The sequence below is a fragment of the Nicotiana tomentosiformis genome, chromosome 11 (genome assembly GCF_000390325.3).
Source record: "Nicotiana tomentosiformis chromosome 11, ASM39032v3, whole genome shotgun sequence".
In the NCBI taxonomy this organism is placed as follows: Eukaryota; Viridiplantae; Streptophyta; class Magnoliopsida; order Solanales; family Solanaceae; genus Nicotiana; species Nicotiana tomentosiformis.
In genome coordinates, this window is record NC_090822.1 from 91,830,102 (window position 1) to 91,902,190 (window position 72,089).

Below are 72,089 nucleotides of genomic sequence, written 5' to 3' on the forward strand. Positions count from 1 at the left end.
GTATGATAAGAATGATACGTTACATTGGTACTCAGTTGAGTTAGGCGTCGGGTGCCCATCGCGGCCCTACGGTTTGGGTCGTGACATGTTCCCAGTAAGTATCCAGTGTAACCTCGAAGAAGTAGTGACGAGGGGTCAACATTGACACTTACTATGTGCCAAAAATGAAAATAAAGAAATTCTAGATAGGCATGGAATACGTGAATAATAATAATAACACAATAGCAAGTAGTGAATAAATGATTCTTTAGCTGATAATCAATTTAAAAATCTCCAACTGACACGTACTAACTCCAACAAATTTCGGGCCAATAAATAAAATATAACATCTCAAGTCATAAATATAATATCAACTGTAATCGGGCTCCTAGCATTATCACGCACGATTTATGTCGAGGTCGTACGTCTCGATCCAGAATAATGTGTACACTGCCTATGGTCAAACAACACGAAACATAGATGCATCTATTATACTGTCGAGACGTTTGGACCGCTCTACAAGAAGAGAGATTACTCTACGAACATTCGATTTAAAAGCTATCCCAAGACTAATACACAAGGAAGCCTAATTTCTATTGACGGTCAAGTAACCCGCCAAAACAATCGGTCGGGTCTTTACATTCTCCACCTCTTAAACAAACGTTTGTCCTCAAACGGGTCTAGGATCATACTTGGAGTGCTGAATAGGTGTGGGTATCTGATCCGCATGTCCTCCTCGGTCTCCCAAGTCACCTCCTTGACTGGTTGACCCCTCCACTGAACCTTTACCGCCGAAATTTTCTTGGACCTCAACTAGCGAACATGCCTGTCAACAATGGCGACTGGCTCCTCCTCATAACTCAGACTCTCATCTAGTTAAACCGTGTTGTAGTCTAACACATGCGACCTGTCAGCATGCTACTTCTAGAGCATAAACACGTGGAAAACCAGATGAACTCCCGATAGACTGGGAGGCAAAGAAAAATCATAAGCAACCTCTCTAACTCGCTTAAACACCTCAAATGGGCCTATAAACCTTGGGCTTAACTTGACCTTCTTCCCGAACCTCATGATTCCCTTTATCGGCGTGACTTTCAAGAGAACCTTCTCGCCCACCATAAATGATAAATCACGCGCCTTCTGATCCGCGTAACTCTTTTGTGTGGACTGTGTTATGTGAAGTCTCTCTTGAATCAACTTTACTTTCTCCAAGGCATCCTTCACTAAATCAGTACCATATAACCTAGCCTCGCCGGGCTCAAACTATCCGATGGGCGAACGACATCGCCAACCATACAAAGCCTTAAATGGAGCCATCTCAATGTTAGACTGATAACTGTTGTTATAAGAAAACTTGGCCAAAGGCAAGAATCGATCCCACTGCCCTGCAAAGTTAATCACACATGCTTTGATCATATCCTCCAAGATCTGAACCATCCCCTTCGACTACCCAACGGTCTGCGGATGAAAGGTTGTGATGAGATCTACTTGAATCCCCAACTCACTCTGTACTGCCCTCATGAAATGCGAAGTAAACTGAGGGCCTCTATCTGATATGATGGAAATAAGCACACCATGCAACCGAATCATCTCCTGAATGTAAATCTTGACCAATCTCTTTGATGAATACGTAGTCATAACCGGAATGAAGTGTGTCAATTCGGTCAACCTGTCGACAATGACCCAAACTACATCAAACTTCCTCAAGGTCTGCGGCAACCCAACTACGAAGTCCATAGTGATGAGCTCTCATTTACACTCAGGTATAACCATCTGGTGGAGTAGGCCACCTGTCCTCTGGTGCTCATACTTAACCTACTGGAAATTTAGGCACCTCACTACATACTCAACTATGTCCTTCTTCATCCACCGCCACCAATAATGCTGCCTCATGTCGCGATACATCTTCATAGCACCTGGATAAATAGAATACCGAGAACTGTGTGCCTCCTCTAGAATCTTCTCCCTCAATCCATCAAAATTAGGAACACATAGATGGCCTCGATGTCACAGAACATGATCCTCACCGATAATAACCTCCTTGGAACTACCCTGTAGTACTATCTCCCTAAGAACCAGAAAGTGTGGATCATCGAATTGACGAGCCTTGATCTGCTCGAATAATGAATACTGAGCGGCGACACATGCACGAACTCGACTGTGCTCTAAAATATCCAACCTCACAAGTCTGTTAGCAAAGGACTGAATGTCCAAAACTAGTGGCCTCTCATCTGCTGAAATAAATGCCAAACTACCCATACTCTCAGCCTTTCTGCTCAAGGCATCCGCAACCACATACGCTTTGCTCGAATGATAAAGGATGGTAATATCATAGTCCTTTAGTATCTCAAGCCACCTGCGTTGCCTCAAATTGAGATCCATCTGCTTGAACAAATGCTTCAAGTTGTGATGATCGATGTAAACCTCATAGGACACCCCATAAAGATAATGCCTCCAGATATTGAGAGCATGAACTATCACGACTAACTCCAAATCGTGTATGGGGTAATCTCGTGGGTCTTCAGCTGACGTGAATCATATGCAATAACTCGCCCCTCCTATATCAATACACAATCATCGCTGGAGTCTCTGCAACCGTATCTTGAGCATAAGGTAGATAAGCCAAACAGACCTTCTCGACTATGTGTCGAGCCTTCAGAAAAGAGATAACCTGACTAGATGCACTGACAGATGAACCCTTCCACTCCAATCTAGGCAACTCTGGCATCACCAAGGTAATAGTCTTGTCATGGCAATCAAGGACGACATGATATGGAGACAACTAGTCCATGACCAAGATGACCTCAAAGTCGGTCATATTGAGCAACAAAAGATCTGCTCTAGTCTCATAACAATAGAATGTCACGATACAAGACCGATATATCCGATCCACAATAACAGAATCACTCACATGAGTGGACACGTATACATGAGTACCCAAGGACTCGCGGGGAACACCCAGAATATGAGCAAACTGAGATGAAACATATAAATATGTATACCCTGGATCAAATAGTACCGAAGCATCCTTACCATAGATAGAAATAATACCTGTGATCACGACGTCTAAGGCTACTGCATCTGGTCTGGATAGAAAAGCATAGAACCTAGCTGGAGCACCATCTAACTGGTCTCCACCTCTAGGATGACCCCTACCCACCCGCCCTCTGCCTCTAGGCGGTCAGACAACTGGTGCAACAGTTGGTGCTGTAATCATAGGCTGATGACCCTACTGTACTGCCTTGCCCCAAAGCCTGGGACAGAATCTCCTCACATGACCAAGATCCCTGCACTCAAAACAATCTCTCGGTGCAGAGAATGACTGACCCTGAGTCTCACTCTAGGGACCTGAACTCCCACTGGAGGAACCCTAAATGGTTGATGGACAGTATGAGCTCTCTGGGATGGATATAAAATAGGGCCACATTGGAGCACCCCGAGGAGGCAGCGGTTGAATATGTGGGCCGGCTAGACTGGCCCCTCACAAAATTACCTCTGCCCCCATATGAAACACCACTGAACCCTCCAAAATATCAAAACTGCTTGTTCCTCGGCATCTGCTCTTGGCTCCACTGACGAACACCCTCGATTCTCCAAGCTATCTCCACAACCTGCCCATAAAGAGTCCCCATCTCAACCTCTTGGGCCATAGTGGACTGGATACTAGAGTGAAAACCCGTAACAAACCTCCACACTCTCTCTGCATCGGTGGGGAGTATCATAAGTGCATGGCGAGACAACTCAAAGAATCTCATCTCATAGTCGGTCACTGACATCTGACCCTGCTAGAGCTTCTCGAACTGACCCCGCAACTCTTACCTCTGATAGGGTGGAATATATTTCTCTCCAGAAAGATACGTGTGAACTGGTCCCAAGTCAAGGGAGGAGAACTCGTTGGTCTACTGAGAAGATAGGATTGCCACCATCTACGAGCCCTGCCCTCCAGCTGAAAGGTGGTAAAGTCCACCCCGTGGGACTCCAATATCATCATGTTATGTCGTCTATCCCTTCAACAATCAATAAAGTCTCGGGGATCCTTATGTCGCTCACCTCTAAAGGCAAGAGGATGTAGCTTGGTCCATCTATCCAATATCTTATGTGGCTCGCCAACTGCAGCTGGTCTGGGCTCTAGTATAACTGCTGCAATTGTCTAAGCTCCGCCTACGAGTAGTGCAACCAGGGTCTGATATATGGCAATTGTATGTCCTAAAGCCTCAACGGTAGGGGTCTATGCTCTCTCTCCCACATGTGATGTGGCCGGGTCTGCTAGAAATAAACCAGCCCGCGCCATAGAATCCATGAACCACACATACGGCCCATGACCTCCTGGAATTCTGGTGCGGACATGAAATCCACTAGGGCCGGCTCCACTGCTCCTCAATAACATGATCCTCTACTGGATCCACTGGTGGCACAACTGGAGCAACTCTAGGCGCCATCGTCCTCTAGCACGAGCTGGAGCCCTCCCTCGGCCTCTAGCAACAAGGGGAGCAACTCCTCCATGGTCAGGTACATCTGCCGCACGGGTTCTCACTATTTATGAGAAAATAAGAGAAATATACTTAGCACAACATCAACTGCATGATATGAGATGAAGAAAAAGTAGTTTCCTAATACCCTATAGCCTCTCGAAGATAAGTACGGATGTCTCCGTACCGATACGCAAGACTCTTTTAGGCATGCTCATGACTTGTGAGACCTACGTGAACCTAGTGCTCAGATACCATGTTGTCACGACCTAATTTCCCCTATAGGTCGTGATTGCGCCCAACATCACCGCTAGACAAGCCAACGGTGAACTAGTCATGCGTTTATTCTTTTAAAAGTTTCAAAGTAGTTGATTTTTATTTATTAAGTAGATGAGAAGTAGAAAAATTATAGTAAAGTAAGGCGTAAACTAATGAAAGAGCAAATACGGTGAAATAAATACTAAAAACCATAAAGTGTCTAATAGCATGTTTCCAAGACCCGGTGTCACAAGTGTATGAGCAACTAGTAGAATATACAAAACACCTATGCTACTATCTGATATAAGATAGACAGAAAGTAAATACAAAATAGAGACTGCGGGTGCTGCAATACAGACTCAGAGAGCACATCAGCACTATGCCTCAGGGTAACGGGGGTGCGCGCCTGAAGGAATGCCAGATGCACCTGCACAGTTAGTGCAAAAGTGTAACGTGAGTACATAAATAACATGCACCCAATAAGTTTCCAATCTAACCTCGAAGAAGTAGTGACGAGGGGTCGACATCGACACTTACTATGGGCCAACAATTAAAATACAAAAATTCTAGATAGGCATGGAATATGTGAATAATAATAATAACACAAAAGCAAGCAGTAAATAAATGATTCTTTAACTAATAATCAATTTAAAAATCTCCAACTAACACGTACTAATTCCAACAAATTTCGGGCCAATAAATAAATTATAACCTCTCAAGTCATAAATATAATATCAACTGTAATCGGGCTCCGAGTATTATCACGCACGATTTATGTCGAGGTCGTACGGCTCAATCCAGAATAATGTGTACACTGTTGAGGTTTGAACAGCACAAACCATAGATGTATCTATTAAACTGCCGAGGTGTTCGTCCCTATCCACAAGAAGAGAGATTACTCTACGAATATGTAATTTAAAAGCTATCCCAAGTCTAATACACAAGGAGGCACAATTTCTATTGATGGTCAAGTAACCCGCCAAAACTCAAAATGAGTGAAATTCGGTCCTTACGAATATTTTATCAAGTTTCAATATAATCTAGTCACTTAATTTAACAAGTAGAGTGAAAACAATACAAGCATGTTATGATTGGGTCCTAAAACTACCCGGACTTGAGCATGATTTGTAGCTACGCATAGATTCTCATCACCTCGTACGTACGTAGCCCCCACAATTAGAAAATAATAGTAATTTAAAACACTTATGGGGTAAGTTTCCTCTTACATGGTTAGGAAAGAGACTTACCTCATCCCAAAGCTGACTTTCTGTCCCACAAATTCGCTCAAAGGTCTCAACTTGGTGCCAAACAATCCGAAGCTAGCCAAATATTATATAAATTAGTCAATATACACTCACAAGTTCATAATTTAGCTATTAGAGTGATTACCTAACCCAAATTGGAAGATTCTTAAAATTCACCCCCGGGCCAACTCATAAGTAGGGATTTTGACTACTTATTAGCGCCTTCTAGCTTTTGTTTTAGTCTAAAAGCGTTTAACTGCGTTCCCAAAACTGATGAAATGTGCAAACATTGCAGGAATGTTGGAAGTTCGACTCCCGAGATGATTTCTGACTCAACAAGGAGTAATCAAAATGTAAGGCAACAATAGGCACAAGAGCTTGCAAAGTGCGGACCATAGAATTCCATCTGCGGCCACAAACAATGAAAAAATCCCAACAGTTTTCCTAGTAAACTACGGATCACACAGGAATTGTGCGGCCGCAAATGAAGAACTTGAATTGAACTTCAGAGGATGTGCAAAATTTTCAAAGTCCAAGTCCCTCAAGATTGTGGACTGCACAAGAATTGTGCGGCCGCAGAAGAAGTGCCTTGCGGCCGTACAAGTGAATATGCGGACCGCAAATGACCAGGTTGCGGCCGCAGTGATAAATCTGCGGACCGCAGAAACAATGCCTCACGGCCGGAGTGGAGAATTATGGGGCTGCAGAATCGCAGCTCCTACAAGATGAAGACTTCTGCGGACCACACATGGAATTGTGCGACGGCAGAACCTCCCGAAGGGCATTTTTGTCCAAAATTTCCAGCCTTGTATAAATATACGAGTTTCACAAAATTAGGTTAATGTTTGACATCAGCAAGTCTTGTAGCCGTTTTTCTTTACTTCTTTTAGTAGTTTTCTATATTTTGGAATATTTTAACATAGATTTTATCATTTTGACTTTACAATATGAGTTTAATTAGTATTTCTTCTTCTATTTCTTCAATTTCAAGAATGAGTAGCTAGATTTTTACTAGGGTTGTGACCCAACCCTAGTGTGTAAACCTTATGGGTATCTAATTTAGTTCTTGTGTATGATTGGGTGCTTATTATTTAGTATTGTTCATGCTTTAATTTGTGGAATTAATTGTTGCAAGCATTAGTTCATGCCTATTTGACTTGGTGTCTACTTGAGAAAGAGATACTTAGTCTAGAAAAATTTGGTTAACAAGAAATTGGGCCAATCGAGAGATTGATTAACCCAATTAAAGGTTTCAACCTAGAGATAGTAATAACCCGACTTGCGATATTATCAACCATTTTGTGAAATATCCATTTGGTCTTGAGAAAGCCAAATTGGGCAAAATCACTCTCTCGATAGAGGTATTGAGTGGGTAATTGAGAGTTGATAGCGATAATACACCCCGATCAACAAAACAAGCATTAAGGTTTATATCCCATTATGTAAACACCTAGGTGATGGTCATAGCCCTAGGCTTTTTACAAACTTGAAAAACAACAATAACAATTATCTTAGTTTTAATTCTTAACTTTGCAATCTTAGTTTTATAAATAGAAATAGAAACAAACCCAATTTGTGGAAGTGTAAATTAAGATAGTTTGAACTCACGTACTAGAATATATACTCCTAACTCCCATATCATGTGGATTCAATCTCGACTTTTTGTTGGGTTACTATTATTGCAATAGACCGTTTCATATCCTTGTTTTGAGGTGTGATTTGGACGAGATCACCCATGTGCCCGGATTCCAGAAATATTTGAAGAAAAATGTTACCCATAATCTCACGAACTCAAATAGATAATTTCTACCCAATTCCATAATCATTTTCGTGGTTAAATTCTATTTTCATCAAAACCTAGGTTTTTCAACTAAACCCATAATTTATACAATTTATATATTAAGTGTCACGACCCGAAATTCCCACCTTCGGGACCGTGATGGCGCCTAACATTTCACTTGTTAGGCAAGCCAACGCTAGAATAATATTAACTATTTAAAAATAATTTTAAATTAATTAATAACAAAGAAACCAATGTGGAAGTAAAGTCTGAAATGTAGTAATTAATCAATAAAAATAGCGATGTCTAAATACCATTCCAGAATTGGTGTCATAAGTGCACGAACTTCTAGAATAATACAAATAAAGGGTCTGAATAAAATAAAGTTGTTTGAAAACAAACACACAGCTAAAGTAAAGTAAATGGGGACTTCAGAACTGCAAACGCAGTGCAATTATACCTCAAGTCTCCTCTAGGTAGCTGAAATCCGAACAAGTCTATGGTACGCCGCTAGGACCAACTCCGAAATCTGCACAAGAAGTGTAAAGTGTAGTATCAGTATTACCGACCCCATTTACTGGTAAGTGCTGAGCCTAACCTCGACGAAGTAGTGACGAGGCTAAGGCATGTCACTTATATTAACCTGTACGCAATAATAATAATAACCACAATAATAAAATTAAATCAGATAACTCATTTTAATAGTTGAAGCCAACTCAGTAGTCATAACCAATTATTATTTCAACCAATTTCCATTGCAACGTGCAATCCGCTCCCACAATATATTCATTTACAACCCTCCAATATATTTATTTTAATCAAGTATATATATAAATTTTTAAATAAGTCTGTTGCGGTGTGCAACCAAATCCCCCAATATGGACTTTTTAATAAGTCTGTTGCGGCGTGCAACCTGATCCCCCAATATGGACTTTTTAATAAGTCTGTTGCGGCGTAGAACCCGATCCCCCAATATGGACTTTTTAATAAGTTTGTTGCGGTATGCAACCCGATCCCCCAATATAGATTTTTTGATAAGCCTGTTGCAGCGTGCAACCCGATCCCCCAATATGGACTTTTTAATAAGTATGTTGCAGCGTGCAACCCGATCCCCCAATATGTTTATTCACTTACCAATTCTTATAAAAGAATTTGCTCCAATAAATGCAACAATTAATGTGAAATTATAAGACAACAAACATACAATAATTAAGATTTATTCATGAAATAGACAATGACAAGTAGCAATTTATTTTGGAAATCAGAGAGAAAATAAGTAGTTTAATATTTAACATGCTAAATATCAAGTAACAATTAAGACACATAAATCAAATAGCATGTAACAATTATTGCAGGAATTTAAGAATTAATATTTGACAAAGAATAAGAGAGAAACAATTATTATAACAATTAATTCGTGTTTTAGAACAATTTATGATTTTCAAATGATTATGCAAACAATTAATTTGACGACGTACAGACACTTGTCAACTCGCCTATACGTCGTTCACATGCATTTCAAATAACAATTACTTTAAGGGATCTATTCCCTCAAATCAAGGTTAACTACGACACTTACCTCGCTTTGAAATTTCAATCAATTACTCGACCACAACTTTTCCTTTTAAATTTGTCTCCAAAAGCATCAAATCTATTCACACACAATTCGATATACTCAATATGAATCATAAGAATTAATTCCATATGAATTTACTAATTTTTCGGATAAAATCCGAAATTTACTTTAAAAATTGACAGTGGGGCCCATGTCTCAAATCTTAGAAAAACTTACGAAATCCGAACACCCATTCCGAGACGAGTCCATCCATACAAAAATTATCAAATTCCGATGTCAAATGTACCTTCAAATCTTAAATTTTCGGTTTTGGAAGATTTTATAAAAATCTGATTTTTCTCCCAAAATTTCATGAATTCATGATATGAATGAGTATGGAATCATGAAATAAAATCAATATAGGATAAGGAATACTTATCCCAATGTTTTCCCGTGAAAATCGCCCAAGAATCGCCTTACCCGAGCTAAAAAATGGACAATGGTTGAAAATGGGACGAAATCCTATTTCTAGAACTTAAGTTCTGTTTGCCGAGATTTTTACTCATCGCAATCGCGAAAATTTGTTCGCGATCGCGTAGAACAACTTTTGCCCAGGTTCATTTTACTCTTTGCGATCACGAAGCACATTTTGGCTGCCCGGATTATTAACTCTACGCGATCGCATAAATGGGCATGCGATCGCAGAGAACATTTTCTCAGCCTTACGCGATCATGTACTAACTTGTGCGATCGCATAACACAAATTTGGTGCTTCCGTTTCTGCCTCATTCCTTCTTCGCGAACGCGGCTTTGCCCAAGCGTTCGCGGTGCCTTAGCTTTCCAACTGTGTGATCCCGTACAATACTATGCGATCGTATTGTACAAATTTTCATCAGTGCTCAACAAGCCTTTGCAATCGCGATTAAGGAAACCAGAACTGGGAAATACCAGATTTTTCCAAAGTTCAAATGGTCCACAGGCTATCCGAAACTCACCCGAGCCCTCGGGGATCCAAACTGAACATGCACACAAGTCCAAAAACCTCATACGAACTCGCTCGCGCGATCAAAATACCAATTTAACACCTAGAATTATGAATCAGACACCAAATCAAATGACATTTTAAAGAAAATTTTAAAACTTATGTTTTCACAACCGAACGTCCGAATCATGTCAAATCAACTCCGTTTCTCACCAAATTCGACAGACAAGTTATAAATGACATAACATACCTATTTAAATTTTTGGAATCGGATTTCAACCCCGATATCAAAAGGTCAAATCCGTGATCAAATTTTGGAAATCTTTAGCCTTTAAATTTCTAATTTCTGTTAAATTGCCATAATTTGAGCTAGGGACCTCCAAATTAAATTTCGGACATACACTCAAGTCTCAAATTACGATATGGACCTACCGAAACTATCAAAACACTGATCGGGGTCCGTTTGTTCAAAATGTTGACCAAAGTCAACTCGGTTGAGTTTTAAGGCTCTATTTCACATTTTAATCCATTTTCACATAAAAACTTTCCGAACAATTATACGGACTGTGCACCCAAGTCGAGGAATGATGAATAGTGCTTTTTGAGGTCTTAAATCACATAAATAATTATTAAATTTAAAGATGACCTTTTGGGTCATCACATTCTCTACCTTTAAAACAAACGATCGTCCTCGAACGGGGTTAGAAAAAGTACTTGAGCTAGTGAAAAGGTGTGGATATTTATTCTGCATGTTCGACTCGGACTTCCAGGTAGATGCTTCTACCGACTGACCTCTCCATTGCACCCAAACTGAAGGGTAACTCTTAGACCTCAACTGTCGGACCTGCAGGGCTAGGATAACTACCGGCTCCTCCTTATAAGTCAAATCCTTGTCCAATTGGACTGAGCTGAAATTTAACACATGGGACAGATCACCATGATATTTCTGAAGCATAGACACATGGAACACCGGATGAACCGTTGATAAACTAAGTAGTAATGCAAGCATGTAGGCTACTTCACCCACCCTTTCAAGAATTTCAAAGGGTCTAATATACGTAGGGCTCAACTGGCCATTCCTTAGAATGAAATTCTAGCATTCAAGCAAGACCCTAATGAACTACTACACGAGATATGGGAAAGATATAAGACAATGGTGAAAGAGTTCCCCAACAATGATATGACGGAGAACATGATTCAACAAACTTTTTATCGGGGGATCAATACCACCAACCAATGTGTAGTGAATCAATTTGCCGATGGGAAATTCATGACTACGCCTTATGCGTAGGCGTGTGATATTTTGGATTAGATGGCGGATACTTCATTGGCATGGAAATCTAGAGACAATGTTCCACAAGGTGATCCAAATGTGATTCTTCTTCATAAAGAGTTACATGACCATGGGAAAGCAATAGCCAAGTTGACAACCACCATAAACCAATTGGCAAAGGCTCAACTTCAACAAGTGCAAAACCCGAGGTAAGTCAATGCTATGGAGGGAGTCAATATAATTGTAAACAAGAGAAGAATAAGAAGTCCACAGGTGCAACAAAGAGTGGACAATTTTGTGCAATATGATAGTGGGTTTGGTCAAGGAGATTCTTACAATGATCAAAATGAAGAGGTCCAATATGTGAACAACTTTCAAGGGAAAATAAATAACTATCAAGGCCATATTCAACAGCAATGGAGACCTTAGAATAATCAAGGCGATTGGAATTCTAACAACCAAGGTAATTGGAATAATGAAAACAATCAAGGCAATTGGAACAACAACAATCAAGGTAATTCGAGTGGAAGCAATAACCAAGTGAATTGGAAAAACAATAATAACTAAGGCGGATGGAACAACAACCAAGGAAATCGGGGGTCGGGTTTTCAAAGGCCCCCGATGTAGCAACAACCGAGAAACCCACCTCATTATCCTTCTCATGTTCCTAGTTCCTCCAACAATAAAATGGATCGTATTGAGAACATGTTCAAGCAAATGATGGAGAAGAATGCCGATTCCGATGCCCAACTTTCTTCACACAACACTTCAATCCGAAACTTAGAAGTGCAAATGGGTCAAATCTCTCAAACTTTAAATTCTAGTCCTAAGGGGGCACTACCAAGTGATACAGTGGTGAAATCTAAGGGTGGGATCAATAAGGGGCATGCCATAGCTGTTATTACAAGAAGTGAAACAAGTGGGAATGCACCTACCTCAAGTCAAAAGCAACTTGTGGATGATGAGCAAGTGGTAGAAGAAGAGGAGATCACGAACAATGTTGTGCAAGCAAATGATGAAGTGCTGATTGATATCGATGACACGATGGAAGAGAGTCAAGAGGATGTGAACCCGTCTAGGGATCATGCGATTGACATACCGGAACCGGTAGTGCAAAAATCTAAGGCACCATTACCTAAGCCACCTCCTCCCTATCCTCAAAGGCTAGCCAAGAAAAATAGCGAGAATCAATTCAAGAAGTTCATTGATATGATGACGAGTCTCTCTATAAATGTGCCATTAGTTGAAGCCTTGGAGCAAATGCCCGGATATGCAAAGTTTATGAAGGACTTGGTGACAAAGAAGAGATCGATGAATTTTGAAACTATCAAAGTCAATCACCAAGTGAGTGCAATTGTGCATTCGATGGTTCCTAAGTTGGAATATCCCGATGCTTTTACAATTCCTTGTACCATTGGAAGTGCCGAGTTTGCAAAATCTCTTTGTGATCTTGGGGCGAGTATCAACTTGATGCCCTATTCGGTTCTCAAGACATTGGGAGTTGGGAAACCAAGACCCTCATCTATGAGATTACAAATGGCCGATCTTACAATGAAGAGACCATTGGGGGGGGGTGATTGAGGATGTATTGGTTCGAGTTGACAAGTTCATTTTCTCGGTGGATTTTGTTATTCCTGATTGTGAAGTAGACTATGAGGTGTCGATTATTCTTGGTAGACATTTCCTTGCTATGGGGATGGCTCTTGTGGAAGGCTCTTGTTGATGTGGAAGCTGGTGAACTCACTTTTCGGGTGGGTGATGAAAAGGCGATGTTCCACATGTGCAAATCTATGAGGCAACCGAATAGCAATGAAGTATGTTCGTTCGTGGACTTGGTGACCGATGTGATTATTGATTATACAAGTGCCACGATTAATGTGGGTGACATGTTGGAGGACGGTTTACTCAATTTTGATGATGATGAAATGGATTGCTTCATGGAAGGTGTTAATTCTTTGCAAGGGATGGGGTCATACAACTATATACCTCAAAAACTTTCCTTGGATCTTGAGAATAGGAAAACTCCTCCTACAAAGCCTTCGATTGAAGAGCCTACTATCTTGGAGTTGAAGCCATTACCTCCACATCTCAGGTATGAATTCATTGGCCCTTGATCTACTTTACCGGTTATTCTTTCCTCTTGTTTGATTAACGTGCAGGTTCACTCTACATTGGCGGTGCTCCACAAGAGGAAGAAAGCCATTGGGTGAACTTTGGCGGATATTTAGGGAATAAGCCCTGCATTTTGCATACACAAGATTAATTTGTAGAAAGATGCCAAACCCTCCATTGAACATCAAATGCGACTCAGTGAAGCCATGCAAGAGGTGGTCAAAAAGGAGATCATAAAGTGGTTAGATGTCGGGGTTGTCTACCCTATTTCTGACAGTTCGTGTACTTCTCCGGTGTAATGTGTTCCGAAGAAGTGGGGCATAATTGTGGTCACCAATGATAAGAACGAGTTGATTCCAACAAGAACGGTGACCGGATGGAGAGTGTGTATGAACTATCGGAAGCTAAACAAAGTCACAAGGAAATACCATTTTCCACAACCATTCCTTGACCAAATGCTTGATAGGTTGTCCGGACGGGCGTTCTATTACTTTCTGGATGGATATTCGGGCTACAATCAAATCCTTATTGCCACGGAAGATCAAGAGAAAACAACTTTCACTTGTACCTATGGCACTTTCGCTTTCAAGCGGATGCTATTTGGCTTATGCAATGCACTGACCACTTTTCAATGGTGTATGATGGCGATCTTTATGGATATAGTAGAGGACTACCTTGAAGTCTTCATGGATGAATTTTCGGTAGTCAGGGATTCTTTTGATGATTGCTTGGCAAATTTGGATAAGGTATTGGCAAGGTGTGAAGAAACGAACTTGGTATTGAGCTGGGAGAAATGCCATTTCATGGTTGAGGAGGGTATTGTCCTTGGCTATAATATTTCAAAGAAGGGAATGGAGGTCGACAAAGCAAAAATAGAGGTGATTTCTAAACTTCCACCTCCAACATCCGTGAAGGGCGTGAGAAGTTTCTTTGGTCATGCGGGGTTCTACAAGAATTTCATAAAGGATTTTTCCAAAGTGGTGAACCCCTTATGCAAGCTTTTGGATAAAGATGCTAAATTTCACTTCAATGATGATTGCATGATAGCATTTGAATTGCTCAAGTTTAAGTTGACAACTACTCCCATTATCACCGCTCTGAATTGGATCATTCCTTTTGAGCTCATGTGTGATGTAGTGGTTGGAGCAGGTTTGGGGAAACGTACCAACAAAATTTTTCATCTGGTCTACTATGCTAGTAAGACCATGAATAATGCCCAAGTCAATTACACTTTGACCAAAAAAGAGCTCCTAGCCATTGTGTTTGCTATTGATAAGTTCTGCCCGTACTTAATGGGTGCAAAAGTGATTATCCACACGGATCATGCAACACTTCATTACCTTATGAGCAAGAAAGATTCCAAAGCCCGGTTGATGAGATAGGTGCTTTTGTTTCAAGAGTTTGATATAGACATCCAAGACCGAAAAGGAAGTGAAAACCAAGTGGCGGACCACTTGTCTCGTTTGGAGGAGGAGGGGAGGCCGCATGATGGCCTTGAAATCAATGAGTCCTTCCCCGATGAGCAACTCTTACCCATTTCAATGAAAGAGGTGCCATGGTTCGTGGATCTAGAAAAGTTTCTTGTAAGTGGTATCACCCCGGATGAGTTCTCTTCAAACCAAAGGAAGAAGCTCAAATAGGATTCTCAAGACTATTATTGGGATGAACCGTACCTTTTCCAGATATATACAGATGGAGTGATTAGAAGATGTATACCAGAGGAGGAACAAGTTGAAATTCTAGGAGCTTGTTATTCCTCGCCGTATGGTGGTCACCATGGTGGAGCAAGAACGACGGCCAAAGTGATATGTTGTAGTTTCTATTGTCCCACTCTTTACAAGGTTGCAAGTGATCTAGTCAAGCGTTGTGATGAATGTCAAAGGGCCGATGGAATATCAAAGAAAAATGAAATACCCCTCACCACCATTTTGGATATTGATATTTTCGATGTGTGGGGTATTGACTTCATGATACCTTTTGTGAGTTCTTGTGGAAACACCTACATTTTGGTAGCGGTTGATTATATGTCTAAATGGGTTGAGGCCGTTGCTCTACCCAACAATGAAGTTAGAAGTGTGGTGGCATTTTTGAAGAAGAACATCTTCATAGGATTTGGTACTCCGCGGGATATCATAAGCGATGGGGGGTCGTATTTTTGCAACAAAGCTTTTGACACCTTACTTAGCAAGTATTGTGTCACTCATAAAGTTACGACTCCCTATCACCCTGAAGCTAGCGATCAAGTGAAAGTCTTCAACCGGGAGATAAAGAGTATTTTATCCAAAACAGTGAATGCTAACCGGACGGATAGGTCAAAGAAGCTTGATGATGCACTGTAGGCTTATCGAACTGCTTTTAAAACTCCTACCGGGATGTCTCCATACTGGTTGGCATTTGGAAAATCCTATCATCTTCCGGTGGAACTCGAGCACAAGGCCATGTGGGCTTTAAAGAAGTTAAATCTTGATTGGGATGCAACTGCTAACTTGTAGGTTGCACATTTGAATGAATTAGATGAATTCTGGCACCATGCATATGCAAGTTTGTTCTTGTACAAAGAAATAATGAAGTACCTTCATGAAAAATACATCTGAAACAGGGAGTTCAAGGTGGGCGATCTTGTTTTGTTGTTCAACTCACGATTGAAGATGTTTCCCGAAAAGCTGAAATCCAAATGGAATGGTCCATTTGAAATTATGGGTGTGACACCTTTTGGTGCATTGGACTTGAAGAACAAAAATGATGAGGTATTCCGAGTCAATGGTCACCAGGTGAAGCATTATTTAGGACAAGCTTATGATGGCCACATGGTGACAGTGATTCATTTGAAGTGATGGTACTGTACGTTGTGTCGCGACGTTAAATCAGGCACTTCATGGGAGACAACCCATGTTTCTTTTTCTTTTCTTCTTGTTTAGATAGGTCTTATTTTGTGCTAATTGGATTTGAAGTGTGTTGCAGGAATGAGTGTGCTTTACAAGAACTGTTCTCAGAAAAAGTGACTATGTATGGAAAATGTGCGGACCGCACAATTTTGAATGCTACAGTAGAAGGCAATTGCGGCCACACAATTCTTGTGCGGACCACACAAATTGAGATGGAAAAATGCAAACTCTCTGAAGTTTTGTTTGTTAGAGAAACATCCAAAGTGTGGCGGCACAACGAATTCTACAGTCCGCACCAAAATCTACGGTCGTACAACTAAATCTGCGGACCCTAAATCATCAAAGGAAAGTGAACCTATAGGTAACAGAGTGCGAACCGTAGAAGGAAATCTGTTGTCGCACCCGTCTCTTGATTCCTTATCCAGACTCACTGTGTATAAATAGTAACCCTAAGGCTACTGTTGAAACTTTCCATTCTACGAGAGCTAAAAAATTTCACACATCTGATTCAATCATCTACCACCTAATTACGCATTTGTGATCATTCCTTAGCACCACTTCATCACTCGTATGTTCAAATCATTTCTAGGATTCTTCAATTTTCTTAGTTTAATTTACAATTTGTTAGTTAGTTTAGACCATTTGTCAATTTCATATCCATGTGGGGTTTAAATTGTGCGGGTTAACTCTTACTTGCTTTTTGGGGAGTGGGTAGTTTGATTATCATGTTTAGTTGCTATCACCATGTCCAATTTGTGCATAAATTGAAAACCTACAGGACTCTGCCCGATTGAATTTTGAAATGTGCGCCGCACAAGGAATTGTACGGTCCACAAAAGTATAGATTAGGGCAGTTGGTGAGGCAAGATTGTGTGGACCACACTTAAAATTGTGCGGACCGCACTTAAAATTGTGCAGACCATAATAATTTCATCGTCGCTGCAGATCAGGCCAATATCTGTCATCAGAGAGTTGGCACTTTTGGAAAGTTTCATTTGCGACCGCACTTGCAATTATGTGGACCGCACTTAAATTCTGCGGTCACACTCAAAATTATGTGGACCGCAGTTTCATTGTTGCAACCGCACTTCCCCACCATGCACCATGTTTTGTTCTGTGTCTTTCTATTTATCTAAAATTGAATTGGAACTGAATGTTGCTGCTGTTTGTTATAGAAAATGGTTAGATCACGAGTTCGTGGTGATATATCAAAGGGGAGGGGTGAACCTTCCAGAGGCAGAAGCAAAAGCAATTTACCCATCTGCCTCCAAAGGGCAATCAGTAAGAAAGCCATAGGGCCGAAGAAGACAGCCTGAGCCTTCCGAGTCTAGTTCATATGCCCCATCTCGGGAAGCGTCAGAGGGTGACTCAATGCAAGAGTAGCCTGCTGTTTAATCATAGCCACATGACAGATACCAACTTACAGACAAGCCTTCCTCCTCTGAGAGCTCTTCCGAGGGTTCGGAAGGTGACAGTCAGGCTTCATAGCTCTCATCCACACATGCCCTCGATGCACCTGCTACTACAGTGGATGTTGATGTTATTCCGGATGATGGCCGGGGGGTGATACCAGAGTTCCCGGCCTTGAGAGGTCGAAGAAGAAAGAGATTTGGGAAGATATGTTTGTTAGTTTGGATGCTTTCACAAGCTTCCAAGAGTGGTGGCCAATAAGATCGCTCACTTTTGAGCATCCGTTCATTATAAAAGACCTTGACGAATACAACTCGGCAGTGTTGAGACAGTTCAGGGAATGGAAGGGGTAGATGTGGTTCACCAAAAGTGTGGTAGATTCCAAGGAATACTTGGTTTGGGAATTTTACGCCAATGTGACGCATATAAAGAAAGGGACCAAGTTAACAAAAGTGAGAAATCTAAAGGTGCGATTCGATCAGAGCACCCTGAACACATATTTAAGGTTTGAGGATATGGAGCCTGTGCAATACCTGGAAAAGTTAGCACTGGGAGATGCAGTTCGGCCATGGCTAGCTGAGATTCTTGCAGCTCCGGGGCCGCCTTGAGCATGGATAACAGCAGGGGTTCCCATTCAGCGGAACACCCTAAATTTTGAGGCAAAGGGATGTCAAACATTCGTGTGTAGCAGAGTAGACCCGTGCCAAAATGAAACAAATCTTCCATTTCAGCGGGCAGTGTTAGTCGCTTCTATCATAGCCGGGTACACAATCAATGTGGGTGCCCTGATGTCGGCCAACATGTCTGTGGTCGCCAGGCAAAGTGACACCTCCTACCCGTATACCAATACTATCACTGAGTACCTTACGGATACGGGTGTGGAGCCGAGGGATTTTGATACCAAGGTGCAGGTGAAGAATCCCTTCTCATGGTACTCTTTGATGGGTGGTGGAAACCCAAAGAAAAAGAGTCAACCCTCTACTACTGCAGGCCAGTATGATGAGCCCGTCGAGGTAGCTGCTGAGATAGTTGACATGCCATATACTTCAGCAGAGCCTGCTGATGGTGCAGCAGCTATGCCTCCACCTCCTTCTTCAGGTCCCTCAACATCAATGCCTTCCACATCGGCCTTAAAGCCGGTGCCCATGCCCGCTCATCCACTATCTGCGTTGCGAGTCTCTAAAACACTAGCGAGCCTCAACAACAAGATGCAGACATCCACTGTAAAGCTATCTGACATATCCAGTGCTGTTGCAGCACAGTCATCCACTCAGGCACCCTAGATTCCTCTGACAGTGGAGGATACATCGAAGAAGATCTTGGAGAACCAGACTACCATCATGAACACCTTGGTAGCACATGGGGTAGTGATTGAGGAGCTCGGAAAGCAGGTAAAGAAAATGAAGAAATCGCAGGCGTCCAAGAAATCAGTTGACAGGCTGAGAAGAGAGGTGACCAAGATAGCAGTAGCTGGTGATCTTTCATTTGATATGCTCATAGGGTCAGACCCACAAGCACCAACAGACTCCAACAACACCATCAACTCCAGTGGCACCAACTGGCCAGTCTGAGGAGCCAGACCTGGCTGCCGACACTGCTGAGGCAGTGCGCCAGATGTTCACCAACCCAATTACTCCTAGAGCCGATGATGATGAGATCCAGTTAGATGAGACTGAGGGCGGTGACGCTTCTATGGACACGGAGATGTTCAAGGCCACATAGGGAGTCTTTTTCACTCTTACCCTTCTTTATTCTTGTTTTGATTAAGCATTGGGGATAATGCTTATTTTTATGGGGGTTGGGTGGAGTTATTTGATTTGCTATTTGGATGACTTTTAGACATTTGGTTTGTAATAACTGATAATATTTTCTTCTTTCTCTTTATTCTGTATATATATTCTCTCTGTTCTCTCTTTCCCTCTCGCATTATGTATATTTGTTATGCTTCTTTATTCAGTTTTCTTATTAGTCTATGTTTAATCTAATAGCTTCTTTTGCATTTTGTAGCTTCTTTTTATGTTTTAGTGAATAATAAGCCTTTTGTTTTCTTAATGCCACGGTTCTTTCCAAAGATCATTTTTGTGTGAACCGGGTGACTCTTCCCAACGATGGATGGCGTGACAACATTCTTAAGGGATTAAGTCCGTTTTGGGTATTTAGGTAAGAATAGTAGTAATAATGAATATAGGCTCGAAGAGTAAAACATGCTTCACTTGGTACCAACACACTTAACTATGTGCTTGTGGTTAAAAACAAGGTTTTTAGAAAGATATAGCTCTAGTTAGTGACCTTGTGACTCTTCTGTTGACTTAGGCAATCATCGAGTAGTTTAGTCGAACCATAGTGATTTTAAATCTTGAATATGGTCATTGTGGGCCCTCGACTCTATCCTCTTTAAAAATCCCATTGCGTGAGAGGTGAGATGTTTTTGATTCAAGTCCAAGTACCCCGTGCAAATGGTCTAGAACTTGCCCTGAATGTGTCTCTAGACAAAATTTTAAGTTTTGCTTGGCTTGAGAAATAATTGTAGGCTCTCCTTGACCCGCTTGAAATTTTTCATGGCCCACTAATGTTGTTATCCCTAGTCGACCCATTTGAGCCTAAAACATTTCTCATTTGATAACCATGTTACAAACCTTTACTCGTTCTGTCATGACCCTCTCTTGGCACCCGAGCTTTCCTTAACACTCCTGTGAAATAATTGGCTAAAATCATAAGTTTGGGGGAGAGACGAGGAGTTTGAAAAAGGTATCAAGGCACAAAAAGAGAAAAGAAATGAAGAGAAGGAAAGGTAAGAAAAAGAAAGAAAGAACAAAAAGAAAAATGCAAAAAGAAAGTGAATAAGTTGAAGGGATTCAAAGAAAAGTAATGATGAAAAGCATGGAGAAAGCAAAGAAGGAGAAAATGAATATCATGACCAAGAAAGAGTGATGCTAAGTCTCTCTAATCCCCATATGGAAAAGAAGATGCCTCAAAGAGTTGGCAAAGCATGAGCCGATAAGAGAAAATGGAGTGCTTAAGGAAAGATGAACCCGTTCTATCACAGGATATCCAACCGTAGTCCAAAAGCCTTCATTGCATTCTGAAAAATCCCTACGTGATTTCAAGCCGAGCGAGCTTACATTAGTGGTGATTTACATGAGGGGCAAGTCTATGGTATTTAAAATCATACTTGTGACATTCTTTTGAGAGAGATGAGCGAACCTTTCACAAATCTTTGAATTGAATGCTACATTCTTAAGTGAGATATGCAAACAGAGAGTAGAGAGGAGGAGTTTGGGATCCACAATGATCTACATGAAAGAGCGAGAATCCTTGATGAATGAAGTCAAATCTTGATGCTCAAGTGTCACATTAGAACTATTTATGCTTATAAGTTCAACCCATTGCCTTGTTAATAATTCATAAGTGTTGTGGGTAATTGTTGGTTCCAATTGATGCGCGATTGATGCATCTTTGATTAACAGGAATAGCTCTTAACTTGTGGAGGTAGGAATTACCTTAGTTGCTTGAGGACAAGCAAAAACTTAAGTTTGGAGGAGTTTATAAGTGGGGATTTTGACTACTTATTAGCACCTTTTTACTTTCGTTTTAGTCTAAAAACATTTAATTATGTTCCCGAAAACTGATAAAATATGCTTAATTGCAGAAATAGTGGAAAATGAGCTCCCAAGATGAAATCCAACTCACGAAGGAGTGATCTGAACTCAAGGACACAAACAGGCACACAAGCTCAGAAGTGTGGACCGCATATTGTGAAGAAACTCCTATCAGAGACAGGTGCAAAATGTGGTCCGCAGGATCAACATGTGCGGCCGTAGAACCTGGGCAAGAGCAAAAGTTTAGAAAACTTGCATCTCAAGTTCAACAGAAGTGCGGACCGCACAATTATTATGCGGGCGCAGAAGAACAGCTACGCATCAGTAGTCACATTTGTGCGGTCCGCAGAAGAACAATGTGCGGCCGCACTCAGAAATGCACGGGCCGCAGAAAGAGAGAAGTGCGTCCGCAGTTCAGAATTATGCGGCCGCGGATTTCCATTCCTGTCAGGCTAAAGCAAAGTGCGGACCGCACATGAAATTGTTAGGCCGTAGAACCTCCGAAAGGGCATTTTTGTCCGAAAATTCTAACACTGTATAAATAGAAGAGTTTCATTTTTAGGTCAAGTTTTGACATCAGCAGCTATAGTAGACGTTTTCTTTTACTCTTTTTAGTTGTTTTTGCTACTTTGAGCTTTTTAAATATTGATTTCATTATATTAATTATCAATATGGGTTTAATTATCACTTGTTCTTCTTTTTCTTCCAATCTAAGCATGAGTAGCTAGATTTTTACTAGGGTTGTGACCCAACCCTAGTGTGTAAACTTAATGGGTATTTGATTTATTGCTTGTTTATGGTTGGATGTTGATTATCTAGCCTAGTTCTTGCTTTTATGTGAAGAATTAATGGTTGCAAATATTATTTCATGCCTATTTGACTTGGTCTCTACTTGATAAAGAGAGACTTAGTCTAGAAAAACTTGGCTATCAAGAAATTGGGTCAATCGAAAGATTGATAAGCTCAATTAAAGGGTTGAACCTAGAGATAGTAAAACCAGACTTGAGCTTATCATCAAATGTTTTGTTCAATATCCACTTGGACTTGAGAAAGCCAAATTGGGAAAAATCACTCTCTGATTGAGAGGTATTGAGTGGCTACTTAGGTGTTGATAGCTATAATACACCCCGACCAATAAAATAATCTTTAAAGTTTACAACCCATTAGACGAACACCTAGGTGAAGGTCATAGCCCTAGGCCTTTTATATTATTTGAAAAACAACCAAAAACACTTTCCTAGTTTAAATTCTTAGTTTGTAATCTTCGTTTAAATTAGATCTAGAAACAACCCAGTTTGTGCAAGTGCAATTTGAGATAATTCAAGCTCATACACTATAATATATATCCCTAAGATCCATTCATAGCTCCCTGTGAAAAATCGACCCCGACCCCTTGTTGGGTATTACTATTGCATCGACCGTTTTCATATCCTCAAATAGAGGAGTGAAATTGGACGAGATCAAGCAGCAAATTGCTATATATGTTGTAGTTAATGATGTTATGTAAATCGACCAAATATTGGATGTTTTCCAGGAATTCAAGGCCAGTTGATTCTGCAGAGAGCGAGTTGCAGTCCCTCGATGCTCAGGTTCTATGGGAAGTAAAGTGTGCATTACTTCACAGTTAGACTTACTTTAAATCAATCACCCACTCCTCTAAACTTCCAAATCATCATGGGTGGATTTGGCACCTTACCTAAAATCAAAACCTTTTTGTGGCTGTTGAGTCACAACAACTTACCAACCCAACAATATTTACATATGATAGGGATAATTATATCCAATACTTGTACCATATGCCACCAGGAAGAAGAATCAATTACTCATATCTTTTTTAATTGTATCAATGCGAGATAATGTTGGTATAATATGAAATTGGGATTTCTCCTAAAGCATATTCGTTATGAGGACGCCCCCAATTATGTTTGGCTTAAAAAGCTTCTTACGCTACCCAAACACAAACATTTCCAATCAATTGCATATCATACAATAGTCCCTTTCATTATACGACATTTATGGAAGACTCGTAATACAAACTGCTTTGAAAATCTTAGGCAGCTCCCTCAAACATCCATTATATATCAAATGGCTTCTGAATTTCACTATCTCACATAGACCACAAATGTCAGGAAATCAAAAATTCCGTTATATTTAAAATGGGAACCACCACCACAACGCTTCTTTAAGCTTAACACAGATGGGGCCATGCGACAACCCAATACACTAGCAGGTTTTGGTGGGGTTATCCGAGATGACGAAGAGAATTGGGTAAAGGGATATGCATGCAACATTGAAGCAACCTCTGTTATTCACATTTAAATAATGGCATTGTTGAAAGGATTACAACTAGCTCTACTTCATAAGCTTACACCCCTAGAAATCAATATAGACGATGCAGAGGTAATTAGTATGCTACACAACCACACTACAATTTATTCACATATGATTAATGATTGCAGATACCTGATCCACCAACTGGATGATCCATCAGTAATACACGCTTATAGGAAGAAAAACACAATAGCGGACCGGCTAGCTCATTTTGGAATGGAATTGATGGAGAGTAATATCACCTTTTTAGAGCAACCACCACCTTTTGTTATGGCAAACGTAGAAGCTGACAAGTAGGGGTATCTAAGAAGCAGACATTGTAAAAATCACTATACATTGCAAGATAATCCCAAACTTTTTTGTGTACCCCATCCGACAATGCTTTGTCGTCTAGTAGTACCACCTTCCTTAGTCAACTAGCCAGGATACATAGTACTAATAGTAGTCATGTTCCTGCTGCTTGTAATTCTACTGTACTACCGCAACCCTGTAACGCATCTTTAATTAATAGAAGTAGTCTTTTAAACTAAAAAGAAATAAAAAAATATTTACTTTCTCTCAAAAAGAAATATACATCAATTTATATATTATTTTCTTGAAAAATATACTTGTATCATTAAAGTGTGGTTCATATTTTGGCTACCTAGAAATTTTAACCATCTAACAATTATGAATATTAAAGGCCAATTTTTGTAATTTATTAACTCAACATTAGTCATTTTTAGAGTTTATATTATTAATCATTAATTTATTTTTATAGGAGTTATAGGCCAACCTCTTCATTCCTATATTTTTAAAAGACTAAAAGATTTTAAATTTCTAATTTGTTTTATTTAAAGACGTATCGTGATAAAAGTATTTTTATTTGTCTTCGGTATTAGAGCACAAAATAGCAATTATTTTAACAAGATATCCCTATAAAACTTTGAAAATTTTCATATGGTAGGATTTATCTTTCATTTAACTAGTTAAATAGAATCTATAAACATATTTTCAAAAAGTTACACTTTTTTATAGTTCAAATACTTCATTTAATATACTATTTATATAGATTTTTAAAAATTATTTACTCATTAACGTGTAAAACACGCGCAAACGCGTTACCACTGAAATTGACGAATCCACGATAAAAGAAAGAAGCGCCACGCACCAACAAGTGGAGAAGCATCAAGATTTAATGGCAAATCAAAGGATGATGAACCATTTTCATTTTCAGTAGAAAAGAAAACGGAAGAAACAAAGTATATATCCGCCTCGGAATCTTCTTCCTCGCCGTTTGCTGGAAGAAGCGATAAAGATGGTGACGTCAGCTATAGTGAACACATACCCACTCTCTAGCTATACCTTTGGCACTAAAGAGCCTAAAATGGAGAAGGACACTTCCGTTGCTGATCGCCTTGCTCGCATGAAACTCAAGTACGTTCCTTTTTTCCTTGAATATTCTTTCTAGTCTTTGTACCAAATATTCTTTAAAACCCTAGATAAAACTTCAATCCCTAATAAAGCGTGTTGGTTATATTAAATTTTCAATATTTATTGTGTTCCATTTGTACCCTATCTAATTCCAATAATTTGCCTTAACAATATTGTCTGCAGCTACATGAAGGAGGGTATGAGGACAAGTGTTGAAGGAATTCTCTTGGTATGTTTCTCCATCCTTTATCTCTATTTAAATGCTTCTTGTAGTTTGCCTTAGCTCTAAATCTCAGGATCCAGGATTTAGTGACTACGGATGCCACTGTTTTTAATGCGAACTAACCACTAACGAAAGAGATTGAATTAGGCCGTACATTTAGTCCGTTCGATCTGTTTTAAATTAATTCTATTTGATGTACACAATTTTTGGTTCATCACCAAATCGAATAGGTTTTATCCAATTTAATCTAATTCTCTTGATTCAATGTGATTAAAAAGTATAAATAAAAATAAAAATTTAAAATTAGCAAGTACACCCCTTCAAATATATATGGTTAGATTAATATTATCTCTATTTATCCTATCATCGTTCTTAAAAAAATTGGAAATCAAGGAAAAAATAACAGTAGATGGATAAAAAAGAATTTTTTTTTAATCACATTCAAGTAAAATTTTGAAGATCTAGAAAAAGAAAAATGAAACAATTTAGTAAATAATAAAAATGGGTTCAAAGAGGAGGGAATACAAAGATAAAGAAATAAAGAAAAGGAGCAGAAAGAAAATAAAGAAGCGGGAACAAAATAAACTGGAATGGGAACGTAGGCATTGAGTAGCGATCGTGGATCTTGTATCTGGGAGTTTGGCACATTAACCACGGCACCTAGAGTCCGTTTGTGACTGCGGGTGCCACCCCTTACATATATAGGTGTTTTGTATAAAATATCAATACATAAACAAAATTTTACCCGAGCATCTGGGTGGCGTGGCACCCCCAATCCCATACATAGATCTGCCCCTGTTTACTACTATCAGTTTTTTCCAATTCCTGAAATGGAGACTGTTCGTATATTTGACTTAGTCTTTAGAGAAAAATGACGTACATATAGATGATATGTCCACATACGACAGAGGATGCAAGTAGTACATCTAGATGATAACGAAGAGAAGATTGCCTGAAATAAGTTTCATCCGCTCCTACATATACTTCCATATGCATCGCCCCGTAGATGCAATACTATGATGATTGAAGGTACTGAAATAATTGCGTAGTAATTTCCTTGTTAAGGCTGAAGATCATTTATGCTTTTGAATGTAGGTTTGCATACTTTTTGTGATATATCCATGACACAGATGACTTTCAATGCTATAAATGGTGAATAAATTTCCTGAGGTAGGGAATGTGGAAAATACTTACTTCTGGATGGATAAATGGCTAGATAGCAATCAAAAATTCTTTGAAGATAGGCACAACACTATCCAGAACATGAAAATGCAATTTTTAGCCCTTTTATATTTTTGGTGTAAACAGGAGTGTATGGAAGATCATGAATCTTTTGTTGATGTCTTAGGATCCTTGTAAGAGATTAAGGATTAGAATATTTCCTTCTAGTTCACTCTGTAATTATGAATGACTAATATTTATAAAACAATTTTTACCTTCTAAAAAAAATGGCTAGGTAGCAATAGCTTAAAGGAGGAATTTGAGATCTCTTTACGTTTGTGAACAACCCTGAAGCTGCTGTTAGCCAACTAAGAGAGAGGGATGTATGAAACATAACATTCAGAAGCCCCTGCCTAGGCTGGAGATTGAAAGGATGCTGAGTCTCTTACCTAAAATTCAAAATGTGCACATAATGGGTAGGAGAGGGACTACCTGCAGTGGGGAGAAAAAGAGAAAGGAAGCTTTAAAGTGAAGGAATTTTATGGAAAATTAGTTGGGGCAAAATTACTGAAGATTGGCCCTGGAAATTAAATTGGAAGATAAAAAGCACCCAGAGAAGTAGCTTGTTTTGTATCATTTACAATATTGGGGACATGTTTAACTCAAGAAAATTTAAGAAAAAGAGGTATAGCAGTCTGTAACAGGTGTTATTTATGTTTGACATATAGGGAGGATATAGATCATTGGTTTTGCATTGTCCTGTAGCAAAGATGGTTTGGGACTTGCTTTCCTGCATTTTTGGTGTACATTGGCTATTACCAGGTTGTTTGAAGGAAGCATTTGTTAGCTGGAAAAGGTGGAAAGTACGAGAAACCCATCAGAAATATTTGGCAAATGTCTCATTTCTGTTATTTTGGAGCATTTTGGGATCAAAGGTGCTTTGATGGAGTGTCAACCCCAATTCATGTACAGCAGTGAGCAGACTAGATGCTTGCTGAAATTTTTGCTTGGTTTAGCCATTGTGATGTAAATAATGTTGTTATATTTCTGGATTTTGTAAGCTCCTTGAGTCTTAGATAGGACAAAGAATGTAAGGGAGCTCTCTTGCTTTTGTACTGCAATTGCATTCTCTGGATGCTGAATTGTGAAAATCCAACTTTTGCCTGATCAAACAATAAAATTCCTTCATAGAGGTATTATTAGCAGGTCTCAGCATTTTAGTAATGGAAGGGGAGGAAAAAGATTGTTGTACCCCAGCCTAAGTTTCAGCTATATTTTGGGTTGCTTTATACTCTTGAGATGGGAAAAGAATGAATATATGCTCACCAAACTAAGAATTTAAGATGACTTATAGGCTGCTTTTTTTTGGGTCAAGTCTAAAAGAACTAGTTCATACGGTTACCAATTAAAAGAAAAAAGAAACTAGCTCAAACTATTGAAATTGTGCAGTTGTTACATTTCATAAAAATTCTGTAGACAGATTTGCAAAGATGAAACTACTAAATTTGGCACATAAATTAAGCTGATTGGGAGAAGTTTGTTTTATTAAACGAAACTGTGATTATGAAGTAATTATCATTTATAATTGCGCGTGAAATTCACAGGTACAAGAGCATAATCATCCTCATATCCTTCTTCTGCAAATCGGGAACACATTTTGCAAACTTCCAGGTGGACGCCTAAAGCCTGGAGAAAATGGTATATTCTTGTCTTATTTGTGATACGTTAATTCTTATCATAGTTATCAAAAATTTATTCTTATAATACTTTCTCTTTGCATTTCTGGTAAATCATGAGTTTCTTGCTAAAATTTACTAAGATATATCCTTTAGTTAGCTTTACCTATATAGTATACTCTTTGAGTTTCAGTGCTATTCTTCTTTCTCTTTGGTGGTTTGCAGAAATCGAGGGTTTGAAAAGGAAACTCTCCAGCAAACTTGCAGCTAATTCTCCTGGCCTTCAGCCAGATTGGCAGGTAACTTTGGTACCTATTGCACTTTTTAGTAGCTTTTTTTTCTTTGTATAGGAGAAAGATGTAGGGGTGTACAGGTATCGGACACATTTTATGTTGTATGCCAATAATGAAAAATGAAACATCAAACAAGGAGGATAGTATTAGGCATCTTTTTATAGTATAGAAGTGAAAGTTCACCGCATGGTTACATTTTAGTATCATTCATGTTGATCCACCGTTGCAGCTGTGTGGAGGTGGGTAATGATATATTTCTTCTGTCGCATTTTGGTTGACCTATTTTGTCGAAAGGGGTGGTGGAGTTCACTCAGTAACCGAGGGAATTGATAGCTTGATGGCATGGCACACACTAAAATTTTAGTTGGGACTATTGTGGTATTTGTGTGCCCATTTCAAATGTGGTTGCACTGAATCACGTTGATTCTTTTCTACTAGTCACAACGAGTAAACTAATGGACCCTGTCCGATTTGTAAACTTGAGAGATCCAGGATGTCCCTAAGCTTTAAATATCCCATTAGCTGATTGTAATTCAGTTTCTACTGAAGTAATCTCTTTACGAGCTTTTAGTGGCTTCTTAGAATGTTCCATTCATCAAACAATTGATTTACCTAAGTATTTGGCTTCTCTCTCTCTCTCTCTCTCACTCACTCTCTTCTCTCTTTGAAAATATCAGTTTATCCATCTTCCTGTGACATAGCAACTTAAAAGGTCCACCATCAAACTATTGATCTTCATTGAAGTGTTTGGTTTCTCTTCAATCTCCGTTTGTCTCTCTCTGTGTTCTTTCTCTCTTTGAAAATATATGTCAACATGTCTTCCTAATGTGACATTTGTCAATGCAGATAGGTGAATGCGTGGCCACCTGGTGGAGGCCGAACTTTGAAACCATAATGTATCCATACTGCCCTCCACACATATCAAAGCCAAAGGTATAGTAGTATAAAGTTTTTCTGAATGACTGAACTACCCCTTTGTTTTATTTTCCTGATGCTTTGAATGTCGTGCAGGAGTGTAAGAAGCTCTTCATTGTTCACCTCTCCGAAAGAGAGTACTTCGCGGTCCCCAAAAATCTAAAACTCCTTGCTGTGCCATTGTTTGAACTTTATGACAATGTTCAGGTATCGAATAATTTATTATCTCTGTTGCATCATATTCTGTTCTTTCTCAAGTAAGGTGTATATGACCATTTTCATAAATCTTTGTCTCGTCATACTAATGCTCTCCTAACTCATGGCAGAGATATGGACCTGTGATATCCACAATCCCTCAACAGCTTTCCAGATTCCAGTTCAACATGATCCAGCCATAGATTAGTAGATGGACATTCAAGAGCTCCTTCTGGGATAAAAATAGCATCATATCGGTTTGGTTGGGTTCTGATATTATGAGGATCGCTGAAGCCTTCTTCATGACTTAATTCACTTTTCCACAGTAGGCAGATAGATGACTTGATTCACTTTTCTACAATAGGCTGATTGATGACTTACACCAGGTATGGGAGCCTGTTAACCTGCAATAGTGCGGTGCAAAATATTGGCTTATTTGTGTGTACTCGCTTGTTGAATATTGACATAGGGCTGCTAGGTTTCTTTCGTTGCGAGCGGCTTTCGTAAGTAGCCATTCTAAGTGATCTTTAGCCATTCTAAGTGATCTTTCTTCGGTGAATGATTGATGAAAGTGGTGCTGTTCTCTTTGTCTTATTGTGATGATAAGAGCTTGTGCTCTTCGTGTGGGGAAAAACCAAAAATGTAGTATTTTAGGGCACGTTTGGCCAGAAGAAATTTCACATTTTTTGAAATTTTTTTTTTTTTCGAAATCAGTGTTTGTCCGTGAAAATTTTAAATTTCACTTGAAGTTGAATTTCAAAATTTTTCGGAAATTTGAAAAACTTTAAAAAGCTATTTTATCAAAATTTTCATTTCAAATCATTCACAAAAATTCAAAAACAGTTTCAAATTGTATTCATGTCCAAACATAATTCTAATTTTCAAATACCATTTTCATTTATATTTTGTTTTTAATTTTTTTTCTGGAATTTTACAGTTCTTATATTTAAACGCCCACTTAGTTTCTTCTGGTCTCATGTAAGAGACAGTTGTTGCTAGACTCTGATTTCTAATATTTGCAGCTTGTATCTTTTTGGATTAAGCTTGAAATATACCTTCCAAAAAACAGTTACTACTTTCTACACTTGGTTGAGATCACTTAAAAGTGAAGCATCTAGATAGTGTTAGGTAAATAACTTTCTTATAAACCGATAAAACTTTAATTCTTTAGAAATTTGAGATTGAGGCTTGTTAGACAAGAATTACGCTGGATGGACCTTTTTTTAGAACTACTGTTTGTATTTTGATCTCGTTAAGAAAAGTTTTGAAAAAAACAGCCATGCGCCAGAATTTTAAAGTACGCTGCTAGAATTTTGAAGTACAAAGTTTTTAGTTCTAGTAGTGCGCTTCAAAATTTTGGCAGTGTGCTTTAAAATTATGGTTAAGCGGGTCTATTTTTCTAAATTTTTTCTTAACGGAGTTAAAATTTAAACAACTGCATTTATATCTAGTTTTGGGGTCACAATTGAACTTATACCCACTTTGCACAAAAATGTTCAAGCTTACCCATTTTAGGATCAACTTCAGACTTATCGGGTCTGAAGTTAAAAAAATATTAGTCTGAAGTGCAATACACTTAAGGCCAAACAAGTCTGAAGTGCAACAAATATTTTCATGCACTTAAGGTCAAATAGGTCTAAAGTGAAAAAATTACACTCCAGATGCATTAAGGCCAAATAGGTCTGAAGTGAAAAAATTGTACTTCAGATGTACTTAAGACCAAATAAGTGTGAAGTGCAACCAATGTTTTCATGCACTTAATGTCAATTAGGTCTGAAATGAAAAAATTACACTTTAGATGTACTTAAGGCCAAATAGGTCTGAAGTGAAAAAAATTACACTTCAGATGCATTTAAGGCCAAATAGGTCTAAGTGCAAATAATGTTTTCATGCATTTAATGCCATGTTTTCATGCATTTAATGCCGCGTAAAGTGCAAATTGTCCAGGTACATAAATTTGTTCTTCGAATTTTAATAATCCAATACACGAGTTAACACCTAAATCTACTCCAAGTGAGCTCAAATTTGAAACATAATCTCCAAATATCATCAAGAACAAACCCCAATCATCAATTTGTCAATACAACAATAAATCTAACAAACCCATTTTGTAATTAAGAAGGAGAAGAAGAAACTCTAAGTAGTAGTAAACAATAAAGCGTCACAACAGCCCACCATTGTAAAACACCATAAATTACCTTAAAATATGCTTACAATTACCATATGAATTCACCGTCACCTTTATTTTTACAGCAAAGGAGAAGAAGAAGAAGTTGATGATGAAGAAGAAGAAGAAAAAGGAGGAGGAGAAAAAAGCCTGAAGTTATTTAAAGTTTAAAAAGTGGGTACAAGTTAAATGGCGTGACCAAATATGACACCCCATGCAATTTTTACTGGTTAGACAGCTCATTTCAGACAAGGACTTTTAGCCTAAGTCCAGTCACCATGCTCGTTTCACGGGTTAGAGATGTCCCTGAGAAAACGGAAAAAGTAAAATTGATATTCTATAGTCGCTCTCAAAATAATATTCGAAAAAATATTTTTTTGTATATATATATATTTTCTGTATGTTATATATTCCCAAAGAAAGTGATGTTGCAGTTAAAATTTATTTTAACATAATTACAGGTTGTAAGGTAATTTAATATTTTCAAAAGCAAGAATGAATAATTAAATGAGAACAGGTTAATTGTGAACTTAATTATCTTCACTTTGACTTTGAGATTTTTATTGGTGAATTATCTACTTTATCTATTGATATTTTTTGTTTGATGTATATTGCAAATGAAAAATGTACGTGTAATCCGTCATAACACGTGGCATACTTAAGATTGGGTTGGACTAGCATTTTGATGGTATTTTTGAATGAAGGTTGAAGTTTATGCACCAAGGGTCTGGGTTGACAATTCTGCAATTTATGGCTTAGCAAAAAGTTTTTTCAGATGATTGGGAATCATTATGTAAATTTACAGGCCCTTATTTTGGGTTGGGGGTGGGGAGGGGAGTTTAAACTAGCTATCTTTGATAATTGCACGTAGGCATGAAGTATAGCAGCATTTGAAGTATATATCTAACTAATTATTGAGTCGAACCACTTACTGTAGGTGTTAAGATTGGATATCTGAATCATTTTATGTTTTAAAGAGTTGATTATAACTTATAAGTCAGGAGAAGTAACTATTTCTTTTAAATGAAGAGTCTAATATTGCGTACGCGCATTTGAATCACAAAATAGAACAGCGTGCTCGTTTCTGCAATATAAAATTGCAATAAATACAATTGTTTATAGTGTTAGTGTCCAACTGCTTACATGTGTTTAAAATTAGATAACTTGCATATATCTTAACAAATCAAGTATGCAATTGAATACATTATAGTGGCCATTTACTTTAATTTGCATGGGTGGGTAGGAATACCTTATTGCATAGAATTAGAGCTATAACCTTTTTTTTGGGGGGGGGGGGACGCGTTGTAAATTATGCGTTATGAGCAATCATAACCATGGAAAACATGTCTACCTGCCCAGATTCGCCATGTACAAAAACAACTAAAGCTTCACTTGCTACTTATGAAAGTTTAATCATTAATACATGCACAGTTACCAAAATATTATAGAGTAGTAGTATGTTGCCTTTTTGTGTCAATATGTCCTAGCTAGAGATGGGTAATATCCTATTATTGCTTCGAATTTATTATTCCCTCTATCTCATTTTATGTGACAATTACTATTTGGAGAGTGAAGAGAGTATGAATTTTTTCATATGCTTTAATTATTGTGATTTATAATACTTTTTATGTTATTTTTAAATTTGTAAATTTTAAAGCACGTGAAGATTCCATGCTCGAATTCACACAAAAAATTACATAGTTTGACACTTTCCTACTTCTAATCGCATTGCATAAAGTGGGACGAAGGGAGTAGATATTTAGGCTGATCAACTTGTTATTTTTGATTTCACAAACAAGGAAAGAGAAACCAAATTAAGGTTCAACAAGCTTGGTGGTTGTTAAGTTGTAACGTTAAATAGCATATCTCCATCACCCCGTCCAGCCAACGAGAGTGGTGAGGGAATCATCGAACTTTGGGAGAGATGCGTATTTAGAATTTAAGACAATTAAATCAAACAGATATTATCTACTGTATATTTACATTTTCCTTGCATTCGTTTTGGTTTGAGGTTCACCCACTATTACTTGTTTCGACTGGGGCAGAGATGCACCGAATTGGTGCCGTTCCAATTTCTATATTGTTTGCCGAGAAAATTAATTATATATGTGTAACTAATATTTATTAAAATTGATGTGTATATCTTTTTGACAATGTTTAAGATGATTCAAGTAAAGATGAATTTGGGATAGCAACTCTACGCTCATACGCGTTTACAAGTCAAATTGCGATAATAGATCAATATTACTTGCACAAAATCCTACCTATTCGGAAAGCCACAGTTATTGGAATTGGTGTAATTACTAGAGTTGTAATTACACAACCTAGTAATTACGGAGTATTGTAATTACGACGACCTGTTTGTTTGTTTGTCATAGTGTAATTACTAGTGTAATTACAAGTGTACTGTTTGGTTGTACAAGTGTAATTATACAGTTAGATTAAATTTTAAATATAAAGCTAATTATTAAAACTTACAATTTAAGATTTAAAAATATATGTCTTTATAAATGATATTAAATTTTACACTTAAGATAATAATGTTTATTGAAAATATATTAATTACTAACCATATATTTCTAACTAATATTGTAAAAATAATTGACATATATTTTTCAAATTAATAATATTTTACTTTAATTAATTATAAAAATTAAAAGTACATATTTTGTAAGAACATCATGGATTGCATGCTTAATAAAAAGATTAATATTTATAAATATAATTCCATAACATTACACAAATATTTTAAAAAACATAATCTACCAATTCTAACTGAAAAATGAATGGCATGCAATATGAATTAATAAGTCAATACTACTAAATCAAATAAAATAGAACCGAAAATATAACATAAATTCAAAATCCAAAAAAAATTAACATAATATTCTTATGTAAAATTACAACATAACGTAAAATAAGTTTCAACATAATTTAAGTAAATTTAATTCAAAAGAAAAGAAAAACATAAGTCTATAACCTCGTTCAACAATGAGATTCTACTTTAATGACAACACTCATTATATGCCGAGTTTATTAATGACTCACTATTTTTAATATGAGGCTATGTAGTTTCAAAGCTAGAACAACATCACAATTATGCTAAATGAAGAAAATTAAGAAATAAAAGATATAAGCAACTACATGGAACCAAAAAAAATAAAGGTTGAAAAATGAGAATATTATTTAAATATTAAAAAGTATTCTATCATTTTAACATAGTTAAATTTGCATATAACCTCATCCAATAATAAAGTTTAACTTTAGTGGCATCACTCATTATAAGTCAAGTGTGTGAATAACTTATTCTTTCAAAGATTACGAGGTACAATATTTTTAGAAAAATTAGATAATAACATAGTTAAGTATGGTAAAAAATTTAAAAAATAATTAAGAAAGAAACAAAATATGAGAAATTATGTAGAAACATGTGCAGTAAAGGTTGGGAAATGAAAAATAAAAAAATAAAAAATAAATAATGTAAAAAGAATTTAAAAAATTAAAATAAAAAAATAAATTAAAAAGAAAAAAAATAGAAATAAAAAGTAAATTAAAAAGAAAAGAAAAGAGATTCAAAAAATAACCTTGTAATTACACCATGTAATTACCGATAATTTTCAGCCCCCTTGAGAACTAGAGAATGTAATTACACCCTCTCAATTACACTAATTATCTGCTGATTAAGTAATTACTTGGTCAGATAAATATATTAAAATTGTGTAATTACACCCAAATCAAATTACATAGTGACTTTTCAAATAGGAGAAAAAAGGGGTTGAGAAAGAAAAGAGCTCCTAGGGATCTTGCTTGGTATAGGGTTTTAGTCTTAGTTGTATCATTAATTGGTAAATTTATTGCTTTCGTCAATATCAATTGAGGATGAGTTGTATGCTTCGCGCATGGCTTCCAAAGAAATAGAAAACTCTAGCTATATATGTTTGCAATGTTTTATATGATCAAGAACTGAAAATCTGGATACACGTAAAACAATGATAATTGACATATTCTTAATGTTACACTTGTCTGAAAGAAATTGTAGTTTAGCACGATTGTTGATTAAAAAATAGATTGTTGACTTTAAAGTTCATGTACTTGACCTGTGTGCGCGTTCTGTACGTAGTAGTTGAATATAAATTAAACAGTTTCTTTAATTATTGATGATCGGATTAATGCCCTTTAGACCAAACTCTGATTTTATCTTTGTCAGTAAATCCCATAATTCGTAAGTTCTTGCTCCATGTGATCATGGCTTACATAGAATATTACTTCCAATTTTAAACTAAAGGGCCAACCTTCACTGCTGGCATTTTACAGAAAAGTTCCCTCACTTTTCCTCGTATTTTCAGGTTAAAATTATGTAGTAAATTAAGATGTCGTGAACTAATTAAGTGATTGTATGACATTTACACAAACGAAAAATGTCTAAATTGCAGCGGAATAGGAAAATCGACTTACTTCCCATCATTGTTGTTTGAGATAAAACTTTGTGTATAGGTACTTCTACACTGTAGCAACTCACTTTAGATGGTGTAGTAATTTCTAAATTGTACAGTGTAGGGACCGATCACCATCATCCTGCCTTTTACTACATCACAAACACATAGAAATCTAATGGGCATTAATGTATCATAATTAACTTCACTTTAATTTAGACATAAAATAACATTAGTAAAGATATTGTAACTTTAAGTCTTTATGTAAGTTCATGTCTCAACAATAAAGAAGAAAAATAAGAAACGGACTTTCACATGAATATGGACCACTTAAATGAAGAAGTAACTTATATTCACCTACTTGGTCCACATATACTTACAATGTTACTCAAATTCCGTAATTCTTCTTTCTTTAAAAGAAACAAAATACATAAATCATGGCTATAAGTCCTCTAAGAACGAGTATTATCTTCCATGTATCACAATGTATTATGGCTCTAAATCTTAGCACATATTTCTTTATGAGTAAACCCAATGTTTACTCTAGGTCCATACTTTAGCGATATTTCTCAAAACAATTGAATGTGTACATAATAACAATATGAGAAATTTCATACAATAGTAGAGTTTCATCAATATTCGTTGTTACAACAGAAATTTACATAGTGGAACCAAGTCCCATTCTAATAACATGATCCTTAAGTTTATGTGGTTGGCATGCCTTTAGTTAAAGGATCGGCTAACATCAATTCAGTAACGTACTCAATGGCTACTTTTTATTTTTTAACACGTTCTCTTATGGCTCGATACTTAATGTCGACATGCTAATTACTTCGACTCCCACTTTAGTTATTCTTAGCCATAAAGACGAGAGTTGAATTATCACAATATATCCTTATTGGCCTAGAGATCGGATCGACGATTCTAAGCCCAGAAATAAAACTCTTCAACCATACACCATGTGATGTAGCCTCAAAACAAGAAACGAACTCAACCTCCATAGTGGAAGTAGAAATTAGAGTCTATTTGACACTCCTCCAAGATATAGCTCCACCGGTCAACATAAAAATGTATCCTAATGTTGATTTGCCTGAATCAATAGAGCCAGCAAAGTCTAAATCAGAGTAGCCAATCACTTCCAAATTATCTGATCGTTTAATTTGTATAAAAGCATGTAGTCTTTTGTCCCTTCAAGGTATCTTAAGACTTTCTTTGCATCTCTGCAGTGGTCAAGACATGAGTTACTATGATTATTACGACCCAATTCCGTACTAGGTCGAGACTGTACCTAATGCCTAGCCAAAGCACACAAGCGAATCTACAATTTATTTATCCCCTTTTAACATATTTTAATTACACCAAATTCCATGCAATGATGATAAGCCTTTTAAAACAAGTTTCAACATGAAAATATATAGTCTACTGCGATAGAGGTGACAAGTACAACGGAATAAAAGTGCTACAAATTCCCAAAACCTGGCGTCACAAGTACATGAGCAATCTAGGGAACATACAAAACCACTATGACTACTGTCTGAAAGTAATAGACAGAGATAGAAAATAAGAAGGAATGAGACTCCGGTTCTGCGGATCGCAGCAAGGCAAGCAACTCACCCCTAAGTTTTCGTAACAGATCGGCTACGCGCCGGCGTGACCACTAGTGGAACCTGTCTCAGTACCTGTACATCAGTGCAGAAGTATAGCGTGAGTACGAAGAACAACACATACCCAGTAAGTATCTAGTCTAACCTTGAAGAATTAGTGACGAGGGGTCGACTTGACACTTACTAGAGGTCAATGATAAAAATAAATGTGCATAAAGTAGACATGGTGAGCAAACAACATGCATCAATTAGTCAAATAAAAGAAATTACAATAAGTGCAACATGATTCTATAACACATCACCAACATCTCCTAACTGGTCGTGAAGGTACTAACTCAATTATTCATTCTGGAACCCGTTTCGGTTATTAAGCATGGAGTTGCCGAGGTGAACGACTCGATCCCATAAGAATTGTGTTACTCAGTACTGCCGAGGCGAACGACCCGATCGCATAAGAATATGACACCGCCGAGGCGAACGACCCGATCCCATAAGAATATGATACTGCCGAGGCGAATGGCCGGATCCCATAAGAATATGAAACTGCAGAGGAGAACGACCCGATCCCATAAAAATATAGATGTTTACCTCGCTCGCTGAAGTACTTGCGACGCGAGAGGACATGAATTTTTCATAAGTATTAATTATTCCTCAAATCTTCCAAAAGAAGAAGGTAACACCGTTAATCACAATTTTAAATCCCTAGTATCAGCTCTATTCAAGACAGTCAATATGCAAGATAATCACGACAGTACAATTAAAAGTATAGTGTGGATCTAAGTCTACCTTAACATATTATGGAATAAAACTACGCACGAACTCTCGTCACCTCATGCGTACGTAGCTCCCCACACAAGAAATACACAACAAAATACACCTAGGGGGATGAGTTTCCTCTTACAAGGTTAGGCAAGAGACATACCTCGCTTCAAAGCTCATTTCCAGTCCACAAATTCATTCTAAAGCCTCAAATCGGCGCCGAACAATCCAAAACAAGCCAAATATTATAAGAATTAATCAATATATGCTCAAAAGCTCATAATTTAGCTATTAGAGTAATTTTCCAGCGTAAATTAAAAGATTCTTAAAATTCTCCCTTGGGCCCACGTGCCCGAATTTCGGAAATTTTCGAAGATAATTATTACTCATAGCCTCACGAACTCAAATATATAATTTTCACTCAATTCCATAACCAATTTCGTGGTTAAATCCCACTTTTACCAAAACATAGGTTTTTCAACTAAACCTAAAATTTCTACAATTTACATGTTAAGAATCTACCCAAAATCTATGTATTTAACTTATATTAGGTAGGAAATACTCACCTTACAATGCTTGATGAAAATCCCTCTCCAAGAAGCTCCAAATTCGGGCCACACAAGTGAGAAATGGAAAAAAGCAGGTTTAAGTCCCGTCTTTAAAATGTTTTCTGCCCAGGTCTTAGGGGTGGGCATAATACCGGCCGAACCGAAAAAACCGGCCAAACCGTTCATTTCGGTTTTTCGGTTTCGGTTTAATCGGTTTTTCGGTCGGTGCACGATTTTTAAATTATTAATTTTCGGTTTTTGGTGCGGTTTACAGTTTTGGTGTTTCGGTTTTCGGTTAAACCGAAAAACCTAAATTTTGGGTATTAGTTAAGAAAAATAGGTTTGAATATGTTGATTCTTTTATGAGTCCAAAACTTATTATCCATGTTAGGCTGAAGCCCAATAGTCCAATACACATTTGAACTTTAAAGCCCAATTTACCCAAACTTACTGATAGTCTCATACGTTACACTTAGTCACTTCCCAATTCCCATTTCCCAAACCTAAATAAAAAATTAGATTTAGGGTTCTTTCTCAGCTCTGTCTCTGTGCGACTGCTGCCTTCTTCCTTAGCTCTGTGCGACTGCTGCCTTCTTCCTTAACTCGACTGTGATGCCTTCTTCCTCAGCTCGTTGCTCATCCTTCTTCCTCGGGTTAGTGCGACTTCTTCTGAGTTCTGAGTTGAGTTGGGTCCAATGTCGTTTTACAGGTTTGCTCACTATTAATGCTATTTTGGCAGAACTTTCTGATACAGTTTTGCTGGAAAAGGTGTTCAAGATTTTTTTGGTTGATTTTTTATTAAGATAAGGCTTCTTTTTTTGGTGTTTTAGTTCTTTTCTATTCATTCATTATGACAATACCTTCTTTTCTATTCAATGGATGTTAATGTCGTATATGTTATGTGCAATAGTTGTTGGACCAATATCTTCTTTTCTATTCATTCATTATGACAATCTATTTCTTTTTGTGAGAGAAACATAAAATTTCTTTCAACCGTTTAAAATCGAAAAAATAAACCGAAAATAACTGAACCGAACTTTGAAAAAACCGCACCGAACCGTAAATACTTTGGTTTGATTTGGTTATTAATATTACAAAAATCGAAAACCGATAAACCGAACCGTACTTTCATAATAACCAACCGAACCGACCGACGCCCACCCCTACCAGGTCTGCACCTTAATCGCATTCACGAAGGCTAAACTGATGAACACAGGAAAATAACTCTACGAGATCGCGAGAGGACACTCGCGAACGCGATGCACTGGGCCGCCTACTCTTCACGAACACGTGCCCCAACTCGCGAACGCGTAAGGCAAATGGGTTACCCAGGCCCGAGCACTCGATTCTATGCGAACGCGACGCTTCTCCCGCGAATGCGGCCAAGACTTTGTGAACCCGAAGCACAGAACCACCCAGTACCCAAATTCCTCCTTCACGATCGCTTGGGTTCCTTCGCTTTCGCGAAGACGGAAACCAGAACAACACACCAGCAAATTTTTGACTTAGCTCCGAGCGGTCCGAAACGCACCCGAGCCCTATGGGACACCGTCCAAATGAACTAACCAGTGTATAATCATATTATGGACCTGCTCGAATTCTCAAAACACGTTAAACAACATCAAAACTAAGAATCGCACCCCAAAACCAAATTGGATCATGTTATGAACTTCTAGCTTTTCAACTTACTCCGAACGCGCCGAATCATACTTAGACTACTCAGAATGACACCAAATTTTGTGTGCAGGTCTTAAATCACCATATGGAACTATTCCCAGGCTCGAAATCCCAAACAGACCTCGATAACACCATAACTACTCCAAACCAAACTTAAAGAACTTAAAACCCTTAAATGCACCAACTTTCAACATTAAGCGCCGAAATACTCCCGGGTCATCCGAAAACCGATCCAAACACACGCCCAAGTCCAAAATCATCATACAAACCTATTGGAACCTTAAAATCCCGATTACGAGGTCGTTTACTCAAAATATTGACTTAAGTCAAACTTAACCATTTTAAGCCATTATTTAGGAAGTAAGTGTTCCGATTTCAACTCGAACCCTTCCAAACCCGAAATAACCATCCCCACAAGTCATAAAACAGTAAAATCACATATGAGGAGTCTTAATTAGAGGAACGAGGATCTAGAAAGCAAAACGACCAGTTGGATCGTTACATTCTCCACCTCTTAAGCAAACGTTCGTCCTCGAACAAGTCTAGAATCATACCCAGAGTGCTAAATAGGTATGTATATCTTCTCCTCATGTCCTCCTCGGCCTCCCAAGTCGCTCCTTCGACTAGTTTGCCCCTCCAATGGACATTCCGCATCAATCTTCTTGGACCTCAACTGGAGAACCTTCCTGTTAATAATGGCAAATAGCTCCTCCTCATAACCCAAACTCTCATCTAGTTGAACCGTGATGTAATCTAGCACGTGCGAGGAAAGGCAAGCTCATAAGAAACCTCCCCAACTCGCCTCAACACCTCAAATGGACCTACAAACCTTGGGCTCAACTTGCCCTTCTTTCCGAACCTCATGTATCCTCTAGAATCTGAATTGACCGCTCCGACTTCCCGTCGGTCTGCGGATGAAAGGCTGTGCTGAGCTCTAACCGTGTACCCAACTTGCTCTGAACTTCTCTCCAGAAGTGCGAAGTGAACTAAGGGCCTCTATCTGAAATGATGGAAACAGACATACCATGCAACCGAAAAATCTCCTGAATGTAAATCTGGGCCAATCTCTCTGAAGAATTTGTAGTCACAACCAGAATAAAGTGTGCCGACTTGGTCAACCTGTCGACAATGACCCAAACTGCATCGAACTTCATCAAAGTCCATGGAAACCCAACTACGAAATCCATAGTAATGCGCTCCCATTTCCATTCAGGTATAACCATCTACCGAAGTAAGCCACCTGGCCTCTGGTGCTCATACTTGACCTGCTGAACTACTCAACTATGTCCTTCTTCATCCGGCACCACCAATAATGCTGCCTCAGGCCGCGATACATCTTCGTAGCCCTTGGACGAATAGAATACTGAGAACCGTGTGCCTCTTCTAGAATATTCCCCCTCAAGACATCAACATTAGGAACTCATAGGCGACCTTGGAGCCGCAAACCACTATCCTCACCGATAGTTAACTCCTTGGCACCACCCCGTAGTACCGTCTCTATGAGAACCAACAAGTGCGAATCATCGTACTGACGTGCCTTGATCAACTCGAGTAATGAAGACTGAGCCACAACACATACAAGAATCTGACTGGGCTATGAAATATCCAACCTCACAAGTCTGTTAGTTAAGGACTGAATGTCCAAAGCCAATGGCCTTTCCTCTACTGAAATGAATGCCAAACTGCACATACTCTTAGCCTTTCTGCTCAAGGCATCCGCAACCACATTCGCCTTGCCCGGATAATAAATGATGGTGATATTATAGTCCTTTAGTAACTCAAGCCACATGCGTTACCTCAAATTAAGATCCCTCTATTTGAACAAATACTGCAAGCTGCGATGATCAATGTAAATCTTACAGGACACCCCATAAAGATAATTCCTCTAGATCTTGAGAGCTTGAACTATCACGGCTAACTCCAAATCATGCATGGGGTAATTCTTCTCGTGGGGCTTCAACTGACGTGAAGCATAAGCAATAACTCGCCCTTCCTATATCAATATAAAACCCAGGCCAACACATGAAGCATCGCAATATACAATATACATCCATGAACTGGAAGGCAACACTAACACTGGCGCTGTAGTCAGTGCGGTCTTGGGTTCTGAAAGCTCGCCTCACAATCACCGGCTATTAGAACAGAGCACCCTTTTGGGTCAATCTAGTCAAAAGTGCTGCAATATACGAGAATCCCTCCACAAACCGACGATAATAACCTTCTAACACCAAGAAACTCCTTGGAGAACTCTGGACTGCCTCGATCTTCCTAGGATCTACCTTAATATCCTCTCCTGATTCAACATGCCCCAAGAAGGCCACAGAATCCAGCCAAAACTCGTATTTGGAGAACATAACATAAAGCTTCTATTCCCGCAAGGTCTGAAGCACAACTCTCAAATGCTGCTCATGCTCCATGCTACGTGAGTAGATCAAAATATCATTAATGAAGACAATGACAAATGAATCAAAATACGCCCTGAACACTCGGTTCATCAAATCCATAAACACGTTGGGGTGTTAGTCAAGCTGAAGGACATCACTAAAAACTCATAGTGACCATATCTAGTCTGGAAGGTCGTCTTCGGAACATCCGAAGCCCGAATACTCAGCTGATGATACCCAGATCTCAAGTCGATCTTAGAGAACACCCTGAAACCTTGTAACTGGTCAAATAAATCATCAATACGTGGCAACAGGTACATGTTCTTAATGGAAACTTTGTTCAAATAGCGGTAATCAATGCTTATCCGCATAGTCCCATCCTTCTTCTTGACGAACAACACCGGTGCTCCCCAAGGCGACACACTCGGTCTGACGAACCTCTTTGCTAGTAACTCCTCAAGCAGTTCCTTCAACTCATTCAACTCTTTCAGAGCTATGCGGTACAGTGGAATAGAGATAGGATGGGTACCTGGAGCCAAATCAATACAAAAATCGATATCACGATCTGGTGACATGCTTGGGAGATCATAAGGAAACATATCGGAGAACTCCCGCACTATGGGTACTGAATCAATCCTCGGAGTCTCTGTAGCAGTATCCCGAACATAAGCTAGATAAGCCAAATAACCTTTCTCGACTCCTTGTCGAGCTTTTAGGAAAAAGATAACTCGATTAGATGCACTAACAGATGAACCCTTCCACTCCAATCTAGGAAAATCTGGTATGGCCAAGGTAATAGTCTTGGCATGACAATGAAGGACGATATGATATGAAGACAAACTAATCCATGCCTAGGATGACCTCAAAGTCAGTCATACCGAGAAACAAAAGATATGCTCTAGTCTCATAACCACAGAAAGTCACGATACAGGACCGGTAAATCCGATCCAGAACAACAGAATCACCCACTGGTGTGGACACATATAAAGGAGTTCCCAAGGACTCGCGAGGAACACCCAGAAAATGAGCAAACAAAGATGAAACATATGAATACATAGACCCTGGATCAAATAGCACCATAGCATCCCTACCACAGACAGATTACATATGATCACAACATCTAAGGCTACTGCATCTGGTATGGTTGGAAAGGCATAGAACCTGGATGGAGCGCCACCCAACTGGACTCTACCTCTAGGACGGCCCCTACCCACCTACCCTCCACCTTTGGGTGGCTGAACGACTGGTGTGGCAGTTGGTGCGCTAATCATGGGCCGATAGTCTTGCTGCTTAGCCTTGCCCTGATGTCACAGACAAAACCTCATCACGTGCCCGAGATCATCGAACTCGAAACAACCCCTCAAAACGGTGGATTGCTGACTTGAAGTCTAACCTTGATGGCCAGAATACCTATTGGAGGGACAATGAATAGCTGGTGGGCGGTAAGTACTCTATGGAATGACACTGAAATAGGGTCGTGCTGGACCACCCCGAGCAGGCGGTGGTGCTGTTTGCATGGCCCTGTTGGGCCGACCCCTCATGAACTGACCTTTGCCCCCAGGTGGGGCGCCACTGAATCCTCCAAACTGCCGGGCCCGCTTGTCCCTCGGTGCAAACTCTCCACTGCAGTTGCGAATATGCTCCATCCTCCGAGCTATATACATAACCTAAAGAAAAGAAGTCCCTAGCTCTGCCTCACATGCCATATGTACCTGAATCTCAGGGCGCATACCTGCAATAAACCTCCGCATCCTCTTTGTATCTGCAGGGAGTATAATAGCTGCAAGACGAGACAAGTTAGTGAATCTTGCCTCATAGTCAATAGCAGACATGTGACCCCGATAGAGTCGCTCAAATTGACCCTGAAGCTCCTCTCTCTCGGAAGGTGGTATATACTTCTCCAAGAACAAATGTGTAAACTGATCCCAAGTCAAGGGAGGTGAACCTGCTGGCCTGCTAAGAATATAAGCCTGCCACCATCTACGGACCTTTCCCTCAAACTGGAAAGTGGTGAAGTCCACCCCGTTGGACTCCAATATCCCTATGTTCCGGAGCCTATCCCTGCACCGGTCAATGAAATCTTGGGGGTCCTATGACCGCTCACCCCAAAGGTAGGGGCGAAGCCTATTCCATTTGTTCAGCCGCTTCTGCTGATCATCGGTCGCAAATGGTACAGCCTCTGGTATGGCCGGTGCAACAGGCTGGGGCCCGCCCTCAAGTAGTGTGCCTAGGGTCTGATAAACGACGGCGGTGTGCCCTGGAGTTTGAGCGGTAGGGGTATGTGATCCCCCTCCCGCCTGAGATGTGGCAGGGTCTACTGGAAATAAACCAACATGCGTCATAGAATCTATGAACCGCAGCATACGGCCCATGACCTCCTGGAATCCCAGCGCAATCATGAAATCTTCTGGGGCTGGCACAACCGCAAATGCCTCATCCTACTCCTCAACAACAGGATCCTCCACTAGATCCACTGGTGGTGTAACATGAGCAACCCTAGGGCGCCCTCGTCCTCTGACTGGAGCTGGATCCCTCCCCTGCCTCTACCTCGACCTCTAGCAGTAGGGAGAGCAGCCCCCCAGCTACACAGTACATTCGCTGCACGCATCCTCACCATCTATGAGAGATCAATATAAAGACACTTAGTATAATATCAATTGCGAGATATGAGATGAAGAAAGAGAAGTTTCCTAACACCCTATAGTCTCTTAAAGATAAGCACGAACGTCTCCGCACTGATCTGGAAGACTCTACTAGGCCTGCTCATAACTCGTGAAACCTATGAGAACCTAAAACTCTGATACCAAGCAGTCACAACCTAATTCCGTACTAGGTCGAGACTACACCTAACTCCACCGCTAGGCAAAGCACACAAGCGAATCTACCATTTATCTACCCCGTTTTAATATATTTTAATTACAGCAAATTCCATTCAATGACGATAAGCCTTTTAAAATAAATTTCAACATGATAATATATAGTCTACTGCGATAGAGGTGACATGTACAACACTACAAAAGTTCTACACAAAAACCGGCGTCACAAGTACATGAGCAATCTAAGGAATACAAAAAACTACTAAGACTACTATCAGAAAGTAATAGACAGAGATAGTAAATAATATAGAAGGAGACTCCGGTGTTGAGGATCGTAGAAAGGCAAACAACTCACCCCTAAGTTTTCGCAACAGATCAGCTACGCGCTCGCATGACCACTGGTGGAACTTATCTGAGTACGAAGAACAATATGTATCCAGTAAGTATCTAGTCTAACCTCGAAGAAGTAGTGACGAGGGGTCGACTTGACACTCACTAGAGGTCATTGATAAAAATAAATGTGCATAAAGTAGACATGGTGAGCAAACAACATACATTAATTAGTCAAATAAACGAAATTACAATAAGTACAGCAGGATTGCGTAACACATCACCAACATCTCATAACTGACTGTGAAGGTACTAATTCAATTATTCAATCTGGAACCCGTTTCGGTTATTAAGCACGAAGTTGCCTAGGCAAACTGCCCGATCCCATAAGAATAATTATACTTAGTACTACCGAGGCGAATGGCCCGATCCCATAAGAATATGATACTGCCGAGGCGAATGACCCGATCCCATAAGAATATGATACTGCCGAGACGAATGACCCGATCCCATTAGAATTTGATACTGTAGAGGCGAACGACCCGATCCCATAAAATATAATACTGTAGAGGCGAATGACCCGATCCCATACGAATAGAGATGTTTACCTCACTCGTGGAAGTACTTACGACATGAGAGGACATGGATTTTTCATAAGTATTAATTATTCCTCAAATTTTACAAAAGAAGAAGGCTACATCGATAATCACATTTTAATTCCCTAGTCTCAGCTCTATTCAAGACAGTCAATATGCAAGATAATCACAACAATACAATTAAAAGCATGGTATGGATCTAGGTCAACCCAGACATATCATGAAATAAAACTACGCACATACCCTTGTCACCTCGTGCGTACGTAGCTCCCCACACAATAAATACACAACAAAATACACCTAAGGGGATGAGTTCCCTCTTACAAGGTTAGGCAAGAGACTTACCTCACTCCAAAGCTCACTTCCGGTCCACAAATTCACTCTAAAGCCTCAAGTCGGTGCCGAACAATTCGAAACTAGCACAATATTATAAGAATTAATCAATATATGCTCAAATGCTCATAATTTAGCTATTAGAGTAATTTCTATCCCAAATCAAAAGATTCTTAAAACCCGCTCCCGAGCCCACATGCCCGGATTCCGGATATGTTTGAAGATAATTACTACCCACAACCTCACGAACTCAAATATATAATTTTCACTCAATACCATAACTAATTTTGTAGTTAAATCCCACTTTTACCAAAACCTAGAATTTTCAACTAAACCAAATATTTCTACAATTTACATGTTAAGAATCTACCAAATATATATATATTTAACTCACCTTACAATACTTGATGAAAACCCCTCTCCACGAAGCTCCAAATTCAGACCACACAAGTGCGAAATAGGAAAAATAGGTTAAGTCCTATCTTTAAATTGTTTTCTGCCCAGGTCCGCGCCTTCATCGCGATCGCGGACAAGCTCACGCAATTGCGAAGGCTAAATTGATGAACATAGAAAAATAACTCTACGTGATCACGAGAGGACACTCACGAACGCGGTGCACTGGGACGTCTACTATTCGCGAATACATGCCCCAACTCGCGAATGCATAAGGAAACTTGGTTGCCCGAGCCTAGGCCTTCGACTCTATGCGAACGTGACGCTTCTCCTGCGAAGGCGAAGGCGACTCACCCCAAGCCTTCGCGAACGTGGCCAAGACATCACGAAATCGAAGAACAGAACCATTCAGTCCCTTAATTCCTCCTTCGTGATCATGTGGGTTCCTTCGCGTTCGTGAAGATGAAAACTTGAATAACACACCGGCAAATTTTTGAATTAGCTCAGAGCAGTCCGAAACGCACCCGAGCCCTCTGGGACCCCGTCCAAAATGCACCAACAAGTCTATAATCATAATACAGACATGCTTGAACTCTCAAAACACTTAAAGCAACATCCAAACTAAGAATCGCACCCCAAAACTAAATTGGATCAAGTTATGAACTTCAAGATTTCAACTTACTCTGAATGCGCCGAATCATACTTAGACTACTCGGAATGATATCAAATTTTGCGTGCAAGTCTTAAATCACCATACAGAATTATTCCCAAGCTTAAAATTTCAAACGGACCTCGATAACACCAAAACCTACTCCAAACCAAACTTAAAGAACTTAAAAACCTTCAATGCGCCAACTTTTAACAGCAAGTATCGAAACGCTCCCGGATCATCTGAAACCCGATCCGAACACAATCCCAAGTCCAAAATTATCATACAAACCTATTGGAACCTTCAAATCCCGACTCCGAAGTCAGTCACTCTAAATATTGACTTAAGTCAAACTTAACCATTTTAAGCCATTATTAAGGAACTGAGTGTTCCGATTTTAACCCGAACCCTTCCAAACCTGAACTAACCATCCCCGCAAGTTATAAAATAGTAAAAGCAAATACATGGAGTCTTAATTAGGATAACGAGGTCTAGAATGCAAAATTACCGGTTGGGTCGTTACACTGATATCTTCTCAATATTTTAATAACAAATGTAATATCAGGTCTAGTGCACACATAATCATACATTAAGATTCCAACAATAGAAGCATATGAAATGTTCTCATTTTTTCCCTCTCAAGGTCATTCTTCGGGCACTGGTTCAAATTAAACTTGTCACCCTTCACTATGGGCTACACTTGGTGAACAATCTTTCATCCGAAACCTCTCTAAAATTTTATTAATTTAAATTTCCCGAGATAAATCTAAAATACCTCGGTGTTTATCTAAGTGAATCTTAATGTAAATGAAATAAGATGCATCACCCATATCTTTCAAATCAATATTTTGAGAGAGAAATTGTTTCACTTCATATAGCATTTCCATTTCATGTGCACTAAAAAGGAAGGAAGATTGATGCAACTATAACCAAATGAAATATTTCTAAGGTGAGGATCCAAGCCTGATGGGTACATAATTCGGTGGTACTTTTTATTGATCACAAATCATTTGTTATCGCACTGTACTCCTTTTGTAAGATCATCTTCATCCCAGATTCTTCATGATATATGCCATTTTCCTCCTAAAAATAACTTGTTTTTTGTTAGTCGGCAGCTAACCATCTCCGTGTCCTCTTTTCTTCTTCTGAGTGTCTTATCCACGATCAACACATGAGAAGGATCGTTGGCCAGTTGCAATTACTTCTTTTTTTGAAATATGATATAGAGAAATCATTATCTTCACTGAAATATGTTTCAATTCTGATATATACATTGATCCATAATGTTCTCAACAAATCCAAATGAAGAGATGACATTATAGAATTTTAAATATCACTACGGGAGGCTTGATTCAATTCATATATAGATTTCTTTAGCTTGCATACCAATTGCTCACCATTACTAGAAGAGAATCCTTCAGGTTGTTTCATATAAACCTCTTTCTCTAGATCACCATTAAGATATACGGTTTTCACATTCATTTGTTGTAATTTTAATTCAAAATGGGCTACTAATACAAACATGACACATAAGTAATCTTTCTTAAATACAGGAGAAAAATTCTCTGTATAATCGATTTCTTCTTTTTAAGTGAATCTTTTAGTAGTGAGTCTTGTCTTATATCTTTCAATGTTATCCAATGAGTCTCTTTTAGTTTTAAAGATCTATTTACATCCAATGATTTTTTACACCATTAGGTAACTCAACAAGACCCCAAACCTCACTACTCTTCATGGAGTTTATCTCTTCTTTTATGGAATTTTACCATAATTATAATTCTTTACAACTCATAGCTTGTGAAAATGACTCAAAATTATTTCGGCTTCAATGTCAGATACTTGTAGATACACAATATAGTCACTAAAAATTACTGATTTTGTTTCTCTAGTAGATCTTCTTATTGTTGTATCAATATTTTTCTGAGGATCATGTTGTTCAACTGGTTGTTCAATAGTTTCTGGAATTTCTTGAACAACTTGATCTACTGAAATATTTTCAGCAGTGTGTGGAACCTTAATGACTGGTTGCTTAAAACCCAATTGTACTTGACGAGTGTTATGTACAATATCCAATCTTTCACTTAAAGTGGAAAACTGATCTCTTATAGATACTATATTTTGAAATTGATCACTCCCATTAATCAAGTCATTCTCAAAATATTTTGCCTTTTTTGATTCCACAATTCTAGTGCTATAAAATAGACATTAAAATCTGTATCGTTTAGACCTTTCAGCATTTCCAATGAAATATCCACTATTAGTCCTCAGATCTAGTTTCTTTTCTTGTAGATTGAATACTCTAACTTCAGACGGGCTTTCCTATACACATATATGTCGCAAACTCGGTTTCTAACCTTTAAATAACTCAAAATGTGTCTTTTGGATAACCTTGGTTAAAACTCGATTTAATATATACACTCTCATTTTATGAGCTTCAATCCACAAGGACTTAGGTAGCTTAGTTCTACTCATCATACTTCGTACCATGTTCTTTAAAATTCGGTTTCTTCTTTCTGCTATCCCATTTTGACCTGGAGAACCTGGCATATTATATTGGGCAACAATTCATTTTCCTGAAGAAACTTAGCAAATGGACCTTGTGCTTGTATATACTCAATGTATTTATTATAATACTCACCGCCTTTATCTGAACTCACAATCTTAATTTACTTTATGTTATTTCTCTACTTCAGCCTTGAAAACCTTAAAGGCTTTTAATGCTTAACTCTTATTATGTAGAATATAAAGATACATGTAATGTGAGTAATCATATAAATAAATAAATAAATATATATATATATATATATATATCTATATGTATGATTTCTAATATAGTTTAACTCCTCTTGGAACCTTTCTTTGACTTATTGGTCTGCTTGCTTTTAATGTTGTCCGCACAAGTATCATAATCAATAAAATCTAGAACACTAAGTACTCCCATCATTTTTTTTGGTAAATAAATTTTTATTACCAATCGAAAATATGTACTTAAGAAAAAATAAGCAAACTGAATATTCGACATGATGCCACAACATCAAGATATATGTCCTAATCTCTATCATTTACTAATCTCTTAATTCTATCTATGGAGATATGTACTAATCTCAAGTGCCACAAAATAGAGGTGTTATAGTTGAAACACGCGGCATACTCGTTGCTTCTAGAGATATTGATCCAAAGCTCGAGTATCAAGCAGATTGATAGCGGATCGAAGGGAGTGCGATAGGGCATTATCTATCTGGGTCGGTGCCAGACTCCTTTGTGAATCAGTCCCTTTCCTTATCTTCAAGAGTTCGGTTAGTTGATCGAGAAAGTGGCAGGACCGTAAAGCTTAGCCTTGAGTTGGACTACGGTCCAGAGAAGATGGTATCCTCAAACCGCCTAAGAGACTTTCCGATTGTCGAAGGAAGGAAGTTCACTTTTTAGTGACTTGTCTCCTATGCTACGCTCTCAACTGGATCAATCGCTTTGTCCTGATTTATTGAACAAGTGCCCTGTGGAACATATTTTCTGTCTTCATTCATAACACATCGTTTAGTGCCATCTTGAACACGCATAAAATTATAAATGACATAATTTTGTAAATTAAGATAGAAAAGACTATCAGACAATATACCATTACCGATAATTTTAGATTTATAAAGTAGATTGATATAACTTTCTTCAAAGTTCAAGGATAAAAAAAAAAATACAAGTCTTGAAACTGAAATTAAATTCCTAAAAAAACTAGGAACATAAAAGGTGTTTTCTAATTTCAAACTGAAACCACTACTAATAACTAAAATACATGTTCCAATGGCCTCCACATGCGACTGCATCTTGTTTCCAGAATAGATGCTTCGCTCAACTCCCACTGACTTTTGCAGGTTTCTTAACCCTGCAAGGAATTTGCAATATTGATTATAGAACCAGAATCAACACACCATGTGCTATGATTAACATAAGTCATATTAGCTTCATAAGTTACAAGAGAGATAGAATTACCTTTCTTCTCAAGCCATTTCTGAAACTTGACGAAATCTTTCTTCATGTGGCCCTTCTTTCTACAGAAGAAACACAAGGATTCTTTCTTGATGTCAGTTTCAAGGGGTGCCTTCCCTTTCCCCTTCTTCTTAGCTTGTTATATCCTCTTTCCTTGAGTAGCCATGAATGCACTTTATCATGTTTCCATCAACAATCGTCCCTCTTCTTAAACACACATGGTCAGAAGTTCATTAATGGACAATTTATCTTTATGTGTGTTATAAAAGATGTTAGAGGGAGCATACTGTTGCGGAAGAGAGTTCAGTATATAGTACACAAGGAAAGTTCCAAACATTTCAACCTCAAAAGTTTTTATTGAGCTGCTAAGTCCCGCATTTTTATGATGTGCTCACCCACACCTCTCACACGAGTAGCTTCATTGATGAGAATTTCATAATTAAGGTGCTGACAAGTGTCTTTTCTGAAGTCTCAAATTTTTCTTCAATAACCTTTAGTATTTCCTTGACATTGGTATCTGTCACGACCCAAAAGCCAACTAGCCGTGATGGCACCTAACCCAACCCACTAGGTAAGCCAGTTAAGAATAAATCAGTTTAAATAATATTTATTAAGAGAAAAAATGATAATTCAAATGAACTATTATACAAAGAATTTCCAAGGACCGGTAGTACAAATTATGAGCTTCTAAGATTTAGATTTTTACAAGACTGAATTGAAATAATTACAACATTTGTTTGAAATGTAAATGAATAGAACTCGAATCTAATGCTACCGAGGACAAGTGATAGCCATAACTGGAACGCAGGTACATCTCCAGATCCAGCTCCGGCCGTACACACCAACATCAGCATCCAACATCTGCACGCAAGGTGTAGAAGTGTAGTATGAGTACAACTGATCCCATATACTCAATAAGTAACAAACCTAACCTTAAGTTGAAAGTAGTGACGAGCTGGGATATGGGTCATAGTCTAAATCCAATAACCAGCCATGGTTCATAACAATCTAACAAAAAATATACAAGAAGATAACTTAGAGATAAGATGCTCAACTCGTTCACAGTTACGAAAAATAGGTATGCTTTTCAAGTATAATAGTATATCCCAAATCTTTCACCGAAAAACACCAAAAATATATGAGTAAGTTTGAAAACTGTGATTTACCCAAAACATTTCAAAAATAAATAAGATATTTCATTTTCAGATAGCATGAGAAAAGTACATCTCTATGCCTATATGTCAATATGAAGGTGAAATCAAGAATGTCACCAAAAACGGGTGGCATGAGGAAATGCATCTCTATGCCTGTATCTCAAGTACTCGCACTCTCAAAGTACTCAATCTCACTGTCTCGTATTCTCACTCACCATGCTCAATACTCAACATACTCAGTCACTCAGTACTGTACAGGATGGATCCATCCCAACCATATATAAATCTGGGGCAGATCCGAGATGAGGCATATGAACTAGACTCGGAAGGCTTGGGCTATCTTCCTCGGCCTGCTATGGATTTCTTACTGATTATCCTTTGGAGGACTAGGGTAAATTGATTTTGCCTCTGCCTCTGGAAGGTTCTCCCCTCCCCTTTGATGTATCACCACGACCTCGTGATCTAACCATTTTCAATAACAAACAACATCAGGAGTCATTTCCAATTTAAGTGCAGATAAATAGATAATCATAGAACAAAACATATTTGTAGGGTGGGGAAGTGCAGTCCGCACAATTGCAAGTGCGGCCGAAACCTGGGTTATGCGGACCGCACAATTTGAACTTGCGGCCGCAGAGATGAAACTGCGGTCCGCACAATTATCAGTGCAGCCGCACTATGAGTACCTCGAAATAGGAACTCTCTAAAGACAGAGATTGGCCTGATCTGCGGCCGCACAGAGTTTTCTTCGTCCGCGATGGGATTCCTGCGGTATCCACAATTTTAAGTGCGGTCCGCACATTATTGCCTTACCAACTGCCCTAGTCAACTCTTCTGCGGACCGCACAATTTCTTGTGCAGCCGCAGATTTCAAAATTAGATCGGGCAGATTCCTTAAGGGTTTAAATTTATGCACGAATTGGACATGGTAATAGCAATTAAAAATGATAATGAAGATACCCATTCCCCAAATAGCATTTAGGAGTTGACCCAACACAATTTAAACCCCACATGGATAGAAAATAGACTTCTAATGACAAATGGTCTAAAATAACTAACAAATTATAAATTAAACTAAGAAAATTAAAGAATCCTAGAAGTTATTTGAACATACAAATGATGAAGCAGTGTTAAGGAATGATAACAGATGCGTCTCTAGGTAGTAGATGATTGAACAAATGTGTGCACAATTTTAGGCCCTTTTTTTGAGTGCTCATAGTGAAAAGTTTGAACAGTAGCCTTAGCATTATTATTTATATAAAACGGATCTGTCTAAGGAACAACGAGACGAGTGCGGCCGCATAATTCCTTCTACGATTTGCACTCTGTTACCTAGAGGTTCATTTTTCTTTGATGATCTGCGGTCTGCAGATTTAGCTGTGCGGCTGCAGATTTTGGTGCAGACCACAGAATTCGATGTGCCGCCGCACTTTGGCTGTTTCTCTGACAAATAAACTTCAGAGAGTTTGCACTTTTCCATCTCAATTTGTGTGATCCGCACAAGAATTGTGCGGCAGCAATTGGCTTCTACTGTAGCATTCAAAATTGTGCGGTCCGCACATTTCCATACTCAGTCATTTTTCTGAGCACAGTTCTTGTAAAGCACACTCATTCCTGCAACACACTTCAAATCCAGTTAGCACAAAATAAGACCTATCTAAAGAAGAAGAAAAGAAAAAGAAAAAGAAACATGGGTTGCCTCCCAAGAAGCGCCTGATTTAACGTCGCGGCATGACGCAGATTACCATCACTTCAAATGAATCACTGCCACCATGTGGCCATCATAAGCTTGTCCCAAATAATACTTCACCCAGTGACCATTGACTCGGAATACCTCATCATTTTTGTTCTTCAAGTCCAATGCACCAAAAGGTGTCACATCCACAATTTCAAAGGGACCACTCCATTTGAATTTCATCTTTCTGGGAAATATCTTCAATCGTGAGTTGAACAACAAAACAAGATCTCCCACCTTGAACTTCTTGTTTCGGATGTATTTGTCATGAAGGTACTTCATTCTCTCTTTGTACAAGGAAGAACTTGCATATTCATGGTACCGTAACTCATCTAATTCATTTAATTGTACAACCTGCGAGTTAGCGGTTGCATTCCAATCCAGATTTAACTTCTTTAAAGGCCACATGGCTTTATGCTCGAGTTCCACCGGAAGATGACAAGCTTTGACAAATACCAAACGGTATGGAGACATCCCGATAGGAGTTTTGAAAGGAGTCTAATAAGCCCATAGTGCATCATCAAGCTTCTTTGACCAATCCGTCCGGTTAGCATTCACTGGTTTGGACAAAATACTCTTTATCTCCTGGTTGGAGACTTCCACTTGACCGCTTGCTTGTGGATGATAGGGAGTCATGGCTTTATGCGTGACACCAAACTTGGTGAGTAAAGTGTCAAAAGTCTTGTTGCAAAAATGCGACCCCCCATCGCTTATGATAGCCCGCGAAGTATCAAATCTTGTGAAAATATTCTTCTTCAAGAATGCCACCAAACTTCTCGCTTCATTGTTGTGTAGAGCAATGGCCTAAACCCATTTAGACACATAATCAATTGCGACCAAGATGTAGGTGTTTCCACAAGAACTCACAAAAGAACCCATGAAGTCAATACCCTACACATCAAAGATATCAATTTCCAAAATGGTAGTTAGAGGCATTTCATTCTTCTTCGAGATTCCACCGGCCCGTTGGCATTCATCACATCTTTTCACCATATCACTTGCATCTTTTTAGAGAGTGGTCCAATAGAAACTGTAACTTAGCACTTTAGCCGTCGTTCTTGCTCCGCCATGGTGACCACCATAAGGCGAAGAGTGACAAGCCTCAAAAATAACATTTTGCTCTTCATCTGGTACACATCTTCTAATTACCTCATCCGTCCAAATCCGAAAAAAGTATGGTTCATCCCAATAATAGTCTTGACGATCCCGTTTGAGCTCCTTCCTTTGGTTTGAAGAGAACTCATCTGGGATGATACCACTTACAAGACAATTTGATATATCTGCGAACCGTGGCACCTCTTTCATTGAAATAGCCAAGAGTTGCCCATCAGGGAAAGAGTCATTGATTCCAAGGTCATCATGCGGCCTCCCCTCCTCCTCCAAATGAGACAAGTGGTCCGCCACTTGATTTTCACTCCCTTTCCGATCTTGAATGACAATAGCAAACTCTTCCAACAATAGCACTCATCTCATCAATCCAACTTTTAAATATTTTATGCTCATAAGATACTGAAGTGCCGCATGATCAGTATGAACAATAACCTTTGCACCCATCAAGTATAGGCGGAACTTCTCAATAGCAAACACAATGGCAAGGAGATCTTTTTCGATAACTGTGTAATTGACTTGGGCATCATTAATGGTCTTACTAGCATAGGAGACCGGATGAAAAATCTTGTTGATATGTTTTCCCAAAACTGCTCCAACCGCTACATCACTAGCATCACACATGAGCTCGAAAGGAATGCTCCAATTAGGAGTGGTGATAATGGGAGTAGTTGTCAACTTGAAGTTGAGCAATTCAAATTCTCTCATGCAATCATCATTGAAGTGAAATTTAGAATCTTTCTCCAAAATCTTGCACAAGGGGTTCAACACTTTAGAAAAATCCTTTATGAAGCGCCAGTAGAACCCCGTGTGCCACAATAAACTTCTCACTCCCTTCACGGATGTTGGAGGTGAAAGTTTAGAAATCACCTTTATTTTTGCCTTGTCGACCTATATTCCTTTCTTTGAAATCTTGTGGCCAAGGAAAATACCCTCCTCGACCATGAAATGGAATTTCTCCCAATTCAACACCAAGTTCGTTTCTTCACACCTTGCCAATACATTATCCAAATTTGCCAAGCAATCATCAAAGGAATCCCCTACTAAAGAAAAGTCATCCATGAAGACTTCAAGGTCGTCCTCTACCATATCCGTAAAGATCACCATCATACACCGTTGAAAAGTTATCGGTGCATTGTATAAGCCAAATGGAATCCGCTTGAAAGAGAAATTGCCATAGGGATAAGTGAAAGTTGTGTTCTCTTGATCTTTCGGGGCAATAAGGATTTGATTGTAGTACAAATATCCATCTAGAAAGCAATAGAACGCCCGATCGGCCAACCTATCAAGGATTTGATCAAGAAAGGGTAGTGGGGAATGGTCTTTCCTTGTGACTTTGTTCAGTTTCCGATAGTCCATACACACTCTCCACCCGGTCACCGTTCTTATTGGAATCAACTCGTTCTTATCATTGGTGACCACAGTTATACCCCTACTTCTTCGGAATACATTGCACCGGGGAAGTCCACGAACTGAATGGGGTAGACAACCCCGACTTCTAACCACTTTATGATCTCCTTTTTTACCACGTATTACATGTCTTAATTGAGTCTCCTTTGATGTTCAATGGAGGGTTTGTCATCTTCCTCCAAGTTAATCTTGTGCATGCAAAGTGCGGGGCTTATTCCCCGAATATCCGCCAAAGTCCACACAATAGCTTTCTTCCTCTTGTGAAGCACCGCCAATGTAGAGTCAACCTACATGTTAGTCAAATAAGAAGAAAGAATAACTGGTAAAGTAGAGAAAGGGCCAAGGAATTCTTACCTGAGATGTGGAGGTAATGGCTTCAACTCCAAGATAGGAGGCTCTTCAATTGAAGTCTTTGTAGGAGGAGTTTTCCTATTCTCAATATCCAAGGAATGTTTTTGCGGTACATAATTATACGACCACATCCCTTGCAATGAATTAACATATTCCATGAAGCCATCCATCTCATCATCATCAAAATTGAGCAAAACGGCCTCCAACATGTCACCCACATTAATCGTGGCACTTGTATCATTAATAATCACATCGGTCAACAAGTCCACGAATGAACACACTTCATTGCTATTCGGTTTCCTCATAGATTTGCACACACGGAACACCACCTTTTCATCACCCACCCGGAAAGTGAGTTCATCGACTTCCACATCAACAAGAGCCTTCCCCGTAGCAAGGAAATGTCTACCAAGAATAATCGGAACCTCATAGTCTACTTTATAATCAAGAATAACAAAATCTTCCGGGAGAATGAACTTGTCAACTCGAACCAATACATACTCAATCACTCCCAACAGTCTCTTCATTGTACGATTGGCCATTTGTAATCTCATAGATGTGGGTCTTGGTTTTCCAATTCCCAATGTCTTGAAAACCGAATAGGGCATCAAGTTGATACTCGCCCCAAGATCACAAAGAGCTTTTGCAAACTCATCACTTCCAATGGTACAAGGAATTGTAAAAGCACCAGGATCTTCCAACTTATGATCCATCGAAGGCACAATTGCACTCACTTGGTGAGTTACTTTGATAGTTTAAAAATTCATCGATCTCTTCTTTGTCACCAAGTCCTTCATAAACTTGCATTTCCAGGCATTTGCTCCAAGGCTTCAACTAATGACACATTTATAGAGAGACTCTTCATCATATCAATGAACTTCTTGAATTGATTCTCGCCATTTTTCTTGGCTAGCCTTTGAGGATAGGGGAGAGATCGCTTAGGCAATGGTGCCTTAGCTTTTTGCAATACATTACATGATCCCTAGACGGGTTCACATCCTCTTGAATCTCTTCCGACGTGTCATCAATATCAATTTGCACTTCATCATTTGCTTACACAACATTGTTCGGGACCTTCACTTTTTCTACCACTTGCTCATCTTCTACAAGTTGCTTTTGACTTGAGGTAGGTGCATTCCCACATCTTACACTTCTTATAGTAATGGACATGGCATGCCCCGTATTGTACCCACCCTTTGGATTAACCACTTTATCACTTGGTAGTGCCCCCTTAGGACGAGAATTTAAAACTTGAGAGATTTGACCCATTTGTACTTTTAAGTTTCAGATTGATGTGTTGTGTGAAGCAAGTTGAGCATCGGAATCTTGAACATGTTCTCAATAAGACCCATTTTATTGTTGGAGGAACTAGGACCATGAGAAGGATAAGGAGGTGAGTTGCTCGGTTGTTGATACATCGGGGGCTTTTGAAAACCCGATCCCCGATTTCCTTGGTTGTTGTTCCACCCGCCTTTGTTGTTGCCTCCCCAATTGCCTTAGTTATTATTGTTTTGCCAATTCCCTTGATTAGTGTTTCCACTCCAAATACCTTGATTGTTGTTGTTCTAATTGCCTTGATTGTTTCCACTATTCCAATTACCTTGGTTGTTAGAATTCCAATTGCCTTGATTATTCGAAGGTCTCCATTATTGTTGACTAGGTCCTTGGAAGTTGTTTCTTTGCCCTTGAAAGTTGTTCACATATTGGACCGCTTATTCTTGATCATTGTAAGAATCATCTTGATCAAATCCACTATCTTCTTGCATAAAATTGTCCACTCTTTGTTTCACTTGTGGACTTCTTGTTCTTCTCTTGTTTACCATTATATTGACTCCCTCCATAGCATTTACTTGCCTCAAATTTTGCACTTGTTGAAGTTGAGCTTTTGCCAATTGATTCATGGTGGTTGTCAACTTGGTTATGGCTTGCCCATGGTCATGTAACTCTTTATGAAGAAGAATCACATTTGGATCACCTTGTGGAACATTGGATCTTGATTTCCATGTCGATGAAGTATCCACAATATCATCCAAAATATCACATGCCTCCACATAAGGCGTAGTCATGAAGCTCCCACCGGCTAGTTATTTCACTACACATTGGTTAGTGGTATTGAACCCCCGATAGAAAGTTTGTTGAATCATGTTCTTAGCCATATCATTGTTGGGGTACTCTTTCACCATTGTCCTATATCTTTCTCATATCCCGTGTAGTGGTTCATTGGGATCTTTCTTGAATGCTATAATTTCATCCCGAAGGATGTCCATGTGACCAGGAAAGAAGTACTTTAAAATAAATTTCTCCGTTAGTTCATCCCAAGTACGAATTAAATGATTTGGAAAATATTCCAACTAATCTAAAGCTTTTCCCCGTAGAGAGAGGGGAAAATACTTAGCCTCAAAGCATCCTCAAAGACATTTTTTTGTTTTCTCCCCCAACACGTATCACCGAACCCCTTCAAGTGTTTATATGCATTTTGACCCGGTGCACCGGTGATGAAACCTCGTTGATCTATCAAAGTGAGCATCACATTGGTTATTTAAAAGTTCTCATCCTAATACTGGGTGGGACTATAGTACTTGCATACCCTTCATTCGGCAACACCCGGTGTGGAGCCGCTCATGGTGGAGGTGGGGGTGAAACGGGTACATTGTCTTGAGGCAATCGGCCTCATCTATTGGCTTGAGGTTCAAGAGGGACCTCATCCATTGCATCATCATCAACGTCCACATCCCCCACGGCTATGTTTCCGAGCTCGTTATTTGCAATGATTGCATCTACAATACTCACACGTTAGTAACAAGGAAGGAAAAGAGGATATTCCAAAAATACACCTAAATATATAGCTAATATCCTTTTTAGCTCCCCGACAACGGCTCCAAAAATTGGTCTCGTCCAATTTCACTCCTCTATTTGAGGATAAGAAAATGGTCGATGCAATAGTATTACCTAACAAGAGTCGGGGTCGAATTCTGCAGGGAGTTATGTGAATGGGTGTTAGTAGTATTTATCTTAGCGCGTGAGTTTGTATATCTAAATTTGTCCTTCTACAATATTTGTTTTTTGTTTGACAATCTAAATTAAGCCAAGATTGTGATTTAAAGAATGAAACTAGGAAATTATTTTTGGTTGTTTTTCAAATGATATAAAAGGCCTAGGGCTATGACCTTCACCTAGGTATTTTCCTAATCGGTTGTAAACTTTAAAGCTTATTTTATTGGTCGGGGTGTATTATAGCTATCAACACTCAAGTACCCACTCACTACCTCTCGATCAGAGAGTGATTTTGAATAATTTGTCTTTCTCAAGTCCAAATGTGTGTTTAACAAAACAGTTGATAATAAGCTCAAGTCGGGTTTTAATGTCTCTAGGTTCAACCCTTTAATTGGGCTTATCAATCTCTCTATTGACCCAATTTCTTGCTAGCCAAATTTTCCTAGACTAAGTCTATCTTTTTCAAGTAGAGACCAAGTCAATTATAGGCATGAAATAATGTTTGCAACCATTAATTATTCAAATAGAAGCAAGAACAAGGCTAGATAATAAACATCCAACCATAAACAAGTAATAAATCAAACTCTTATTAAGTTTACACACTAGGGTTGGGTCACAACCCTATTGAAAATCTAGCTACTCATGCTTAAATTGGAAGAAAACTAAGAAAAAGTAATAACTAAACCCATATTGATAATTAAAATGATGAAATCAATATTCTAAAAGCTCAAAATAGCAAAAACTACTAAAAAGGACAAAAGAAATTGTCTCGTGTGGCTGCTGATGTCAAAGGTTGTCCAAAAAAAGTGGAACTCTTCTATTTATACAGTGCTAGAATTTTCGGACAAAAATTCCCTTTCGGATGTTCTGCGGCCACATAATTCCATGTGCGGTCCGCACTTTGCTTCAACCTAACAGGATTGGAAATCTGCGGCCGCATAATTCTGCACTACGGTCGCACTCATCTTTTTCTGCGATCAGCACAAATGTGTCTGCGGCTGCACCTTGCTCTTCTGCGGTCCACACAAATACAGTTGCGGCCGCATAGCTATTCCTCTGCGGCCGCACAATATTGTGCGGTCCATACTTTTGTTGACTTGAGATGCATGTTCTATGAACTTTTTCTCTTACACAGTTTCAACGGTCGTACAATTTTATGTGCGATTCGCATCTTGCAAACTTCTCTGATGGAATTGCTTCATGACCTGCAGTCGCATATGGTATTCTGCGATCCGCACTTTGAGCTTTTGTGTTTTTTTGTCCTTAAGTTCATATTACCCCTTCATGAAGTAGATTTCATCTTGGGAGCTCATCTTCCAATATTCCTGCAATTAAGTATATTTTATCAGTTTTCGGGAACACAATTAAGCGCTTTTGAACTAAAACGAAAGTAAAAAGACACTAATAAATAGTCAAAATCCCCACTTATCATCCACACTAGGGGTGTTCAAAACCGAACCGAAACCGAACCGAAACCGAAAATCGAACCGAAATCGAAGCTTAATGATTTATTGGTATCGGGTTAACGGTTTAACGGATGGGGAACGGATTGAGATTTTTTTATTAACGGCTTATCGGTTTGAGGGAGGATTATTCAATTTTCTTAACGGATAATCCGTTAACCCGTTAAAAATTTATATATATATATATATATATTAAATATCAAAAACCCTTCCACTTCTTTCAGGTATTAGCTTAGCTTATTCTCCCACCCTACAACAAGATTGTTTAAACTGTTATCTATGGTTCACCTCTGCTTTTATTTTTTTAAACTAATGCATGTTGTCTATGTTTAATAGAAGAACAGTAGTGTTGTGCCACAACTTTTATCCCACAATATTGACGATAGTACTGTCTTGAATTATGTTCTAGGGAAAGAGCGCATTTGCGTTTCCTGTAAATTGTTTACTGCTTATAATCCATCCAGCTGCCTTTTGCTCGGTGTTGTTTGTATGGTTAATGATATAGCGTGAAATGCTTGGTTGAGAGTTTTAGTTAGAAATTTGAAGTTGTTGTTTGAACTTTGAAGCTGCAGAAATTCAAGCACTGTTAGGCGTTAGCTGCAAGCCAAACATTTCTGTATAGACTGCTCACTTATGGATTAATCATTTTGAAATATGTATTCTGGACTCACTTTGAATATAGACTGGAATTTCCTATTCTGAATTAATATGGTAGGCGTTAACAGACATATGTATGTCTCGACTCATATAATGTAGTCTGCTTTGGGATTTAATGGTAGGCGTTAACAGACATGCATGTTTGGACTCATATGTAGTCTGCTTTGGGATATAATGTAGCCTACAATGTGTTATGCTTTTTTCACTCTACAACACATGACACACTACATAATTCTTATGTAGGCGTTAACAAACATGTATGTCTGGACTCAATGTGTAATTTTCTATTCTGAATTTGTATGCTAGACGGTGAGCAAACAATTAATGCGCGTAATATAGATTGCATTAGGCCGATAAACCGCCCAATAACCGCCCGATAAGAGCTAAACCGATACCAATCCGCCCGATATCTTAGCGGGTGGCTAGCGGATTAATACATTTAAAAGCCGATAACCGTTAAGCCAAACCGTTAAGAGTAATTAACCGCCCAATCCGCCCGATAAGCAACCCTAATCCACACACTCGTAGGTCCCTGTAGTTTTTATTAACTCATTCAATTATACCTGCTCTCATTTTACCAATCAATTGAGAGACCCACTTTAATTATCTAGGGACAAACAAAAACAACACTTAGATTGGAAAATATTTTTGATATTATTTTATACTTTATAAGGCTCCTTAGTTGGCTTATCTGTGTGGAATTATGCTGCTACAAAATTTTGTAGCACTTTTCAATTATGTTAATATCAGAATGTCCATGTGCTTAAGTTATAATGTATGTTGTATCAATATTATTTATTGTAGTTTACATATAAATACGGAAAAGGTATTTTAGCACATGAAATTTATTGCATATGTATTTAGCAATAAATTTTGGATAATCTTTAGATTTAATGTCTAGTGATCCATGTAATTTTATTTAATTATGATTTTGCCACAGCACCTTGATCAATTGAAACTACACATTATATTTAAGATCACATTATGAAATTATAGACATTAAATTGCTTCTAAACTTTTGAGAATAATAAGTGACCTAAGTAATTTTATTTAATCAGTAGCCACAACATCTTTGGTTGAATAAAATTTTAAGTTTAGGATCACATAGGAAAAAAGACATTAGTATTGTAATTAATTGTGCAAAATATAGTAACTTAAAAACCTTTTATTATATTTTTGCATAATTGAATAGGATAAAATATTAAATGATATTTCATAGATACCTACCGGAATTATAAACTGGAATTTAATAGTTTTATCATAAAGATAGAATATTATTCTAGTGATAAAATTGATAATTCTATCATAAAGAATGAACCTAATTGAATTAAAAATTTAGCGTACCGGCAATTTTGTGTCACCATATTCAATTTTTACATGGTTTCAATTGGTGAATCATGATATATATTTATTTGCCTCAAATTTATGTTAAGTATGTATATTTTCTGCAGTTCTGCAACCTGCGAATTTTTTCGATATCTGTGATATTCGCAAACTTAATTATGAGAATTATAAGATTTGGAAGGAGCGAATTTTCCTTCATTTAGGGTGCATGGACATCAATTATGCTATTAGAAAAGACAAACCACATATTACGAAACCAGCACTCCAGCTGAAATTGCTCTTCATGAACAATGGGAGCAATCTAACCGCTTGAGTATCATGTTCATCAAGACTAAAATTGTTGTTGGTATTCGTGGTTATGTCAAACAGATATTGTAACGATCCGACTGGTCATTTTGACCATTTGCACTTCGTTCGCTAGTTTGAAAATATGAGTAGTTCCGTATGATGTATTATGACTTGTGTGAATCATCGGTTTTGGTTCTTAGGTTATTCGAAATCGATTTGGAAGAATGAATTTCATGATTTAAGCCTTAAGTTGGGAGAGTGACAAAGTTTGACTTTTTATTATTTGACCTCGGATTGAAGTTTTGATGGTTCTGTTAGGTTCGGATGGTGATTTTGGACTCGGGTGTATGCTCAAATTTGCATTTAGATGTTTCTAGAAGGTTTCGGCACAAATTGGCGAAAATTGGAATTTGAAGGTTTAGAAAAGTTCATAAATTTGACTGAGAATTGCCTTTGAGAATATCGGATTCGGATTGTGGTTCGGGAAATTGGAATAATTTTGTTATGTCATTTGGGACTTGTGTGCAAAATTTGAGTTCATTCCGGATTGATTTGATATATTTCGGTGCTAGTTTTAGAAGTTGAATGTTCAAAGTTTGTTTAAGTTTGAATTGAGGTATGATTCATCGTTTTGATATTGTTATGTGTTATTTGAGGCCTCGAGTAGGTCTGTATTATGCTATGGGACTTGTTGGTATGTTCGGACGGGGTCCCGGATGGCTCGGGTGAGTTTCGGATGTAGTTCAGATCATTTCAAATGATTTTTGCATTGCTGGTTTTCTGCTATTACATGTTACTTCTGGCGTTCTTCGCGATCGCCAAGGTTTGGCTGCGATCGCGAAAGGTGTTTTGGTCTGCTGTGAAATTTTCTCTCCGTGTACGCGTGAGTATGAATGTGTTCACATAGGGAAGGGCTGGTTTTCATCGCGTTCGCATCTATTTCTATGCGTTCGTGTAGTTTTATGGGCTGAGCTGGTCAGAAGGCAGGTTTCCTCTTCGTGATCAGTTTTGTGAGCTTTGTGTATCACGTTCATGAGGCTATTTGTCTGGTCGAATAGAGTAATTCTGGGACATTGCATTTTCTTCAAAACGATCGCGAGGGTATTTCCGTGATCACGATTCATTAATTCGCCCAGAGATTAGAAAGTACTCTATTTTGGGGGTTTCAGCTATTTTCACAAATTTAGAGCTATAGAGCTGGGATTGAGGCGATTCTTGAAGCAATTTTTACCATGTGGATTGGGGTAAGTGTTCTCTATTCACTTTTGACTTTATATCATGAACCTATCTTCGTTTTGGCATTTGATCGAGGGTTTCAAGAGAGAAATTTGGGGGGGGGGTGTCTAAAGTTTCATAGAGTGGATTTTTGAGTTTTGAACGTCGATTCGGAATCGGATTTGAATGAAACTAGTATGGTTGGACTCATAATTGAATGGGCTATCGGATTTTATAAGTTTTGTCGGGTTCTAAGGCACGGGCCCAGGTTTGAATTTGTTGTCGATTTTGGGCTTTTGAATGAAGATTCAACCTTTATGATTTTGAATTATTTACTTAGGCATTATTTGATGTTCTTGAGTTGCTTTTGGCTAGTTTGGAGCCGTTCGGAGGTCGGTACGCACGAGATGGCATTTCTGGAGCATCGTTTAGCTTACTTGGTATTGGTTTGGCTTTGTCACGACCCAGAATCTCAATACTAGGCAAGCCCAAAATCTTAATAAACCACCATATCCTTTAAATATGAAAACAAAATAATTAAATTCAGCAGAAGAAACCTCACAAATACAAATATAACACTCCCAAAAACCAATGTCACTTGAGTACATGAGCATCTAATATGAATACAATGTCTGGCTGATAAAAATCACTGTCTGAGATTATAGAACAGTACACTAACTAAAGGAAAGAGAGACAAGGTTAGCGGATGCCAAGCAGCTACCCTGATAGTCTCCAACTGGTAACACACCGGGGTCTAACAGCCGTCGTGTCCGAAAGCACCTGGATCTGCACACGAGGTGCAGAGTATAGTATAACTACAACCAACTCAATAAGTAACAGACTAACCTCTAGGCTGAAAGTATTGATGATCTCCGCAGGTACAGTCTTTCAAATTCAACAGTTAAACTCAGTACAAGTGAAATAGATCAATACTGCATGATATGAGGAATGTGACATCTCATTAGAAAGACCTAATGTAAAATACTGGTCACAAATTATCCGGTCACTCGGTACTGTTTATGACCAATTTAGCCCAGGGGTGTTCCAACCAATATATAAATACACATCGACTGACAGTCAGTCACCTAGTATCGTATAAGGCCAATCCAGCCCTAGGATAATTTTATCCCCAAATATAACTGATACGGACAAGATCCATGTCCAGGTAAACTCATTACAATACAAATAAGTAATGCAAGTCCATGCCTTGGGAAATCCAACTCTAATATATATAATCATCTACGCTCACTGGGGGTGTAAAGACTCCGGAGGAGCTCCTTCAGCCCAAGCGCTATTTAAAGCCTTCATGGCCTACTGCATGCGGTCATTCCCGATCCGTATAATAATAAAGCCTATAAGGCCTGCTGCGGGCAGGCAGCCCCGATCCATCAAATAGTAAAGCCAATAAGGCCTGCTGCAGGCGAGCAGCCTCGATCCAGAACAATAATAATGTATAAATCCATTCTCGCGTGCTGCAGGCGGGAAACCCCGATCCAATTAATGATAACATATATAAAGCCAATATGGCGTGCTGCAGTGCGCAGCTCGATCCCATAAATATCCTTACAATGGACGAATATGACTAAGTGTGAAATGTATATTTTTTATAAACAATTAATTTCACAACAACAAGACCCCATGGGTCCCAAAATATTGGCACATAGCTTAAACACGATATTTTATAAGAGCCTCGGCTTAATTTCTCTAACACGTGGAACATGTTCAAATAATAACATGATTTTTTAATTTTTACAACTTCACATGATTTATTCAAGCCACAAATTTCTATGGTGCACGTCCACATACCCATTACCTATCATGTGTGTCACCTCCAAACAATTTATATCATACCAGATTCGGGGATTCATACCCTCAGAACCAAGTTTAGAAGTGTTACTTACCTCAACTCGTGTAATTCTTTACTCCGCTATGCCTTGCCTCATGAATTTGTCTCCAAACGCCTCAAATCTAGCAACAAATTATTCGATTCAGTCAATAAAAATTATTGAAATTAATTCCATAAGAAAAAACTAATTTTCCAACAAAATTCGAAATTTAGCTCAAAAATCGCATGCGGGGCCCACATCTCGGAATCCGACGAAACTCATAAAGTCCAGCAACCCATCCAATTACAAGTTCAACCATACTAATTTCACTCAAATCCGACTCTGAATCGGTGTTCAAATCTCGAAAATTCACTTTATGAAATTATAGAAAATTTCTCTCAAACAATCAATATTATAACGCCGAATACGACTATTAATTCATGGAATATAATCACAAGGGAGTCAAGAACACTTACCCAAAGTTGTGTGGAAAAACTTCCTCTCCAAAATCGCCCAAACCGAGCTCCAAAATCCGAAAATGGTAAAAAAAGGCGAAACCCCGAATTTAAGGCTTCTACCCTCATCTACGGTGGAAAAGTCGCATCTGCGACATTCGCTTAAGCAGATGAAGCTCGAACCTGCGAAGGTCGCTTTTGTGCGCGTTGGGCCACTTCTTCACTCTTCGCTTCTGCGGCTGCCGTGTCGCACTTGCGAGTCCATTTCCGCAGGTGCGATCGCACCAGAACCAGAAAATTTCCAGCCTTAGCCAAAAGTTCCAAAATGCTAAAACCATGAAGTCACTCAGGACATCATCCCAGTATACCAATAAGTTCTATAACATAACACAGACTTAGTCAAAGCCTCGAATCACATCAAACAATGCTAAAACCATGATCGCACCTCAATTCGAGCCTAATGAACTTTGAACTTTCAAATTCTATATGTTGTGCTGAAATATATCAAATCAATCCGCAATGACTTCAAATTTTGCACACAAGTCATAAATAACATAACGAAGATATTCCAATCTCCAGAATCAGATTCCGGCCTCGATAACAAAAAGTCAACCCCGAGTCAAACTTCCCAAAAATCCAACTTTTGGTATTTCAAGCCTAATTCCAGTACGGACCTCCAAATAATTTTTCGGAAACGCTCCTAAGTCCAAAATTACCATACAGAGCTATTTGAATCATCAGAATTAAATTCCGAGGTCGTTTACATATAAGTCAATATCTTGTCAACCTTTTCAACTTAAGTTTTCAATTATGAGACTAAGTGTCTCATTTCACTCTGATCCTTCCTGACCCGAACCAACTAACCCGATAAGTCATAAATCAATTGTAAGAAATAAATTGAGCAGTAAATTGGGAAATGGGGTTATAATACTCAAAACAAATGGCTAGGTCGTTACATTCTCCCCCACTTAAACATACATTTGTCCTCGAACGTGCCAAGAGTTGTTTCCAAGCCACCAAATCACTATTCCATCTTATCACACACGTACCCGGAGTGATCCCACGCCACCTTATTCTGTGTAAATTGTATAGGCCTGACAACACAACATAACTGAAAATCATTAATTTAACCTTAGCCAAAAAACCTTGGAACCCAATTTCTAACATCCAGAATTTTTTTCAAGACCCGAATATCACATCTACCCATTGTATAGTCTGAAAAAGTTGTACCCAACCATAACCATAATCCCAGATACAATCGCATAACATATTTACAACTCGCATACTCGTAACTTCTGTCATGATCACAGTAACTACTCAAAACCAATCAAGTACTAGTATAAAACTCTGCATTCAATAGAACCTCATTCCAAAATCTTCGTACACTTCCAATGATGAAATAACAATTAAAAACTCATAACCACTCATCAGATCAACTAGACATGGAGCTCTCTCGCCCCAACCAGAACCACAATCCTCTCCTAAGCCGATTTTCAATATTATCCTCCCAATATACCAGAATCAAACCTGATAGTATCCATTCTAGGTCCAATGACCTTATATTATTAAATGCAACTATCCTATTGACATGCCACACCAATAAAACTCAATCCATAACTGCGCAATCTTATACCCAAAATGGAAGATGTCTCAAAGTAGAAACCTATATTGTAAGTTCAACAAGCACCACCACAACTGTAATGCTATAAGCTCATTATATATAGTAGAACCAAGACACACAAATTTAATAACAGTAAACAGCTCTTCTAGAGCTCACATTAACATCACTCGCACGAACAACTCACGTTCTATAGTATCAATATCTGGACCCGCACTGATAACTCACGTGCCAATAATATCAATATATGGATCCGCATGAACAACTCACGTGCCAATAATATCAATATATGGATCCGCATGAACAACTCACGTGCCAATAACATAATCCGCATGGCATGGTCACACGCCTCCAGTCCAAGCATATCATAGAGTAGCAATCAAATAAGTACACATGTATATGATAAATGAAATAAGATTCACATGCTCCTAGACTGGTATAAATAGCACACCATAGTGTAACCATGTGCAAAGTTAGTAATTGCCCCGTTTATTTAGGGAATCATCTTCTTTGTAACCTCAAGTATAGCCCAGATAGTTCTCAACAAAGGTATGGATAAGGGAAACGCTATAACTTTACGCTTAACAGTCAACTCTAGGCATATAATAACCTAAGCATTCTTTCGAGTATAAATACTTGCTCTAATGTCCGCACATGGGCTCAAACCTCACATATATGCGCACTTATAGCGCATAACTATCACAAATAATTAAGACAACTAGTGCCTCCACCGAGTTTTAAATAAAAAAGTCACCTCAAATAGGTCGCAACCCCAAAACAATATACTTTTGAGAACTCCCAGTCTCCAAATTCATCGAACACATGAATCACCGTAACTGATCCCAACTCCAGCACTCGAATGACTAACACATTTTTCATGCACGATAATCCCATGAGGAATACTTTCATAATTCTTCCATGCGCCATAGCATTAATTTGAATATCAGTAGTCTATCAACCAGGTGAGTACTGCAATACCGATGAACATACGTAAGTCAAAACACAACGCACCTTCTGAAATACGCACCCTTCTCAGGAATTACCGAGCAGTTATAACATTCATCGAAATATCTAAAACTGACCATGCTGTCCAACATTCGTTACCTTCTCTTCAAGACTGAGTTGTCACCTTGTACATGTAAATCTTAATCCCGCATAACACACCACATCTATTATGACATCATGTGACAAGTACAAGAATTACATTATCAACTTTGAGTCACCAATAAATTATATACCTGGTTAGATAAAAACCTTCCTCTTGCTTCCTTCCAGGAGGAAATCACAATATACAACACGTTTCCCACACCAGTAGAAAATATCTGGTTCAAACCATGGTAGAAACCATCAAGAACACTTTGAAATTCATCTACACATAACCAAGCTATTACAACTAAATTCCTCTAACTCGACCAAACCACTTAGGTCACCAAAACCCAAGAATATTGCCACCAAAACATCGGTAGAGTCTCACCACATCATAATTAACCCTATAAATACCACAACCGAAACACCCACTCTGAAAATACCTTATTTGAGTCTAAGGCCGTTTTATTCACCTTCCTGATACCGAAATATAAAATCCATAATGATATACAAAAATGCCACAAGTCTCGATACCATCCAACTTAAATCTCAAATTTTAGCCATAAAAAAATCCACCAAAAATCTCAATTATTACATATTAATATCGAATCCATTAGAACTTTCGTGAGAGTCACCCCATTTGTTCAAATCTACATTACATCGCCAAAATGGGCCAAAAGACACGTGCCCCATCAGCACAACAACACTCAAAGAAGTAACTCTACTTTAATACCACCTATCAAATTCATACTCCATGCGCACTACATCATTCACAAATACCAACTCACTCATCCCACGATTTTCATATACTCATAAAGCGCAATATAACACGTATCCAGAAATTTCCTTACTCGAGTTATTCTCAAACTCCACCTCTGCAAGTCATCTTTGATTCCAAAGTATACTTCAGACCAAACAAAAACAAATTGACACATAACCATGAATTGAATTGTCAATAGCAGG

General features: G+C 38.6%; 3 protein-coding genes across 4 annotated transcripts; 1 reads left to right on the forward strand and 2 right to left on the reverse strand.

Annotated features, from left to right (window-relative positions):
* Positions 1 to 1,986: 1,986 nt before the first annotated feature.
* Positions 1,987 to 2,361, reverse strand: LOC138901835 (uncharacterized). The gene has a single exon (XM_070189632.1). The coding sequence runs from the start codon at positions 2,359 to 2,361 to the stop codon at positions 1,987 to 1,989; it is 375 nt and encodes a 124-aa protein (XP_070045733.1).
* A 22,642-nt stretch (positions 2,362 to 25,003) lies between these two features.
* Positions 25,004 to 32,302, forward strand: LOC104095272 (pre-mRNA cleavage factor Im 25 kDa subunit 2). 2 transcript variants are annotated; one of them, XR_011411888.1, is made up of 8 exons: positions 25,004 to 25,293; positions 25,474 to 25,519; positions 28,279 to 28,372; positions 28,576 to 28,649; positions 29,490 to 29,576; positions 29,655 to 29,765; positions 29,885 to 30,139; positions 32,007 to 32,302. XR_011411888.1 is itself a non-coding variant. In XM_009601359.4 (7 exons), the coding sequence occupies exons 1-7, from the start codon at positions 25,175 to 25,177 to the stop codon at positions 29,954 to 29,956; spliced, it is 603 nt and encodes a 200-aa protein (XP_009599654.1). In that variant the 5' UTR covers positions 25,004 to 25,174; the 3' UTR covers positions 29,957 to 30,324. The 2 variants fall into 2 exon arrangements, 1 of the variants encoding a protein (XP_009599654.1); XM_009601359.4 differs by lacking the exon at positions 32,007 to 32,302 and having other exon boundaries at positions 29,885 to 30,324.
* Positions 32,303 to 55,324: 23,022 nt separating this feature from the next.
* Positions 55,325 to 55,786, reverse strand: LOC138901836 (uncharacterized). Its single transcript, XM_070189633.1, has one exon. The coding sequence runs from the start codon at positions 55,784 to 55,786 to the stop codon at positions 55,325 to 55,327; it is 462 nt and encodes a 153-aa protein (XP_070045734.1).
* Between the last annotated feature and the right edge of the window lie 16,303 nt (positions 55,787 to 72,089).

Coding starts and splice junctions, on each gene's coding strand:
- LOC104095272 (XM_009601359.4), top strand. CDS start 25,175: ATGGTGACGTCAGCTATAGTGAACACATACCCACTCTCTAGCTATACC. Junction 28,650..29,489: donor GCCTTCAGCCAGATTGGCAG/GTAACTTTGGTA, acceptor TTGTCAATGCAG/ATAGGTGAATGCGTGGCCAC. Junction 29,577..29,654: donor CACACATATCAAAGCCAAAG/GTATAGTAGTAT, acceptor AATGTCGTGCAG/GAGTGTAAGAAGCTCTTCAT.
- LOC138901836 (XM_070189633.1), bottom strand. CDS start 55,786: ATGTCTCCATACCGTTTGGTATTTGTCAAAGCTTGTCATCTTCCGGTG.
- LOC138901835 (XM_070189632.1), bottom strand. CDS start 2,361: ATGGATCTCAATTTGAGGCAACGCAGGTGGCTTGAGATACTAAAGGAC.